The 72,089-nt window shown below is 38.0% G+C and overlaps 1 protein-coding gene and 3 long non-coding RNA genes across 4 annotated transcripts; 1 reads left to right on the forward strand and 3 right to left on the reverse strand.

Annotated features, from left to right (window-relative positions):
• Window positions 1–3,607: 3,607 nt before the first annotated feature.
• Window positions 3,608–16,663, reverse strand: LOC122027406 (serine/threonine-protein kinase STY13-like). The gene is made up of 7 exons (XM_042586355.1): window positions 16,386–16,663; window positions 16,083–16,310; window positions 15,830–15,962; window positions 15,523–15,718; window positions 4,599–4,723; window positions 4,344–4,502; window positions 3,608–4,277 (listed from the first exon to the last, which is right to left on the reverse strand). Exons 2-7 carry the CDS (start codon window positions 16,190–16,192, stop codon window positions 3,813–3,815), a joined length of 1,188 nt encoding a protein of 395 aa, XP_042442289.1. The 5' UTR covers window positions 16,193–16,310; window positions 16,386–16,663; the 3' UTR covers window positions 3,608–3,812.
• Window positions 16,664–23,488: 6,825 nt separating this feature from the next.
• Window positions 23,489–25,146, reverse strand: LOC122028232. The gene is made up of 3 exons (XR_006124680.1): window positions 25,059–25,146; window positions 24,782–24,842; window positions 23,489–23,656 (listed from the first exon to the last, which is right to left on the reverse strand). It is a non-coding gene; the product is annotated as an uncharacterized LOC122028232 (long non-coding RNA).
• A 5,224-nt stretch (window positions 25,147–30,370) lies between these two features.
• Window positions 30,371–32,737, reverse strand: LOC122028234. The gene is made up of 3 exons (XR_006124681.1): window positions 32,650–32,737; window positions 32,373–32,433; window positions 30,371–30,668 (listed from the first exon to the last, which is right to left on the reverse strand). It is a non-coding gene; the product is annotated as an uncharacterized LOC122028234 (long non-coding RNA).
• Window positions 32,738–41,225: 8,488 nt separating this feature from the next.
• LOC122027545 lies at window positions 41,226–55,514 on the forward strand. Its single transcript, XR_006124447.1, has 2 exons — window positions 41,226–41,413; window positions 55,234–55,514. It is a non-coding gene; the product is annotated as an uncharacterized LOC122027545 (long non-coding RNA).
• The last annotated feature ends 16,575 nt before the right edge of the window (window positions 55,515–72,089 follow it).

A 72,089-nucleotide genomic window follows, 5' to 3' on the forward strand; every position in this document is an offset into this window, starting at 1 on the left:
TTTTGACCTCAGAGCACAAGTCTAGATCAAATATAAGGCTCATGCAACGAGAGAGTAGCGAGATCAGTGGTGACATGATGAGAGGCGCTAGAGTCAACAACACATTCTCGAGAATCAGACGAAGGTGTATAATGAACTGCAGTGTATGCAAACAGCGCACTATACGTGGGACGCAAAGCACGTGGAGGAGCCAGCAGAAGCAGAGCAAGCATCGAGGCAGTCATATGACCGCACTAGCGAGTAGAGTGACCTTGGACACCATAAATATGACAGCGCCCAAGATAACGATTGAGACTGGACACAGCTGGATGTGCAGGAGGACGCGCATATAGCCCAGGAGTAGACATGCATGACTGATGGGATATAGGCGGAACCTGCTGGCGACTACCACGATAGTTTGAATACCAATTACGAGAATTCCTTGTTAGAGCCACAAGAGCAATCACTGACATCGAAGATGGAGATAGTGTTGAGACTTTTAACTGGGCTTCATAGCTGAGGAGTTGCTCGAATAACTCATCAAAGGTAATAGGGACGTCACGAACTTGCAGAGCATGTGAGATATTGTAGTAATCTTGGCTAAGACCATTCAGGACACGAATAGAGAGCTTATCAAAGTCAACTTTGACATTTATAAGCGTAAGAGTGTCAATATTTCTTTTGATGCCCTACATATAATCAGTGATAGACCGTTACCCTGTTGAGGGCTGGCAAGATTTTGACGATGAGTCATAATCCTGCCACGTGAGGGAACGGCGTAGGTTCTCTCCAGCGTCTGCCATGCGTCTCTAGATGAAGTTGATGAAGAAATAAATTGCACAAGAGTAGGAGACATTGAACCTATAATAGCGTTGAGGAGAAGTTGATCCTGGTGGAGCCAAAGAATATGATCAGGATTCGCCTGAGGGAGCATAGCATATGTAAGCATTATCTGCGCAGGGGGGCAGGGACGTGAGCTATCAACAAAACCCAGTAAGTTATATCCGAATAGAAGAGACGTAAACTGCAAGCGCCAGGTAGAATAATTGGAGGTGGTGAGTTTCAACGATGCCTGAGCATTGACGTTGAAAACCACAAGAGAGGTAGGATAATCAAGAGTATTTGTGAGAGATAGCTGGCGGGTGATGTCGTCGGCAGCAGCCATTGCAGAAGGCGGCTGGTAGGTATTGTGGAGAAAAGAAAGAAAGAGAAGAAAAAAAAAAAGGTTGTTGTTAAGCTTAGAACTCTGATACCATATTGACGATAGAATTCACACATATTATTAATGATAACATATAGTATATATAAATACCATTATAAGTGAAAATAGAAAAATACATAAATTAGGAAAATAATAATTATTTCCTAATAATAATTATTCCTTAATAACTAGGAAACAAATAACTATTTTCTAATAATAATTATTTCCTAATAACTAGAAATTAAATAATTATTTACTTATAATAATTATTTCCTAATAATAAGTTTATCTGTAATTTACCTCTTTTTATGTAATCTATAGACGAACTATTAGGGGCACCTGGGATGAGCGTAATCATCTTTTATTACGATAAGAATTTATTACCCCAAAGGCTACGACTTATAGTGTAACAGAAGGCGTCAAGTTGTCGAGTATCCATAATTTGATCACTAATTATAATATATTTATAAGATTTTTTTTTTTCTAAATGGGACATGTAATCATATGATACTAAACTTGTAGAACATTCACCGTGAACATCTTAAGTTAGTAAGTTAGTAGAAAACTTTTATAGTACCAGTCGTTTTAAAATCGGTATTACCTGCCCAATAGTTTTTTTAAAGAATATTCTGTTTCAGGGATATTTAACAAATCACGATGGTTGAGATCGATCGGCATAATATTTTTTCCTGAATAATCATAATTTGTTTTTATCGAAAAATGTATCATTATTTTTTTCATTAAAAAATGCCTCATTACTGGGCATTTTCCATAAATATTTTGACCTCAGAGCACAAGTCTAGATCAAATAGAGCATATGAATCGATTTTTTTTTCTTCTGTATTAAAAGATTTAATTAAAAGCACAGAATCAAAGTTTTATCAATTCAAATATCCAATTCTAAGAATGGACTAATCTTAAAGAGACTAATTTAATCATGTAAAAATTTCTAACTGCTTATCAGAATAAATTTAAAAAACACATATGAATTCTGAGAGACAATCTAACATCACGAATGGTTCAAACATCACAATCCTTCATAAAAATCAAACACTCGTTACATACGATTATACGAACTCATCTTATCTCTTACCATCACATTAAGTCCCGGGAGCTCATGTCCATTTCCTATGCATTTAGTCATGGGGACAGACTAAATCACAGCACTTAATCATTTAGGTATACACTTATCTTAAAGCACAAGTGGGTCATGATTCTCCATTCCATCAATGCTACTTGCTGGAAAGTTAAGGTGTCATAGTTCTCTGCATATCTAGTGCTGCACTTTTTTTAATACATTTTTTTCTATGTTAGGTGAACCACATCATTCGATGTTACAATTTATTTATTTCAATATTTTTTTGTCAATAATAAATAGATGTCATAGTTTAATATAACAAAGTGCAATCATTCAATTATATAGTGCAGTTGTACAAGGATGGTAATTTAGATAAATACCTTGAGTAGTTATCTTTCAGATCAGTACATCATACCTATATGATCTCGTTATCTGCTGGTAGTATCAGAGGTTGACCTCCTAAGTGGAGTCATTCCAAGCTCTTCAGTCTAAGCTCTCTATTCTATCTCTCGAGCTGAGTCATTCTGACCGAGCTCTCGAGTCTGACCTTCCAAAATGAGTCATACCGACCGAGCTCTCGAGTCTGACCTTCCGAATTGAGTCATTCTGACCTTTTGAGTTGAGTCATTATGATGTTTCCAATACAAGCAATTATTGATTACCAACTAACATGACCCACATTCACAATTTATGAAGATAGTGACTGCTGTGGTTGAACAATTGACATTAATAGAGACACTTATAATTAATGATCAAATCATGGCTATAATCTCCATATGTTTCTCTTATTCTACTGTTTATAAATATTAAGGTATGTTCATCTACTTGGGGAGATATGATATTAGATTTCCACCAAGGGACTCCTTTCTTTCATTTCTATTTTTTTCAGCCCAGCCCGAGTCTTTCATCTCACTGATAGATTTATAATCATCTTTGTATATATATATATATATATGATCAACAATATGACTATACTTTATAGCTTTGCTCATAATGCAGGGCTTGCAGTTTGGTTACCAAAGAAAGTACAATGAGTTGGAAGGCTAGTGCTCTTGCATCATGGCCTTATTAAATTTACCAAACAAATATTAAGTAGGGTTCCATGATTAGAAAACATAATATAAGAAATGCAACAACTATTGAATCCTGCTTTCTTCTTTTCTGCAGGGAAAAAAGAAGACTAGATTTCTGGTATCTGAATGAGCTTTGCAAGAAAGGCTTGCAATTATTATGTCATCCTGAACTGCTGATATCAAATGTTACATTTGATATTAGGGATATAATCAACTCAACTTTTGTTTGACAGTAATGTGCTGTTACCATAAATTTAATAACCTCAATCTACCAGAATTAAGTTGTAACAATGAAATAGATAGCATTTAAAAGACAAGTACAATAGGCATTTTCTATATTTCCTCAATATGAGTTTCTTTCACTGTTATCATGAACTGCTGCTTTTCTGATTAACAAGAAATATAAAAAGGAAATTTACTTGTAAAGCACCTGAAATTTCTCTTGGTTATTCCCAGCAGTCGGCGCATTGTAGTGCTTTTGTCATCTCTTTGAGTGACTACCATGGCAGTGGCTGAAGCGGGAAAAGAATCCTCTTTGTATGTTCTCTGTTGTTCCTTTCATGCTCGTATTATTGTTGGTGGAATCAGATCGGCTGGGTTGGGTCAACCATTTACGCCAGGAATCTGAGGACAATTTGATTCGGTTGAAACCGTGGAAGCATCCCAGTGGAACTGGTTTTTTGACCATATCAACAGGCAAATCATCCAGCGATTCGGAGGACTGGTTAATACTCGTTCCGGGAGATTCAGGTGACAAAACAAAGTTTTGAGAAGTCATGTCTGGGTTAGGAAACACTTGTTCAGGTGGTGAAATAATGGATAAATATTGCTGAAGCATCTGCACAATCTGGGTGAAGTTGGGTCTTGCATTTGGATCCTCCATCCAACAAGAAGTTAAGATCAAAGCCAGTTCTTCGGGGAGGTCATCTGTACTGGGCCTGGCATTCTAAATATGGAAAAGCATAAAGTCATCACTTCATCAGAGACCACAAGCAAAGCACAGTGAGACTACCTTGAAAGCAGCTGCAAAGGCAGCTTGCAGGTTAGACATCCCTTGAAATGGAAGCTGATTATGAAGCATCTCCCATAACACCAGTCCAAAGCTGTATACATCCACCTTGTGATCATAATGCTTCTTTTGCCCACGCTTTAACGTGACATTATTGCATAACTATAAAAGGAGAAAAGATGAGCAACCAAATGATAACAAAGATTCAACTGCAAGCTAGTGAATTGTCAAAAAAAAAAAAAAAAGCATTAAGAAGACCTCTGGAGCCATCCAACGATATGTCCCAGTTTCAGCAGTCATCATCTCTGTTTCTGTTTCCTCTCTTGCCAGACCAAGGTCCACTAGTTTCACAGTTCTCAGATCTGTAGTTAATAGCAAGTTTTCTGCAACAGAAACAAGGATCAAAATGTCGTCATGATATAATGCATGATAAAACTAGAATGAATATATGAAAGGGAGGTCATGAAGAATCTAAGAACAAGAAGTTGAAAGCATGAAGAATGATTTTAGTTACCAGTAGAAATTGAAAGGAAGTTATTTGCAATCATTTCAGTAATGATGCAAAACAACCAAGAAATCTTAAACAAACTTCAGTAAGTTGGTCATATGTGACAAAAAGTAGCTTGTAGTTTATTTCTTTCCCAGTGGCAAATATCTAGTGGGTTTACACCTATGGTAACCCGTGGAGATTACTTCAAATAATCTTGACCCTTCATAATATTCCATATAAGATTTCATCGATTGACAGTACATTCAGATTACTTATTTAAACTAGCTTACTTGTTTTGACCCCATTATATAAGAACTAACCAACATCATAAGCTTTATGCAGAAACTCATGAGATCACAATGAAATTCATGAAAGTATCTTATTTTCACTCCCACGGGTGGGAAGTGCCTACTATAGGTGGTGGAATGCAATGGCCATATGAGCATTAAAAACCTTCTAAAAGAACAAACATTTGTGTTTCTGAAAATATAATGAAACTGATGTGCGTAGATTATATATACTTTTATACATGTTTTGACGCACATCTACTTGTATTTCATGAGCATAATCTATGTTTATTGCACCCTATTTCATTATGATGTTATATTTCCACTCCTTTTGTTCGGAGATCTACTTTTTGCTTATTTTGATTGATAGGACGCGATTTGGAGCAAAACAGAGCTTAAATAGAGTCTAGAGTTTCCCAAAATGCCCGGGCCGTGCTTATGAGACATGGACGTGTAAAAATATGGCACAAACCAATACCCACACGGCCTGGCTGTGTGGATTCCACACGGCCTGGCTGTGTGGATTCCACACGGCCTGGCTGTGTGAATTCCACACGACCGTGTCATTTTCAGCACTGCAGACCAAAAGTAAATCGGCCATAACTTTTCGTTCGGTTGGAGTTTTGGGCTATTCTTTATACCAAATTGTAACTAACTTCAAGATCTACAACTTTGCTAATGACTTCAACTCGAGAATACCACGTTAAGATGTGCTAAAATGATCTACAAAGTCCACACTGCCTTGACACACGTGTCAATCCACACGACCGTGTGGAATCCACATGGCCGTGCCACCGAAGCAGAGGCAAGGTAGCACATGGCCGTGTGGATTCACACGGCCGCGTCACGACCCAAGCAAGGGTCGTGTCTACAACTATAAAAGGGGGTTTTCTTGCCTTTTTCACTCATCTTTAGATTTTGGGGAAGGGTTCTCCCCCTTGAGGGAGCCCTAGGCTTCATCCTCGCCGATCTGCACCGATTCATCCACCTTCGGAGCAAGGGAACGCCTCCAAGGACGCCACGCTTCAAGGATAAGCATTCTCTTCTCTTTATCTACATATATCGAGTTATAGTTTGCTTCTTTATTCGTCATTGGATTGTAATCCCTTGCTATGGAGTAGATTCTCTAGATCTAGGATGTAGGAAGTAGTTGTGATATATGACTATGTATTTGAACATTTTCCTATGCAATGATGTGTTTATATCATGTTATATGTGTGTTGTGCCTTGTATGTGTTTGACGAAATATGTGTGAGGTCAATTCATGTAGATGTAAGGGATTTGTCTCTATGTTAAAGGTTGCTACTAGACTGGATAACCGGGGGATCCTCAATGACAGAGGATACCAATTCAACTGGACATATATGCCCTTAGTGACAGAGGGTATCGATACGTACCCACTTTCTAGAGTCAAAAGATCTTAACATAGGGACTAATCCTTATTAGGGCATTCTAATTAGAGTTGATACTCTAGTGCTGCCGTTAGGAAGTACATTAGATAACTCTAGGAATGTATGACCGGGGATGTGATAGAGGGTAATCTTTTAACTAGACTTTCTAGAGTTGCTTCTTTACTTAATGACGTTAGGACTCGAGTGAACTTTCCAGTACGACTTTCGCGGGGTTGCACCCAACTCTAGTTAGAAGCCCTACACGAGTATAAGCATGAAATTAGGTAGATGAACAATACATAGGGACATTAACTAGCATCATAATGAAACCGAAATTCTAGAATCTATCATCCTTCATTCATCTACGCTCCTCTCTCTCTAATCTCTCTTTTCCTCTCTCTTCTCTCAATCTCTCTCTCTTCTTCCCTTCTCGCTCTCTCTCTCTCTTGCGTTTGTGAACGACCTTCCGATTGTCTGGATAATTCGTTGTGCGAAGTTAACTAGTAATTAATCAACAGTCCCTGTGGGATCGATATTTTTATTACTGATAATATAACCGTGCACTTGCGGCTTCATAACAGAAACCTTAATAACCCAAATGAGTGATTACGAAACTAAAATAACAACACTCAATAGAGCATTCCTATTCAAAAAATTCTGTGATTCCTATGTATCTTTTCCTTTTATAATTCTGTATTGCCAATGCGTACTTACATAAAATTCAAATTCCTTGAACTAAAGACCATATAAGCACAAATTCCATGACATAATTATAAAAACCAGACTGCACCGGTGAGAATTACCAAGCTAGGAGAACAGGTGGTCCAAATGTGCATAAAATCTAATAAAACTGGTGAAAACACCCAACTCAAACTGATGAGCCAGCTAGTGATATGAAATATGAAAACCAATGAGATTTCATAGGATGTCTATAAGTAAATGATTCAAAAAATCAGTGAGCAAACCAGCAATACAAAGACAATGCAATTTTATAGGATATCTAAAAGTTAAAAATGTATAAAATTTAAAAGGCATATGTTGGCAGTACGCTGTCAACCAATCACATAGCATATGTATGCTACACTGCACAAGAGCATATAAAAGGAAAAAAATGGTAAGAGAGCCTCCAACCACGTCAATAATATACATATAATAATAGTCATGATCGACAATGATAAACCGTAGTCCAATTAGTTACATATAGCCAAAATTAACTAACTTACCATCTATAAAATAACTATTAAAGTATATCTGGAGGCATATGTTGTCAATATTAAACTACTAAAATATTATGTCGATATCTAATGCATTTACTACTTTTAAGATACCTAATAAGTTAGCACTACAAAGTTACAAACTACTAAATAAGGTAGATTAAGGTTTAAAATCAATTTTGTTTTGTTTAAAATAATGAAATAAGGCTTTTAAACTTCATCGAGTACGTATGTTATATGGTGGCAGGAAGCCCGAGTACGTATGTTATATGCAATTACATATGGTAGTTAAGCAGCCCCCTTTAAAGTTTGCCTATGCATTTGTTTATGTGGCTAAAGAGGGAGCATTTAGATGCTTCCAATTAGTTGATTTCGTAGTTTTAGAAGCGATTGTATTGTCTAGTAAGTTATCAAACTTCAGATCGTAAATTGACCCTAGCCCCTCAATCCCTTGTCCACATTCTCATTGCAACCCCTCACACCTATTGTAGTGTCACCCTCCCTTTCCTTATTAGGTATTGTTGTGCTGGTTGATGCCCCTTTGGTTCATGTCAAGAAATTAGTTTGGTAGATTCTATACAAAAATTAAGAATGACGAAGTTGGATATTGATTTGATTCCATAGTTCAATATGATTTAAGTTCAATGCATGGTTTGAAATTTCATGTCGTGCTAAGTGACATGATCAAAATGTACAATTTAGGTAAATTACTAAAATTTGATACTGAACTTGACGGATGATCTCTAGTCTACTGTGTCTCTCATGCTAGCTATGCGGTTGAGTATTGTATCATCTTGGCATGTTTCGATGTGTACCAAAGCATATCCAATATTGACACAATATAATGTTGAAACCTTATTGTTTTGGCAAAGCACTAAAATTTTGCCTGGATTGATAGTTTATCTTATCTTTTGCACAATTCTCATTTTGGTATTAGCAATGTGTAACCAATAGTTGAGATGCTTGTAATATTGGCATGCTCTGAAATTTTAATTCTAGTGATTTAATTCATATAGACAAATGCCGAAGTAAACAATCCATGGGGATGAATATTATAGTTTTAAAACTTTTTTGGATTTACTTTGGCTTGCTTGTGAATGTGCAAAATGTCGGCTTGGCTTGATGTAACACCAAAATTGTACCATTTCAATTAGAGACTAAAACTTTGGCATGACATGAAATTTTAAATTTTTAATGCATGTCAAATAAGAAGGGGAACCTTGGCACAACGGTTAAGTTGTTGTTTTGTGACCAAAAGGTCACGGGTTCAAATCCTGGAAACAGCCTCTTGCAAAAAACAGAGTAAGGCTGTACAATGGATCCTTCCCCGAGACCCCGCATAGTGGGAGCTTCGTGCACCGGGCTGCCCTTTTTAATACATGTCAAATAAATATATGGTTTGTTATGTAAACCTAGATGGCTTTAAATGTAGGTCATTGTATTTGACATGAGTATCCATTTAATGACTTTTGTAAATTTTCATATGAGATCAATAGGGTGCTAAGTGTCTATTGGAAGTTGTGATTATTGGTTCTCATTATATGGTGAGAATAATGTACTTTTAACGAATTGCTTATATTGATTGATTTCATATGATATGTAGAAGATGAAAACTTGTAAATATCTTTTTAAATCACATTTGCTCATGTACATAATGTACATTATGGGATGACTTGATCACACGCTTGCATATGCTATTTAAAATTAAATATCTATATTAATTGTGGATTGTTTCTTAACCTGCCAAGCCAAATTGTCGCAGTTAAATAAATCAACTACAAATTAAGAAATACTATTTTGATGTTGGGTTAAATTGTATGAAAGTTGGGAGGTTTAAAATTTCATTTTAGACTGAAGGTTTAGTCTACGGTTTTGATTTGGTCTTATAATGACACTCACATGCTTCAACGTATTTCAAAATATGTTGAGAATAACTCATGATTTTTAATTATATAATTGATCCCACCTGGCTTGTTATATACAACTATAAACCTATAGCAATTAGAATAACACTTGAATTAAAATTATTACGCAACAAGTTTCAAAAATATGATAAGCAACATGACTTAGGATTATTTGGAATATCAAAAATCAGCATCGTGAATCGTATGATAGCATTAGCTAATTAGTCTTTCGACACCTAAATCAAATATTGCTCTGTGTGTGTGTGTGTGTGTGTGTATTTGGTATTAGAACTATTTTTTTTCACATGTTTATAAATATATCTTGAATAATCACCGAAAGTTTAACTTGAACTAGCACAACTGCATGAAACAAACATGAATGTGTTACAGATGCATCTCAATTTCTCCAATTCTAGCATAGCTCCTATTTACTATTATTAATTTCCAAATTGGCACTGCCTCTCTTTTCATCACTTAATATAGTATATCTCTTTTCTGTGACCAACAAACAAAATTGAGGAATAACTCATAGGAGAATCTTCTTGTCTTAGTTTTTGATAGTACTAGCCAAGACAAGCCTCATCTTGGTAAATATATCCCACTAATCGGTATGAACAACACTGATATTTTCTTGTGCCAACTCAATATATCAATCAAAGGTTAAAATGATATGTTCTGAAGTTGTGGTCATACTAATCATTACCAATCCACTCTTGAAGCCATGAGTTGGGTATATATCCCCATGCTATTATCTTCGTCTATCAAGAGTTGACAATTGTAAGTCAACATGTATTCATGTTCTTTCCTATAAAATTTTTAAGATTTCCCCTAATACTAAATGGCACTTAAACCCAAGATCCTAGCAATAATGTGCTTTCTAATCAAATATGTAATATTTCTCATAAATTAGATATTTCGCAATTAGCATCCAAGTTCAAAATCTCAAGCCATGTCAATGTTTTGGTCTTTAACTAGAACGATATTGTTTTGATATCCTGTCGATGTTTTGATGCATGGTGCCGATAATAGATTGAAGTTAAAGAAGGAAGGAGATGAAGCATAGTAAGGAAACATTGTCTATGCTAAGCATGGTTTTAAATCTTGTATCATGCCGGGCGAAACAATCGAAACATATCATTCCGGTAAATTACTGAAACTCGATACTATACAACACTACATAGACAATGTCTCTTTTCTTTATTTCATCTCCTTCCTCCTTCAACCTCTAATTTGTTACCAACACTATGCATCAGAGCATCAATACGATGCTAGAATAGTATCTTTCCGGTCAAACACCGAAACTAGCACGGCTCGAGATTTTAAACCTTGGTGCCTAGTGGAACGATACGTTTCAGCCGTTTCGCCTAGCACAGTACGAGATTTCAAACCATGGTTAGCATTCAATCTCAAATATCTTGTTCTTTCCAATTAAATCTTAAAGATCTCTTCTAAAACTATATTTTTTCAATAAAGTCATGTATTCTTGCTATCTAATTTAGCTGTTATCAAGATCATCCCACTGTAGTTTTACACGTGATTAAGATCAAAACTTTTGGTCCTTTATGTCCTTGCCTAGATTGTGCAATAGAAAATGGTACCAATAAATGTTTGATTCCATCCATAAATCCATTTTCTTCCATATGAGTTCCAATATCGATAAGAATTCTAGTTCTTACTGCTCATATGTTATGGTATGAATATACCATACCAATTCGTTATAGATGGATGATGAGATTCCATTAATTCAGAACCAATTCAAATAGACTTATTAAATGTTCCCATTGGCGTACATCCAACAGGAATTAGATTTGCAAGTCCTTGAACATTATTCATCTTAAGCACTTGGTAGCAGCAAGATCATACTTATTTTGACGCACCCTTATGGAGCCAAACTATCTCTAATGTTATATAGAATAGGCTATAATGACCCTATTTTGTCTACCTTCAGTCGAATGAAAAAAATCTTAGTCATTCAGTAGCTAACTCTTTGGACAATTTATCTTAGAACATAAGACAATTACTCAAGACTTCAAGTAGCCTAGCATTCAGTCAACTCCTGAGTTGAGTAAAGACTTCAATTTGATGAGGCTCACTTTTAGTCAATTGAATATGTTCAGAGATCCTGACTTCACATGACTTACTCCCTTATAATTTTTTTTGGAAAGATCAAGATTGAGTTGAACCACTGACTATAACTCAGAACCTATTATTCCTTGGTCGAAGGCTTCCTACAAGCCATTAGGTAGACAAACCCGCCCGTCTAAAGATACACATTTGTCACATCTAAAGATACACATTGTCTTGATCATGCTTAAAAGTGTGAACCCCAAATTACAATGACTCGTAATCTCTCACAGCTCACATAGCTTTCAGGTCTTCAACCTTGTTGATGCTATATGTTGCCCTCTAGTTCACTTTGTATCATATCCTCAGTTCCTTTAATACCATCCGTCGTTTTTCACTTACAAAGTTGAGCTATCCTACAATACACCTTGCTAGAAATTTTCAATCCCTCATAGACTCCATGTTTTTCTTCTTCAATCACCTACGAACTTACCTTGTTATAGGTCATTGAGATATTAAACCAACAATTGCTTCATGCTTCTCATCCTAGAGTCTGCTTCGCTAGGAATTTTTGGGCCCTCAGATGCTCCAAGTCATCCTTTGTTGTTCTTTTCCAAGTCCACCTCATTGCAGACCTCTAAGCCAGCAAGCATAATTTATCTCACTTACAGAGTTAACCATAATACCTTAACCACGTCAAGTCACGAGTTCCATGAGCTCAATGTGTACAATACCAAATCTCCACCCATTTGATGCACTTATTAAAAGCTGATGAAGCTAACTTAAATCCTTTGCTAAACACATTAAAATAACTTAGTTGAATTCAACCACTTGGGAGAAACATTGCATCATTAGATATAGCACGTATCAAGTCTCCTATCAAAATAATATATCAACTTCATTGAAATTCTAGCGTTGCATAGTGGTATGAATAAAGACAATGGCACTATAATTAACATCCCAGGATTAGGGATGAAAATCAGATAGGTTTTACCCAGGTACCTATGATAGTTGTCCCATTTAAGTTAAGTTCAAATACTCATTTCTAAGCAAAGCAAGTATTTGATATTTACCCATCCAAGTAGTTGTGGGTATTATGTGATTTCAAATTTATACAAGTTGAGTATTTAGTGTCCATATAGAATAATATTTAAATATTTAAATATTCTTTTTTAATTTGTACTTAGTGTTAGTTGTTAACTAAAAGTGAAAGGTTTTTATCTTAATAAAGTAAAGACATAATATATAAAATTTAAATTTAGCAATATTAGACGTAGTAGGTGATTGTTAAGTTAGGAGATAATGAGTTACTTGTAATTGAAAACTTTAAATATTTAGCACCATTTTTATAAAAAAAAATGGAGGGGTTGAGAGTGATATCTTAGTACAAGCAGGATTGTTGAAATGGAAGAGAGCATTGGATGTTCTTTGTGAACGTAAAGTACCTTTAAAATTTAAAGAGAGGTTCTACAAAATGGCGACTAGGTCTGCTAGGTTATATGAAGTTGAATATTGAGCTATAATTCGATCACATGAACAGAAGATGAGAATCGTAGAGATAAGGATGTTAAGGTGGATGTGAGGATATATGAGGATAGAAAGGTTAAGAAATGAGAACATTAAAGAGAAAGTCGAGGTTGCGCCTATTAAAGGAAAACTCTGAGAGACACATTTAAAATGGTACGGACATATACTTAAATGACTAATAAATACTTCGATTAAGTGATGTGAAACTATGACAAATACACACATTAAATGAGAAAGAAGAAGATCGGAGAAGACTTGGTTAACAACGTAAAACAAGGTAAAATTTATTTAAATATAGATGATGATAGAGTCGGGGATAGAACCCAATGGCATAAGAGAGTCTATATAGTTGTTTCCACATAGTGGAATAATGCTTAGTTGTTGTTGTACTCGGTCAATGTTAGTTGTTAACCAAGTTGATTGTAAGATTTAGTACTACCAATTTTATTCCTGCTTAAGTTGGATCGTATAAACCTTCTTATTAATAATTATTTTGTTTAGTTTGAGTAAAAATATGATTGTCTTGTTTGAGTACCTTACGGTTGCACATCTTGTTAAATATTCAGTTGGTGAGCTCAAGTAGTTAAATGTAAATTTTAATAAGGTTAGGTACTTGTATGATTAAGGATTTCAAGTTGCATAGAGAATGGTAAGAACTTGATTCATCGAAATTTCTACCTAATATCAAGTTCTGCATTCATTTTAGTACACACATTACATAAATATTCAAGGTAAAAAATACCACCTCCAACAAAGATAAGTATAAATGGCTAGTGTAAGTAAAAACACCTGCTAATTTGAACATTGTTGGATGGAACCATGTGTACCCAAAGGGTCACAATGTGAGCACAGGTTAATTCATAGCAAAAGAGCAAGGACAAATAAGAAATGAGTTGTGTTGAAGGGTATTGGAGGTGCTCATTTCCAATGTCCTACTAAAGGGAGCTCTCAAATCATTTGAGTAGCTTCTTATAGCAATTTTTTCCCAGAGCTTCCTTAGATCTTTTTGGAAATTCTTCATAACACTCAAGATTTTAGTGCCCTTCAAGAACTTTAGCAAAGAAAAAAAGCGCAAAAAAGGAGCTCTACTTTGACTAAGCTACCCCTTCAAAAAAGTGCTGTTTGTGATTTTATGGATACCTTTTATGATAATAAATTCATGATACACTTCATGATCTCCAAGGTTACACAGGTCAACCTTAGTGTGACCTCATGTCTTGCCTACATTTATTTGGAAAGGTTTATTAAAGAAAACTCTAATGTTTCCTAAAAATAAATTATCCATCTCAGTTTAGAATCATCATGTAGGATAGATGTATTCTTCGCTAAGGCTTTCTTGTTGACTGAAAACCTCAAACTGAGCTGGAACACTGCATATCATAAAAAGGTTATTTTGTATTCTTGGTCGATCTGATGTGCAGATGCTGAACGATAGGTGGTGAATACTCAAAAACCTTGTAATCTTTTTGTAATCTCCTTTGGAAATTATATCCTAGTCCTTGTGGATGTAGGCATTAACCAATTTATCTCCTTGTCCTTGTGGATGTAGGCCTTGATAAAATCAGGTATTTTTATTCATGTATCATTCAGTGACATTTGCCTCTGAAACTGTAGTTCAATTTCTGAAAGGAATGTGGACCTATGGTTTTGTTTTCAGTTAATCACTGTTCTATGGTTTTGTTTTCAATTAATCTATGTTCTATGGTTTTGTTTTCAGTTAATCTATTGAGAGTTCAAAATTATGACATTTCTTTCCTTTCAATAAATTGTTTCAGATTCGTTGCTGTGTTGACCAGTATTCCAAGTTCAGCAAAACAAAGGCTGAAATATGTGCCTCTAATCAGCATTGTTTCAACAACAAAGAGACATATTACCAAGGACAAGACATTATAATATAACTAAACCGACATTCTAATATAACTAAACCATTATTAATTGTGAAACAAATATTCTTGTATCAACGTATTCATGTACATCTGTTTCAATATGTTTAGCCATTTGTTTTTCTGAAAAAAAACTAAAAAATGAATAGTAAAATAGATATCAAACATCCATCCAAACAACTTGATTATAGTTCCAATAAGATAGAAATGGGTATTGGATTCGTGATTAGCCAAACCTCAATGGAAAGAAATGTTACAATTTTAGTGAAATGGCCTTGCGCAACGATCAAGCACTATCAAGCTTCAGATAATTTGTGGATGTAGCATTCGAGATAATATGCAGAAATAACAAGCAGTAACAGCAAGAATCAAATCAATAAGCATGTATATCACTAACACTAAGAAATCATCCAATGTAGTACCAGGCTTCAGATCACGGTGAATTATTCCATGAGAATGAAGACACTCCACAGCCTTAGCTATATCTACTGCAAAGCCAACTACAACAACAGGCTCCAAGCTCCTCGGCCTCATGTTCCTCAGGTATTTTCGCAGAGAGCCCCCACCCAGAAGCTCTGTAACCACTACCATCACAGGCTCCTTCAAAGCTCCAACAAACTGCAATTGGCATGAAATCAAATGCCAAATACCATGATCAACCAATATATCCCGCAATCCAGTGAAAGAAAAGGAAAAAATTGGAAGTAGAAAAACATCACCAGAATGAACCTTAACAAGATTATTATGCTGAACTTGTACGAGTGCAGTCACCTCCCTCATGAACATTGCCTCTTTCTTCTCCATATCCTCAGGGTTATATTCATTGTGCAAAATCTTAACAGCAACATCTTGATTCTTATACCTGCAGCCAAGAACAGCCAAGCGCCCATCACAAAACAGAAAAAAGTGGAGATACACAAGAAAGTGTTCTAGAGCATTTCAAGGACGCCGTGAACAATTAGTTTAGAACAAACAAACTCACTTCCCCGAATACACTTTAGCATAGGCACCCTCCCCAATCTTTGAGCCGACAAAGAGCAACTTGGGATCAATAAGCCACTTGGGATCCAGAAACCCGTCATTAGAGTCCATCTCAGCAGAAAATTGATCGTATCTAGTATTTGTCTTCACAGTGAACCACGAAAGTATAGTGGAGACAGTAGACGCATCAAAAACCCCCCGCTTTTCGCGTATTTTATCACTCCACAGCCTTCCAAAAATACACCTATTACTCATAAGCTGCAAAAAATCAAATTTTTATCACAAGAACAAGAGCCCAAGTTACCTCCAAACTTCCTACTCCACATCCAAAAGCCAAATGCCAGTGCTAAGGTCAATCGTCTTCATCACCTGCCCCTTCTTGCGTGTTAGCAATGGCAAACAGAAAGCAAACCGTGAGAAGGTTGGAGACTTGGAGGGCCTCAAGAAATCATCTGTTGGAAGAGAGGATAAGTTGTTCGAGCAGAAGTAGTAGAGAGGCGACGTCGATGAAGAAGAGGTACCGCGACCAGCACAAGCACAATCATGTAGCATCATGCCATATTGTAGTTCGACATTTTGCCTCGACCTTGAGGACCTTTCCATTTATGCATTTACTTGCAAAAAAAAATATTTAATTAATCTTTTAGTCTTATGGAATTAATAATATCCTTTCCATTGCACCCCTGCCAAATATGATATTGCATATAAGGCCTTCCAAATGCAAATTCATTATGTGAGTTTACTGACTAACATTGCAGGAGAACGAAATGAAGAAAATTAATTTGTCGGTTTCTTTTAATTTCCTGAAAGAAAGAGAAGAGGCAAGGAATTCAATTCTATTCATTTTTTGTTTCATTAGTTTAATTTCTACCCAAATTCAATAAAAATAGAGGAAAAAGAAACTTCAATATTTAAAAGAAGGTCAATTTATTTAACTTTAGATATATAATTGAGTTTTAGTTTTGTTTAGATATGATACAAAAATTAGTTCTACAACTTAATTCAAACCTCATATTAGAAATTTTCAAACAATAAGAATACCAATTTCAGGATCTAATTATTCCTTTGCAACTGAGACCATTATATTAGTTTCAACTTAAATTTAAACATGTTTTGTATTAATTAATTTTACTCAATTTTATTTAATTATAAAATAAGCTCTTAATTACACATGCAAACCTTTATCATATTTAACAATTTGTTTGAGCTTATGCTGTGAAAAATAATTAATGCGTATCGTTTATTCAAAAATCTATTGTGTTGAGAAAAAATAACAAATATATTTATTGAAATAATTCAATCAACAAATACAACACAAATCGCCATGATCTGCTCCAACAATAACGCATCACATAAACACTAAAAAAGGGCACATACAAAATTAATCAAACCATGGATTAAATTAAAGCGATGACAAACCCCAAAAGCAACACAATATCAGATTTTTAAAAAAGTACAAGAAGATCGAACGAGGCTTATTGCTTTCGGCTCCTCCTCTGCTGGTACTTATTTTTGATCCAATTGAACCCATTGACCGTGCCATCCTTCACCTTCTTCAACCCCGAAGATGCCACCGCCTTCGTCTTCTCTACTCCGCCCTTCCACCTGCTGCCGCCGCCCTTCTTATTCTTCCCTGCCGCCACCGCCGACGACCCGCCGTAGTCCCACTGGTCGGCCCACGACGTCGTCCCAAGAGAGCTGCTCCTCTCCATCGATGCGTTTGAAAATGGTGCCGGCTCCGGTGACTTGTTTGAATGGGAATCGAAGGCGGCTCATCTTTGCTTATTATATAGTGAAAGCTGGCGCGCAGAGGAAGGCGCTCGCGTTGGATAGTTTTATCTTTGCGGTTCGGATTGCAAGTGGAGAACGTGAAGGGTGAGATCATCGCCCATGGCATTGAATATCTCACGTGCTCCGGATGCGTTGACTTTTATTATTTGTGGGATCTGCTTTCTAGAAGGAGGGATCTTGGATTGGCTGGAGGAGTTTTTTATTTGCCACGTGTTCCAGAAGCTTTTAAATTTACGTTGACCACGCCGAACATAGACGTAAATGGTTTGTGGTAGTTGGCTCAGTTATGTTTGCTTGAGCAGGTGGATAAAGAAAAAGCAATCTATGGTAAACTCGTCTCTTTTAATCAAAATTAATCTTTTAACCGTACTCGTTTCTTGATCAACGTCATCGACGGTCACTATTCCTGGTAGATCTCTTGCCGCCATTGACCGTTAGCGGTTGTATTTTGTTATAAATATAATGTCTCTCATTATCATTGTTGGTCACCAGCGTTGACTTTTGTTAATTGCTAACTTGAAATACAGAAAAGGTCACGCTGCGAGAAAAAAAGAGAGTCAATTAGCGACAGTATAACAGTCGTTATTTGAGAATAACCATCAATTAACAGTCGGTTATTTTTTTCATGTCATAAAATTGGTTGCTGTGACGGAAATTTAGTTATCGTTATAATAAATTTAGTAATAGATAATATTTACAACAGTATGTTTAATTATGTCAATAAATTTAGCAAGGAACAATTTAATTTAATTTTATCATTATTTAATAATGAAATTAAAAATCGTCACTAAATTCATAGATGGAGTTAATATTCTATCCTAATTTTAGTGACTTAGTTTTAATTCCGTCTCTAATTTAGCGGAAACTATCACTCTATTATTGAATTTCATAAAACTTTTGACAAAATCTTCCTGATTCTATATTTTTGCTGTTTACATATATATATATATATATATAGATCAAACAACACACCATCATAAACAATTTTCACAACACATTCACAACACAAACAACACAATATTCAATCCAACACATTCACAACAAAAATGATATAAACATCACAATTCATTTACAAATCCACATGTTCACAAACAACATAACATACGATATAAATTATACATATCAAAACTAAGTTAAATAAGTTTTCAAATTCAATCACAACATATCCAAATCTAATAACAAAGATGAATATCTCAAATTTAACCACTAAAAAAACCATATTAATGACAAAATTAGCGATGGACATGAGTTTCCTTCGTTAATTAATGATGAAAAAGAGTTCCCATCTCTAAGTAACGATAGGAACTCTTTTCCGTTGTTAATTAATGACGGGCATACGTTTTCATCGTTAACGGGGAAGGATTAATGATGAAAACATGTTTTTGTCGTTAATTAATGATGGAATCGAGTTTCCATAGTTTTGTCATTAACTAGGAAGAATTAGCAATGGAAATGCATTTCTGTCGTTAATTAATCGGGCTTCCTAGTTAATCCTTCCCAATTAACGATGAAAATGAATTTTTCATTTTCAACACTTGAATATCAACAACTATATGACATGTTAAAAGTTAGTGAAAGATAATTATGGGAAAATATTTCTTCTGTTCATTCCTAACTATCAGCTATTTCAAGGTTATTGAACATGAAGGCAGAACATCATTTTTCATAAATGATGTTATGATGACATATGCCAATTAATGTCAAAGTTGCTTTTGCTGATAACATAATGACCAATAGCTTCTACAATACAAAAAAATTGATTAGGGATTTAGGTATGCATGTAGAGAAGATTGATTGTTATATAAATAACTACATTATATTTTAGAATGAAGATAGTGAACTGATCGAATATAAAATTTATACTCACTCTCGTTATAAGCATTATAGTCACATACTGAGAAAGAACAAGAAAAATATTCCATGGAAAGTTATGTATTACTTCCCATTAATTGTTTTACTTCAACACTTGTATGTATCTGCCATAACAGTTTGCCACATAAGGTGACATCATGAGCATGTGCATGAAGGAGATATAATGTATCATCCTTGTGACTTTCCTGCATGGAAACACACTAGTAGAAAAATCATTTTTTACTTCAACACAGGTTACTTCGATAATTAAGGATTTCGAAGTAGTATATAATAAACAACTTCGGTAATAACATTGGAGAAGTAAAAAAGATGTTTTACTTCGCATTTTAAAAAATGCGGGTTTCGCTCTTTTTTTTAATAGTCCAATACTTTGGCGTAATATATTTGAAGAAGTAAAAAAGGTAATATAATTTATAGATGTTGAAGTAAAAAAAAGATGAACTAGATTTTTTTTCCCTCGCTGAACAAAATACACTTAGCGCCCAAAAATACCTTAGCAACACCCATTCTCTAACCCTAGCAACCCCCGTTTCTTTTACCCATCTCTTCCCCCTCTTCACCTAAACAACGTCGATCTCTTGCTCCGCAACAACTCTTTGAACTGCCAATCCGATCTCAATCGTTCTCTAACACCGGTGATCTATGTCAATTCTCTCCAGCATGTGGCGGGCGAGCATGACCTCGAGGCCGCCTCTCTGTAAGCTCCCCTCTCTTTTCCCCTCCCCTCTCCACCCCAATCTTGGCACGATGAGCTCCAGTGGCCGCCTTCTAAGCCATGGCCGCAAGGTTGGCCGTGAGCTCAGCCCGACCGCAAGCTCACCTGCGTCTCAGCCTACGAGGCCGGTCGTGACCTCCCTCCCCGGCCACGACCTCCCTGTTGGTTGCTACTCGGAAAACCTAGAGATTCCACTGTACAAAAATTTTGTACAAAGGTCTGAATCTGTTCCTAGCTACCATGTGTTCTTTTAAATTAAATTTTGGATCGCCTGCGGAACTTAACACGTTTGATCCAAAATTTAATTTATTTGTTCTTTTAGGTTTAGACTTGGATCTCCTGCGAAACTTAACACGTTCGATCCAAATCACTTAAGTTATTAATTCCATTAAATATTAATTTCCATAATTAGTTCCCAGTACTGACGTGGCGAGGCACATGGCCTTCTTGGATATGAGAGCAACCACCACCGACTAGACAAAACCTTTTATGGAAAGCTAATATTTAATTTCCTAAAATAACTTTAGGTTAACCGAAAGGAACAATCAAATCACAAGGAAAAGAAATAAACATAAGAACACTAGATCGAAAATAAATTCGAAATACTAGGATCGTAAACCTCTTGTATTTGGTATTATTTCTAAAAATAACTAGTATGATGCGGAAAGGAAAAATTACTAGTTATACCTGTTAGAAAGACCTCTTGATCTTCTACCGTATTCCTCTTCTAACCTTGGACGTTGTGTGGGCAACGATCTTCCAAGATGAGAAACCACCTAACCACCTTCTTCTCCTCCTTGCTAGGTTCGGCCAAAACAAAAGCTTCACCAAGGATGAAGAATAACACCAACCAAGCTCCAAGGGATACAAGCTTTCTCTCCTTCTTCTTCTTCTTCTCCAAGTAGTATCCGGCCACCACAAAAGCTCCAAGCAAGAGATAGGTTTCGGCCACCACAAAGAGGAAGAGAGGGAGGGAGAATAGCCGGCCACAATACCAAGGAAAAGAGGGAGAAAACAATAGAAGTTGTAACCCATGAAGGTACCCCAACCCCTTCTTTTATATTCCTTGGCTTTGGCAAATAAAGAAATTTATTTATAATAAAATTTCCTTAACTTCCCTTGACAACAATTAATTAAGAAAAATTAAATAAAATTTCCTAATTAATTGTATGTGGTCGGCCACCTCATGTAGAGCAAATAAGATAATTTTTAATTAACAATTAAAACTTCCTTATTTGTCTTTGGAAATTTTAAAAAATAAAATTTCCCTTTAAAATCCCTTCATGGTTGATAAAAAGAAATTTCTATAATTTTTAATTTTTCAACATGTGAATAATTTTCAAAGAGAAAAAATAAATATCTTTCCAATCTACAAATAAGGAAAGAGATCTAATCTCTTTCTTTAATCTTTTGTAGATCCTTTTAAGAGAGATATTTTAATTTTAATTCTCTTTAATAAATTATATCTTCCACATAATAAAAATTAAAAATTAAAATTCTTTTTAATTTAATGGGGGCCGGCCACCTAAGCTTGGGTTCAAGCTAGGGCCGGCCACCTATGAATTAAGGCTTGGCCGACCCTAGCTTGAACCACAAGCTAGCTTGGCTGGCCCCTTTATCATGGGTATGAAGGTGAGTATAGGTAGATATAGTACTCTATAAATAAGAAGCTACGATAGGGACCGAGAGGAGGAATTTGTTTTGGTCTCCCGATAAAATTAAGCATCCCGTGTTCGCCCCGAACACACAACTTAATTTTATCAATAATAATTCATTCCACTAGAGAACTATTATTAAAGTACCGCACCAATCCCAAATTATATTTTTGGGCTCCTTCTTATTATAAGTGTGTTAGTCTCCCTGTGTTTAAGATGTCAAATGTCCACTAATTAAGTGAGTTACTGACAGCTCATTTAATTAATATCTTAATCCAAGAATAGTACCACTCAACCTTATCGTCATGTCGGACTAAGTCCACTTGCAGGGTTTAACATGACAATCTTTATGAGTTCATCTTGGGGACATTATCAACCTAAATTACTAGGACACAGTTTCCTTCTATAATCAACAACACACACTATAAGTGATATCATTTCCCAACTTATCGGGATTATTGATTCATCGAACTAAATCTCACCCATTGATAAATTAAAGAAATAAATATCAAATATATGTGCTTGTTATTATATTAGGATTAAGAGCACACACTTCCATAATAACTGAGGTCTTTGTTCCTTTATAAAGTCAGTATAAAAGAAAACGACCTCTGATGGTCCTACTCAATACACTCTAAGTGTACTAGTGTAATTATATAGTTAAGATAAACTAATACCTAATTACACTACGACTTTCCAATGGCTTGTTCCTTTCCATTTTGGTCGTGAGCTACTGTTTATAATTTATAAGGTACTGATAACATCATCTTCTGTATGTGACACCACATACTATGTTATCTACAATATAAATTAATTGAACAACTACAACAAATGTAGATGATTTGACCAAATGTGATTCTTTATTCAAAATAAATGTTTACAAAAGCTTAGGCTTTCAGTATACACTCTAACAATCTCCCACTTATACTAATGATTAAGCTGTCATATCTTCTGTCATACATCTGATTCCCATTCCCTCCACATGCCGATCGAAAGCTTTTGCTGGAAGGGCCTTAGTGAAAGGATCTGCCAGGTTATCTGCTGATGCAATCTTGGCGATGACAACTTCTCCTCGCTTCACAATATCTCGTATCAGGTGGTACTTGCGCTCTATATGTTTACTTGCCTTATGGGCTCGTGGTTCCTTCGAGTTTGCAACTGCACCGCAATTATCACTGTCACGCCCCAGAGGAGTCCCTGCCAGACAAAAATCCGACAGCATCTCCCCTGTACCGGTGACAATATGAAGCATACATACATACATCACAATATATAAACATAAACAACATATTCATCAGCCCACACGGCTGGAACATACATAAAATAGAAACAACATAACTACGAAATGTATCAATTATATATATCTATCCATAGACTACAATTACTATACAGATAAACGACATCTGTAACAAAAGTGCAAAATGTAAATACAGTGAAACAAAAGTAAAACAAACCAGAAAATCAGCACGTCGAGATCTCTGAGCAACTCTATGAAAGTCCAAAATCAACAGTAATAGCAAAAGGATCCCTGTGTCTGCAAAACTGGAGACCAAGGAATGTAGCAAATTAGCCAAATGGCTAAGTGGATACTCAAGAAAGATGTGCATGAATTTAATCTTATTGAAGAAGTCAAGGAAGTAGAATAAATCATCATCTTTTGTTACAACTTTAGGATTATTCTTAAAGTTCTACATTTATACATATATATGTATAATCATCTTCTCATTATCTATAATCAGGTAAAATTTTTAGATTAGAGTTTAGGATCTTCACCTTATCATCACTTGTCATCATTAATAAAATCAATTTTTCAATCTTATTATTTAATTACTCAATTATAAGTTATCATGGTAAGATCAACATGTATATCAATAGTCTGAATCTGATAAATCAACTAAAAAGTGAATCACTGGAGCCAATATCATCAAAGTGAAATATCATATGGATAGGCTAAAAGCCTCCTAAGAGTATAAAACTGTCGCATACGTCATCTGACGTACGGGCTATCAGCCCTCACTGGTGGAAGACATAATAAACACTGACCGAGGGCTACATCACGCCAACACGCCTCGGGTGTACGGTCAGGTACTCTGGACCGCGGCCGCCGCACTACCACAATAACATGTGGGCGGTCCAGTACTCTATATAGAGCTCTGGTATAAAGCTAGGCTCATAGTCTTCACTTTTTAATTCTTCATTTACTATCTTTATTAATTCACTGTTATGATTATATTCATCCATTTATCATGATTATTCTCTTTTCATATTGATTGGTCAATCAAGGTAATATTTTCGTGTCAAATCTATTAATTTATCATTATAGGGTCCACAGATAAAAAGCTACAAGTATCAACAGATAGAGTATCAAAAGCATGAAATATGTAAGGTCAAGCAAGTCAAAAGAGACAAGGTATCAACAGAAGATAAATTTAGAATATTTCTTTAATTTTAAAAACAACCCTCCCATATCAATCCCAATATGAACCCACATATGAACAAGAAATAATATCAATTATTTATCCTCCAATAATTTTAATATTTTAACCCATTTCGCTATTTCTAATATCAGTTTAATCCCCATTTTGAAAACAATAATACAACATATACATATTCCAATTTATATATTTATTCATGCACAAGGAAATAGACAAGAGTAGATGTATCCACCTTATATACAGCAAAAATCTCCGAGTATCGGCAGGTCACCGTGCTCCACTCGAGCTCGGATCTACAAACACAATATCAAACATAACTTAAATAATCAAAATACTATCTAATAATAATAATGACCTAAAATCTACACATTAACTCTGATTCAAAATCAGTGAATTATTTTGATCTCGATACCTCGTACCACTTCGCATTCCTAAATACAACATATGTTCTAATCTAGATAACCCTTCTAACTACACATCAATTTAACCAAAAGCAACCTAAAATATACCTTCTAAGGGTTTTGTGTGGCTGCTGGAAATTAGGGCAGCAATTAAGGTTCTTTGTCGGCAACTCCGGCAAGCTGCGGCAAGCTCCGGCGAACAACAACGACGCTGCCAATAAAAGGACAGCAGCTAGGGCTGCTGTTGGAGGAAACAAAAGGCAGCAAAACTGCTGCTGTTGGTGGGGAAAAAGGAGAGAGCAACTAGGGTTTTGTTTCCCCTCTTTTCCCGGTGGTTTGGCGAGCTCCGGCGAACTCCGAGGAGCTCTAACAGTGCTGCCGAGAAGCAGAGAAGAGGAAGCAAAGGAGAAAACAGTGCTCTGCCCTTGCTGGTGGAGGAGAAGAGGTGCGGGAGGAGAAAACGAGAGTTGCTTGAGAAGAACGGGAGAGAAATCTGTCGTTCGTCGCCGCTAGAGAAGAAAAACGAAGAAGAAGAGAGGAGGAAAGGGTTTGAGGCGTCGGTGGGGAAGAGAAGAAAAGGAGGGGGTATGGGAGAGGCTTGTACATGTGGATGGCATGGATAGATTTGATTATTATTTTTTTTTTCAAATACTTAACATTCTCCCCCACTAAAAGAAATTTGGTCCCCAAATTTAAGTAAGTGTGAAGCACTGATACCTGGAGGAAATAAATGAGGATATCCGATACGCATGTCCTCCTCACGCTCCCAAGTTGCTTCTTGATCAGAGTGGTGCTGCCACCCAACCTTTACGAGACGAAGGCATTTGTTCCTCAACCGATGTTCCTTGCGATCTAGAATACGAACAGGGAATTCTTCGTATGTTGCATCAAACTGTAGGGGAACTATAAGATCCTTCAAGACATGTGTCGGATCCGAAACATACTTCCGCAGCATAGAAACATGAAAGACATTATGTACCCTTGCTAAAGCTGGGGGTAACGCAAGTCGATATGCAACAGCACCAATCCGCTCAAGAATCTGGAAAGGTCCGATAAATCTGGGTGCTAACTTCCCTTTTAACCCAAATCTCTTAACTCCCTTTATGGGTGAAACACGAAGAAATACGTGATCACCTACTGTGAATTCTAACATTCTTCGTCTTTTATCTGCGTAACTCTTTTGGCGACTCTGAGCAGTCAATAGTCTCTGTCTAATAGTTCGTACAAGCTCAGCATCATGCTGAACACTCTGAGGGCCCAAGAGTTGACGTTCACCGACCTTATCCCATAAGATAGGAGATCTACATGCTCTGCCATAAAGTGCCTCAAACGGTGCCATTTGAATAGCAGAGTGGTAACTGTTATTATAAGCAAACTCTACCAAATGTAGGTGGTCCTCCCAACTACCCCCAAAATCTAGCACACAAGCACGCAACAGATCCTCTAGAGTCTGGATAGTGCGCTCTGACTGTCCATCAGTCTGAGGATGAAAAGCGGTGCTAAAGCGCAGCTCGGTTCCCAACGCCTTTTGGAAACTTTGCCAGAATCTCGAAGTAAAACGTGGATCTCTATCAGAAATAATACTGAGGGGAATACCATGGAGTTTAATAATTTCTCTGCGATATAACTCTGCTAGACGATCTAGAGATTCTGTCTTACGAATCGGTAAGATATGTGAGGATTTAGTTAACCGATCGACAATCACCCAGATTGAATCATGTCTCCTCTGGGTCCTTGGTAACCCCGTGACAAAATCCATAGTGACATGCTCCCACTTCCATTCCGGCACTACAATCTTCTGAAGTAACCCAGCCGGTCTCTGGTGTTCTGCCTTAACTTGCTGGCAAACTAGACACCGAGCTACAAAATCTGCAATATCTCTTTTCATACCTTTCCACCAATATGATCGCTTCAAGTCTCGATACATCCGTGTACCACCAGGATGAACTGCAAATCTCGATCGGTGGGCTTCTCGAAGAAGATCCTCCTTAACAGGATGTCCCTCTGGGACACATAATCTGTTTCGGAACCGAAGAGATCCATCTATATCACGTGTGAATTCTGGCTTGGGGCCTAACTCCAACTCACTAGCTATAGATCTGAGATACTGGTCTTCCATTTGACTTTCCTTAATCCGCTCCACCAATGGGGACTGTGCGATCAAGGAGACCAGTATACCACGTTGTGTTTGCCCTACTTCAGTTAAATCTAACTCTGAAAACTGTTTGACTAGATCTGTAACTGCCACCCTGTGAGTTGCCAATACTCCTCTAGACTTCCTGCTCAATGCATCTGCGACTACATTAGCTTTTCCAGGATGGTAGTTGATAGTGCAGTCATAGTCTTTCAGAAACTCCATCCACCTTCTCTGTCGAAGATTTAACTCTTTCTGAGTGAAAAGGTATTTCAGACTCTTGTGATCGGTGAATATCTCAAAGGTAATACCGTAGAGATAATGTCTCCATATTTTAAGGGCAAAAATGATGGCTGCTAATTCTAAATCATGCACGGGATAATTCTTCTCATGATCTTTTAGCTGACGAGAAGCATAAGCTACTACTCTATCATACTGCATCAAAACTGCCCCTAATCCTTGAATAGATGCATCCGTGTAAAGAATGAATCCATCATCTCCAGAGGGAATAACTAATACTGGAGCACTCACCAATCTCTGCTTGAGCTCTTGGAAGCTTGCTTCACAAGCCTCAGACCAAGTAAACTTGACTCCTTTTCTAGTTAATCGAGTCAAAGGTGCAGCAATATTAGAAAATCCTTCCACAAATCTCCGATAGTACCCAGCTAATCCGAGAAAGCTACGAATTTCCTGCACTGACTTTGGTTGTTCCCATCGGTCAACTGCTTCAATCTTCTGGGGGTCTACTGAAATCCCTTTGCTAGAGATTACATGCCCTAGAAATCCCACAGAACCCAGCCAAAAAGCACATTTACTGAACTTAGCATATAAGCGTTCCTTCCGTAAAGTTTCTAGAACTATTCTGAGATGCTGTTCGTGCTCCTCTTCTGATCGCGAATATACCAGAATGTCATCAATAAATACAATAACAAACCGGTCTAAATATTCTAAGAATACCCGGTTCATTAGATCCATAAATGCTGCAGGAGCATTGGTAAGCCCAAACAACATTACCAAAAACTCATAATGTCCATACCGAGTACGGAAGGCAATCTTCTGAATATCTGTATCTCTAACTCGTAACTGGTGATAGCCTGATCTTAAATCAATTTTTGAGTACACACAGGTACCTTTAAGCTGATCAAACAAATCATCTATTCTAGGTAGAGGATACTTGTTCTTGATAGTTACAGAGTTTAACTGTCTATAATCAATACAGAGCCTCAAGGATCCATCTTTTTTCTTCACAAAGAGCACTGGAGCACCCCAAGGAGAAACACTAGGACGGATAAAACCCTTGTCTAGCAACTCCTGAAGTTGGATCTTTAGTTCCTCCAATTCTCTTGGTGCCATCCGATATGGAGCTTTCGATATTGAAGCTATGCCAGGAAGCAACTCAATGGCAAACTCTACCTGTCGCCGAGGTGGCAAGCCAGGAAGTTCTTCAGGAAATACGTCGGGATATTCACGTATTATGTGGACATCAGAAAGCTGGACAGAACTATCCACATTGGAACTCACTAAAGACAAGAGATACCCCTTGCATCCCCGAGCCAACAACTGCTGAGCCTGGAGAGTTGAGATAATAGATACCCCTCGATCATTGATCCCAATAAATTCCCATGATGATTGATCTAAGGGCTGAAAAGTCACCACTTTGGCTCGACAATCGACAGTGGCATGATGCTCTGACAGCCAATCCATACCCAAAATAATATCGAATTCAGTCATCTCTAGCACTTGTAGATCCACAGTAAGGATATGACTATCAAAAGTTAAAGGGCAACTCTTGATCTCCTGATCTGACATCAATACTCCACCTGATGGTGTCACTACTGATAATCCATAAGGTCGAAGAGTTGGGACCCTCCTAATCTTGCATACAAACTCAGGAGAAATAAAGGAATGCGAGCTACCCGTATCTATCAATATATCCGCAGGAATATTATAAACAGAAATAATACCTCGGATAACAGATCCTCCAGCTCGCTGTGCCTCCTCACGAGTCAAAGCATAAACATGACCCGGCTCAAGACCTGATGGCTGACCCCTCTAGATAGAAGAAGAGGGCTGACTCTGATCCTGCGAAGGCTGGTATGACTGGGTCGAAGGCTGATAAGATAATGGTGGCTGATACTGCTGGGGTGGAGGTAATAAGTACTGCTGGGGTGGAGGTAGCAGGTACTGCTGGGGTGGAGCCACCAAATACTGCTGAGATGGAGCTGGCAAGTACTGCTGAGATGTAGCTGGCAAGTACTGAGATGGAGCTGGCAGATACTGCTGAAGTGGAGGTACTGAGTGATACTCACTCTCCACCTGGGACTGCAAATGATAGAGTTGTGGCTGGTGAGCAGACTGTGTAGGTGGGGGATTTCGTGGCTGAGACTGCTGGGATCTCTGCGGGCCTTTCTGCTGCCGAGACTGTGGAGGTCGTGAGGTAGGTCGAGCCTGCTGAGACTGTGATCCTCCTGCTTGATGTTGTGCCTTCAAAGTGCAATCTTTCTGCATATGTCCTGGCAGTTTACAATAAAAACATATACTCTTATCCAGTGGACATTCTGATGCCAGGTGATTTGGTGCACCACATTGAAAACACTTCACCGATATCTGGCCCCGCTGTGATGGAACTGGGCGACTAGGTCCCTGTGATACTTTGGCCACCTTTCGTGACTGTGAATACTCTCTAGTCGTATCCTGACCACGAGATCGACGACCTCGACTCTGCTGTCTAGAGTGTGAGCCCTGCGAGGTCTGTCGGCTGGCTTCTCTTTCTTGAGAGACTTGCTGCTGAGTCATCTCAATAAATATGGCTCGATCAAGTGCCTCTCGATAAGTAGTAACAGGAAATCCAGAATCCTTATCCGAATATATGCTGTCAGTCCCTGTGTAAAGTGAAACATACGGTCTGAGTCCTGAGCAACCATATGTGGGCAAAACTCAGCAAGTCTGCTAAATTCTGCACTATAGTCTAACACGCTTCGGTCACCCTGCTTGAGACTCATGAATTCCTGGCGTCGAGCAACACAAAATGCTGCAGGAAAATAATGTCTCTCGAACGCCTCTCGAAAAGACTGCCAAGAGATAATCTGATCCCCAAAGACTGTCTTTTGCATCTTCCACCATGTGGATGCTTGCCCTCGAAAATGATAAGCGGCTAGCTCTACCTTCTCTGTGTCTGAACAGGACATGTATCCAAAAGTGGCCTCAATATCCTCCAACCATGTACGCACCACCCAAGGATCGGTGCCTCCATGGAACAGCGTAAAACGATCCTTTGTTGAACTAGCAAGCAAAGGAATACGGGCCTTTTCCATAATAAACGATGCTGTAGGAATGGCTGGTACGGCTACCTGAGCTGCAACAAGATGAGGTTGTCCCTCAGTCTGACCACCGACTCCAATACTGGGACCAACCTGAGCTCCCGGTATCAACTCAGATGGGGAGATAGGAGCCTCATCCAAACCAAGATCAGTAGTAGTGGCACGCTGACATGCACGACCACGACCACTACCACTGTCGCGACCACGACTGCGACTACGGGCACGGCTACTGCCCCAACCGCGACCACGGGCTCGTGGCATTGCCTATAAAATCAGATGAAAATTTTCAATAATCATTTATAATCACGATAATTAAAACAAAGAATGACCCGTAAATCCTATAGCTCAGAGATACAACTCGACTTGTATAAAAAATTCCTTTGCTCGAGAAGTACATAAACTGAAAACAAAAATCTCGAAATAAAACCAAAACCCACGAACAGAAAACGAAAAATCGGGCTCTGATACCAATAAAATTGTCACGCCCCCAGAAGAGTCCCTGCCAGACGAAAATCCGACAGCATCTCCCTTGTACTGGTGACAATATGAAGCATACATACATACATCACAATATAGAAACATAAACAACATATTCATCAGCCCACACGGCTGGAGCATACATAAAATATAAACAACATAACCACGAAATGTATCAATTATATATATCTATCCATAGACTACAATTACTATACAGATAAACGACATCTGTAACAAAAGTGCAAAATGTAAATACAGCGAAACAAAAGTAAAACAAACCAGAAAATCAGCACGTCGAGATCTCTGAGCAACTCTATGAAAGTCCAAAATCAACTATAATATCAAAAGGATCCCTGTGTCTGCAAAACTGGAGACCAAGGAATGTAGCAAATTAGCCAAATGGCTAAGTGGATACTCAAGAAAGATGTGCATGAATTTAATCTTATTGAAGAAGTCAAGGAAGTAGAATAAATCATCATCTTTTGTTACAACTTTAGGATTATTCTTAAAGTTCTACATTTATACATATATATGTATAATCATCTTCTCATTATCTATAATCAGGTAAAATTTTTAGATTAGAGTTTAGGATCTTCACCTTATCATCACTTGTCATCATTAATAAAATCAATTTTTCAATCTTATTATTTAATCACTCAATTATAAGTTATCATGGTAAGATCAACATGTATATCAATAGTCTGAATCTGATAAATCAACTAAAAAGTGAATCACTGAGCCAATATCATCAGAGTGAAATATCATATGGATAGGCTAAAAGCCTCCTAAGAGTATAAAACTGTCGCATACGTCATCTGACGTACGGGCTATCATCCCTCACCGGTGGAAGACATAATAAACACTGACCGAGGGCTACATCACACCAACACGCCTCGGGTGTACGGTCAGGTACTCTGGACCGCGGCCGCCGCACTACCACAATAACATGTGGGCGGTCCAGTACTCTATATAGAGCTCTGGTATAAAGCTAGGCTCATAGTCTTCACTTTTTAATTCTTCATTTACTATCTTTATTAATTCACCGTTATGATTATATTCATCCATTTATCATGATTATTCTCTTTTCATATTGATTGGTCAATCAAGGTAATATTTTCGTGTCAAATCTATTAATTTATCATTATAGGGTCCACAGATAAAAAGCTACAAGTATCAACAGATAGAGTATCAAAAGCATGAAATATGTAAGGTCAAGCAAGTCAAAAGAGACAAGGTATCAACAGAAGATAAATTTAGAACATTTCTTTAATTTTAAAAACAACCCTCCCATATCAATCCCAATATGAACCCACATATGAACAAGAAATAATATCAATTATTTATCCTCCAATAATTTTAATATTTTAACCCATTTCGCTATTTCTAATATCAGTTTAATCCCCATTTTGAAAACAATAATACAACATATACATATTCCAATTTATATATTTATTCATGCACAAGGAAATAGACAAGAGTAGATGTATCCACCTTATATACAGCAAAAATCTCCGAGTATCGGCAGGTCACCGTGCTCCACTCGAGCTCGGATCTACAAACACAATATCAAACATAATTTAAATAATCAAAATACTATCTAATAATAATAATGACCTAAAATCTACACATTAACTCTGATTCAAAATCAGTGAATTATTTTGATCTCGATACCTCGTACCACTTCACATTCCTAAATACAACATATGTTCTAATCTAGATAACCCTTCTAACTACACATCAATTTAACCAAAAGCAACCTAAAATATACCTTCTAAGGGTTTTGTGTGGCTGCTGGAAATTAGGGCAGCAATTAAGGTTCTTTGTCGGCAACTCCGGCAAGCTGCGGCAAGCTCCGGCGAACAACAACGACGCTGCCAATAAAAGGACAACAGCTAGGGCTGCTGTTGGAGGAAACAAAAGGCAGCAAAACTGCTGCTGTTGGTGGGGAAAAAGGAGAGAGCAACTAGGGTTTTGTTTCCCCTCTTTTCCCGGTGGTTTGGCGAGCTCCGGCGAACTCCGAGGAGCTCTAACAGTGCTGCCGAGAAGCAGAGAAGAGGAAGCAAAGGAGAAAACAGTGCTCTGCCCTTGCTGGTGGAGGAGAAGAGGTGCGGGAGGAGAAAACGAGAGTTGCTTGAGAAGAACGGGAGAGAAATCTGCCGTTCGTTGCCGCTAGAGAAGAAAAACGAAGAAGAAGAGAGGAGGAAAGGGTTTGAGGCGTCGGTGGGGAAGAGAAGAAAAGGAGGGGGTATGGGAGAGGCTTGTACACGTGGATGGCATGGATAGATTTGAGTTTTTTTTTTTCAAATACTTAACAATCACAATAAATTGTGATGATTTTGGGTAAACCAGGAATCACATCTAAGTCCATTAGAAAGTTCCTGAGTCATACTGCTTCTTTAGCTGCCTCAAAGGCTGCTACATACTCAGCTTCCATGGTTGAGTCTGAAACGTATTTCTGCTTAATACTCCTCCATGCAATGGCTCCACCTCCTAAAGTAAACACATAGCCTGATGTAGACTTACTGTTGTCCCTATCTGATTGGAAATCTGAATCCGTGTAACCTACAGGAAGCAAATCGTCTGCTTGGTAAATTAGCATATAATCTCTAGTCCTTCTCAGGTACTTTAATATATACTTTACCGCAGTCCAATGTCCTTGTCCAGGGTTACTCTGATATCTGCTAACCTTGCCCACGGCAAAACAGATATCAGGTCTCGTACATAGCATTGCATACATTAGGCTTCCTACAGCCGAAGCATAAGGAACTACTTTCATGTCCTCTATCTCCTTTGATGTCTTTTGAGACATCTCTGTAGATATAGCTACTCCATGCCTAAAAGGTAAGAAACCTTTCTTGGAATCTTGCATGCTAAAACGAGCAAGGATTGCATCTATATATGAAGCTTGGGACAGACATAACATTCTTTTCTTGCGATCCCTTATAACTTTGATCCCAAGAATATGTGCACAATCTCCTAAGTCCTTCATATCAAATTGTTTGGACAACCATACCCTTACGTCCGATAATACCTTGACATTGTTGTCAATTAATAAAATATCATCTACATATAGTACAAGAAATACCACCACGTTGTTGGACCCCGTGGTAGTTTTGATGTGATCAACTAAGTTGGTTAGGTCCTGCTGTGTTTGATCCCTGTGTCTGAGTGTGCAGGAGTTTAGGAGCACAGGAAGTCGAGCGGAAGGCGCAGCTAGCGAGAAGGATGGCACGGGAAGGGAGCCGACGGGCTCGGTGCGTCCGAAGGACGAGAGAGCTGCGGAAGAGTACTCCGGTGGGCGTGAAGAGCGTGCACGGCGTTCGAGGGATGTTAAGTCGGGACGGAAGGCTGCTCGAGGAGAAGGCCGGGAATTGGGTTCGGGTGAGCCCTATTCCGGTTGGCCGCAATCACCCAAAAGAAGCTGGAAATTACTGTAGCAGAAAGTTACTGTAGCAGAAGTTACTGTAGCTTGAAGGCGCCCTTGAAGGTGCCTTCAAGCCTGTTCAAGGCGCCTTGAGCAGGCCAGTTTGATCGTTTGCTCTGCGGATAAAGTTTTATCCGAAGATCGAATTGGAGGCGCCTTGAACCCTGTTGGAGGCGCCTTGGACTCTCAGGATAAGATTTCCAGGGCCTATATAAAGGCCCCTGGAGCTAGGAATTCTACAACAACTCAAGCATTCAATCTGTAGTGTTTCCTAGCAATAGTTCTAAGCTTTTGAAAGTGTAAAAGGCTTCTCCGCCTTCAGCAAAGGAGAGTTTCTTTTAGTGCGCTTCTACTGCCCTGGATTAACAACCTCATTGGTTGTAACCAGGTTAATTCTTCTGTGTCTTTCTTTTATTGTTTTATTATTTTGTTAACTATTGCACTAACTGAGTTGGAAATCCGAGGAGGGTATAGTTTATTTTTGTTTTCAGCAATTCACCCCCCTCTTGTCGGTCTCCGCTGCACCAACACACGTTTCCGTTACACTTCTTGTATACACAAGACTCATCCGGACACTGAATAAATCCATATGACTGGATTACTTCATTAAACCGAATGTTCCAAGACCTTGATGCTTGCTTTAGTCTATAAATGGACCGATTGAGCTTACACACTAGATGCTCTTTGCCTTTTTCAATGAACCCTTCTGGTTGCTTCATATGGATGTTCTTTTCAAGACTTCCATTAAGGAAAGCTGTCTTGACATCCATTTGCCAAATCTCATAATCCATATGAGCAGCAATGGATAAGAGTATCCGGATAGACTTAAGCATGGCTACCGGTGAAAAGGTCTCCTCATAGTCGATTCCCTCTTTCTGAGTGTACCCTTTCGCAACAAGCCTAGCTTTGAAGGTTTCTACCTTCCCGTCTGTCCCTCTTTTCCTTTTGTAGATCCACTTGCATCCAACGGCTTTTACACCATCAGGTGGTTCTACAAGCTCCCAGACCTTATTAGAGTACATAGACTCTATTTCAGAATTCATTGCCTTTTGCCAAGATGCTGCATCTATATCTTGGAGTGCTTCGTCATATGTTCGGGATCAGGTTCATGTTTACGGATCAAGTCCGAAGATTCTCCCAAAACATGAATCTTTAGTGCCTTACAACCCTCCCACTCTGACGAGGCACTCCGTGGTTGTGTATCATGTGTGACACGTGTTGCAGTCTCTTGTGGTACTTCATCTTGTACTGTTGGTACTGAAGTAGACGTATCTTCTCTAAGTTCTTCTAAAACAACTTTGCTACTGGGCTTGTGATCCATTATATAGTCTTCTTCTAAAAACTGGGCATTGGTACTAACAATGACCTTCTGGTCTTTAGGACTATAAAATAAATCACCTTTCGTTCCTTTGGGATACCCCACAAACACGCGAACTTCTGTACGAGATTCTAACTTATCAGCATCTGGTTTCAGCACATGTGCTGGACTACTCCAAATCCGAATATGTTTTAGACTGGGTTTTCGCTCATTCCACAATTCTGTGGGAGTAGAAGAAACTGATTTAGAAGGTACTAAGTTCAGAATGTACACTGTCGTTTCCAGAGCGTATCCCCAAAATGAATTTGGTAATTCCAAATAACTCATCATCGATCTAACCATCTCCATAAGAGTCCTATTCCTTCGTTCTGCCACACCATTCTGTTGGGGTGTACCAGGTGCTGACAGTTGGGATTGAATCCTGGCCTCTGATAAGTAATTCCTAAACTCTCCTAAGAGGTATTCGCCACCACGATCAGACCGTAGTGTCTTGATACTTTTACCTAGTCGTTTCTCCACATCAACCTTGTACTCTTTGAACTTATCAAAGCACTCGGACTTGCGGCGCATTAGGTAAATGTATCCATATCTTGAATAATCGTCTATGAAAGAGACAAAATATTCAAAACCTCCTCTTGCCTGGACAGACATAGGACCACACAAATCAGAGTGAACCAATTCTAACACTTCTTTGGCTCTATACCCCTTGGCCTTGAAAGGCCTTTTGGTCATTTTACCTTCCAAGCAAGATTCATAAGTTGAAAATTTTTCCAACTCTAATGAACCCAAAAGTCCATCGGCTATAAGCCTCTGAATCCTACTTAAGTTAATATGACCAAGCCTTAGATGCCAAAGATATGCTTGGTTCATTTCTGAAGGTTCTTTTCTCTTATTTGAGTTAGAAGATGAGTTATAAATTTTCATGTTTTGCTTTGTGGGAGAAATTGGATTTAAATTATACAAATTGCCAACTAATGCACCAGAACAGATAATCACTTTATTTCTCTTAATAACTACATCGTTACTAAAAGTAACTGAATATCCATCTAAAAACAGTTTAGAAACTAAAATTAAATTCTTTCTAAAACTGGGTACGTAAAGATAATTTCTTAAAACCAAATTTTTATTTCTACTAAAAGATAAGTAGACGTTTCCCACTGCAACAGCTGCCACCTTAGTAGAATTGCAGACATGATCAGTGGCTCCCGTATCTACACACCAGGTGCTGGTAGATAACACCGCTAAATATGTTTCAATAACTAGAACATGAGATATACCTTTGTTGTTCTGATTCCTACGAAGACAGTCCGCCTTCCAATGCCCTGACTGCTTGCAGATGAAGCACTTGCCCTTCGACTTCTTCATGCTAGCTTTAGGTCCTGTACTCTGAGATTTATTCACTTTCTTTGCTGAACCAACTTGTTTCTTCTTCTTCTTTCCTTTCGGCTTAGAAGTAGAACCATTTTCAACATAGTGAATATGAGAGTTGTGACGAAACAATCCTTCTGCTGCCTGAAGTTCTGTCAATGACTATACCCTTTTGTTCATATTGTAATTCAGGTGGAATTGCTCAAAACTTCTAGGTAGTGTTTGGAGGATCATATCGATCTGGGTTTCCCCATCAATTTCTCCTCCAAGGATCTGTATTTCGTTCAGATAAGCCATCATCTTTAGGATATGATCCCTCACAGGAGTACCCTCTTGCATGGTGGCTGTCATTATTTTTCTCATGGCTTCTTGCCTAGAAGCCCTATCTTGATGACCAAAGAGTTCCTTGAGATTGTTCATAATATCATAAGTTGTTGGTAAATCTTGATGTTGATGTTGCAATACATTTGACATAGAAGCCAAAATGTAACACCGCGTCGTCTCATCTACTTTTACCCATTTCCTATGATATTCAATCTCCTCTTGGGTGGATTCACCAGTGGGTGCTTCAGGGCAAGGCTCAGTCAGTACAAATTTATAGCTTTCAACAGTAAGAACAATGTCCAGGTTCCTTTTCCAATCTATGTAGTTAGGACCAGTAAGTCTATTCTGTTGTAGTATGATGGACAGTGGGTTGAAAGTCATCCTAAGAATCACAAATAACTTTTGGTCAGAACTCTAAATTTAGAATAATATTGATTCCTTAAACAATACTATTTTAAATTAACCAACACCTCAAACCACTGTGAATTTTGTATGCCACGATAGTGTGGACGTATACAAATTCAACATTTATAAAAGGAGGGTTTTAACCCATTAATTTTATTATCTTGTCAACCTAACTTTTTGACAAATAAAATTAATAGTTGGTATCCTTTGGTCACACAAATAATAGCAGTGACTCCGATGGGGAGGATACTATTAGTTGTGCCTAAGTGTATACCATTACTTGACACTAAGTCCATTAATAAGATTGTGCCCCTTCCGATGGGGAAGATCACACGCTCTTAATTAACTTCCTATAGTCATCCCAAATGGAAGTTTGTTCTAGTGATCTACAAACAAGCTCATCTGATATGGAGGAAGGCACTCAGAGCCAACGCAAAAGCTTGTTTGCATCACTTACAAACCAGTAATGGAGACCATGGATTTTACTTAAAAATCCCTCTCCCACTTAGTTATTTATAAATGAGGAATTTTAACTATTTTAGCCTACTAAACATGTATACTAACATACACACACAGCACAATATAAAAGCAATAAATAGAAAATCTAATTTTTAACTATTATGGCTTTTATCTATGGTTGTCCTCCGTGTGTTGTCATCCCAAGCTGCTGCCATATTTGGCCACCGCCACCGGGTCTAGCTGTCGCATCCATCTTGCTCCTTGTTCCGCTGCGCCTCTGGTCCTCAGAAGGTTCCATGCTTTGCAAGATTCGATCCGTGACATAAATATAATTTTACAATTTTGATCCTATATTCCATAAAAGGAATGTACATGTATCTAGATCAAAAATAAAATCCTAATAAAACTAAATACAGCTCCTGCTGTATTTTATAATACAATCATGCACACACATATAAATGCCCTTAACATGTCCAAGGGTCCAATCACACACATAAAACTATAAGCCATAATAGTTGGATCCTGCATCCACAAAGTTAGCACATCCTACTATTATCCTGCCTAAATTATGTATGACATGTGCATAATTAAACTAATACCAAATACACAGAGGTAAAACCTAGCTCTGATACCAATTGTTGGTTGCTACTCAGAAAACCTAGAGGTTCCACTGTATAAAAATTTTGTACAAAGGTCTGAACCTGTTCCTAGCTACCATGTGTTCTTTTAAATTAAATTTTGGATCACCTGTGGAACTTAACACGTTTGATCCAAAACTTAATTTATTTGTTCTTTTAGGTTTAGACTTGGATCTCCTGCGGAACTTAACACGTTCGATCCAAATCACCTAAGTTATTAATTCCATTAAATATTAATTTCCATAATTGGTTCCCAGTACTGACGTGGCGAGGCACATGACCTTCTTGGATATGGGAGCAACCACCACCGACTAGACAAAACCTTTTATGGAAAGCTAATACTTAATTTCCTAAAATAACTTTAGGTTAACCGAAAGGAACAATCAAATCACAAGGAAAAGAAATAAACATAAGAACACTACATCGAAAATAAATTCGAAATACTAGGATCGTAAGCCTCTTGTATTTGGTATTATTTCTAAAAATAACTAGTATGATGCGGAAAGGAAAAATTACTAGTTATACCTTTTAGAAAGACATCTTGATCTTCTACCGTATTCCTCTTCTAACCTTGGACGTTGTGTGGGCAACGATCTTCCAAGATGAGAAACCACCTAACCACCTTCTTCTCCTCCTTGCTAGGTTCGGCCAAAACAAAAGCTTCACCAAGGATGAAGAATAACACCAACCAAGCTCCAAGGGATGCAAGCTTTCTCTCCTTCTTCTTCTTCTTCTCCAAGTAGTATCCGACCACCACAAAAGCTCCAAGAAAGAGATAGGTTTCGGCCACCACAAAGAGGAAGAGAGGGAGGGAGAATAGCCGGCCACAACACCAAAGAAAAGAGGGAGAAAACAATAGAAGTTGTAACCCATGAAGGCACCCCAACCCCTTCTTTTATATTCCTTGGCTTTGGCAAATAAGGAAATTTATTTATAATAAAATTTCCTTAACTTCCCTTGACAACAATTAATTAAGAAAAATTAAATAAAATTTCCTAATTAATTGTATGTGGCCGGCCACCTCATATAGAGCAAATAAGATAATTTTTAATCAACAATTAAAACTTCCTTATTTGTCTTTGGAAATTTTATTTTTTAAAATTTCCCTTTAAAATCCCTTCATGGTTGATAAAAATAAATTTCTATAATTTTTAATTTTTCAACATGTGAATAATTTTCAAAGAGTAAAAATAAATATCTTTCCAATCTACAAATAAGGAAAGAGATCTAATCTCTTTCTTTAATCTTTTGTAGATCCTTTTAAGAGAGATATTTTAATTTTAATTCTCTTTAATAAATTATATCTTCCACATAATAAAAATTAAAAATTAAAAATCTTTTTAATTTAATGGGGGTCGGCCACCTAAGCTTGGGTTCAAGCTAGGGCCGGCCACCCATGAATTAAGGCTTGGCGGTAGCTTGAACCACAAGCTAGCTTGGCTGACCCCTTTATCATGGGTATGAAGGTGGGTATAGGTGGGTATAGTACTCTATAAATAAGAGGCTATGATAGAGACCGAGAGGAGGAATTGGTTTTGGTCTCCCGATAAAATTAAGCATCCCGTGTTCGCCCCGAACACACAACTTAATTTTATCAATAATAATTCATTCCACTAGAGAACTATTATTGAACTACCGCACCAATCCCAAATTACATTTTTGGGCTCCTTCTTATTATAAGTGTGTTAGTCTCCCTGTGTTTAAGATGTCAAATGTCCACTAATTAAGTGAGTTACTGACAACTTATTTAATTAATATCTTAATCCAAGAATAGTACTACTCAACCTTATCGTCATGTCGGACTAAGTCCACCTGTAGGGTTTAACATGACAATCTTTATGAGCTCATCTTGGGGACATTATCAACCTAGATTACTAGGACACAGTTTCCTTCTATAATCAACAACACACACTATAAGTGATATCATTTCCCAACTTATCGGGCTTATTGATTCATCGAACTAAATCTCACCCATTGATAAATTAAAGAAATAAATATCAAATATATGTGCTTGTTATTATATTAGGATTAAGAGCACACACTTCCATAATAACTGAGGTCTTTGTTCCTTTATAAAGTCAGTATAAAAGAAAACGACCTCTGATGGTCCTACTCAATACACTTTAAGTGTACTAGTGTAATTATATAGTTAAGATAAACTAATACCTAATTACACTACGACTTTCCAATGACTTGTTCCTTTCCATTTTGGTCGTGAGCTATTGTTTATAATTTATAAGGTACTGATAACATCATCTTCTGTATGTGACACCACATACTATGTTATCTACAATATAAATTAATTGAGCAACTACAACAAATGTAGATGATTTGACCAAATGTGATTCTTTATTCAAAATAAATGTTTACAAAAGCTTAGGCTTTCAGTATACACTCTAACACTCCCTCCATGTGCTTCCCCCTGAATTAGTTGCAATACCAACAGACTTCCCCTCCACCTCAAAAGTCTTCTTTGTGAGCATGGATTTTCAAAGATTGGCCAAAGAGTATGGAGGCAGTGCTTTTGCTGTATTGGACGATACAATTATTTTCTCAAACTACAAGGATCAACAGTTATACAAATTAACTATTAGAAGTATGGTTATTACTCCTCTTTTTTGTCTTATTCATTCTTTTAGATGTTTCTCTACTTTTGGTTTAAAGGCTTTTGATGGGAGGCATTTTCATGAATGAAAACTAAGAACATGAACTTAAAAGTGTTTTGCTTTACTTGTTCCATAAAAGGATACAAAACACCACATAGAACAAATGGGGAAATTGCCATTAGAGCTACCATGATTTGTGTAAAACCTTCACCTTTTTCTGTATATATAGTTAGTGTTGGTTGCTACTCGGAAAACCTATAGGTTCCACTGTACAAAAATTTTGTACAAAGGTCTGAACCTTTTCCTAGCTACCATGTATTCTTTTAAATTAAATTTTGGATCGCCTGCGGAACTTAACACGTTTGATCCAAAACATAATCTATTTGTTCTTTTAGGTTTTGACTTGGATCTCCTACGGAACTTAACACGTTCGACCCAAGTCTCCTTAAGTTATTAATTCCATTAAACATTAATTTCCATAATTGGTTCCCAGTACTGACGTGGCGAGGCACATGGCCTTCTTGGATATGGGAGCAACCACCACCGACTAGACAAAACCTTTTATAGAAATCTAATATTTAATTTCCTAAAATAAGTTTAGGTTAACCAAAGAGAACAATCAAATCACAAGGAAAAGAAAAAACAAAAGAACACAACATCGAAAAACATATTCGAAATTCTAGAACGTAAGCCTCTTGTATTTGGTATTATTTCCATAAATAACTAGCATGATGCGGAAAGAAAAATTACTAGTTATACCTTGTAGAAAAACCTCTTGATCTTCTACCGTATTCCTCTTCTAACCTCGGACGTTGTGTGGGCAACGATCTACCGAGATGAGAAACCACCAACCACCTTCTTCTCCTCTAAGCAAGGTTCGGCCACAAAGGAAAACTTCACCAAGGAGAAAAACCAAAATACTAACCAAACTCCAAGAGATGCTAGCTTTCTCTCCTTCTTCTTCTTCTTCTCCGAGTAGTATCCGGCCACCACAAGAGCTCCAATGGAAGAAGGAGATTCGGCCACCACAATAGGAAGAGAAAGAGAGGATGGCCGGCCACACCAAGGAACAAAAGAGGGAGAGAAAACAATAGAGGTTGTATCTCATGAAGGCACCCTCACCCCTTCTTTTATATTCCTTGGCCTAGGCAAATTAGGAAATTTAATAATAAAATTTCCTCAATTTTCTTGACATGATTTAATTGAGAAAAATAAAATTAAATTTCCCAAATCAAAACCAATGGCCGGCCACAATCAAAAGAGCAATTTAGGAGAGTTTCAATCAACAAATTAAAACTTCCTAATTTGTTTCCGGAAATTTTAAAATAAAATTTCTCTTTAAAAAATCTCTTCATGGTTGATAAAAGGAAATTTCTATAATTTTAATTTTATAACATGTGAATAATTTTTAAAGAGAAAAATAAAATATCTCACCAATCTACAAATAAGGAAAGAGATTTAATATCTTTCTTTAATCTTTTGTAGATCTTTTATAAGAGAGATATTTTAATTTTAATTCTCTTTAAATTATTTCTTCCAAATAATAAAAATTAAAATTAAAATTCTTTTTTAATTTAATTTGGCCGGCCCCCACTAGCTTGGGTTCAAGCTAGGGCCACCCAATAATATACCTAGGCCCTAGCTTGGTTCCCAAGCTAGCTTGGCCCCCTTATGTGGGTATAGAAGGTGGGTATAGGTGGGTATAGAACTCTATAAATAAGAGGCTACGATAGGGACCGAGAGGAGGAATTGGTTTTGGTCTCCCGATAAAATTAAGCATCCCGTGTTCGCCCCGAACACACAACTTAATTTTATCAATGATAATTCATTCCACTAGAGAACTATCATTGAACTACCGCACCAATCCCAAATTACATTTTTGGGCTCTTTCTTATTATGAGTGTGTTAGTCTCCCTGTGTTTAAGATATCGAATGTCCATTAATTAAGTGAGTTACTGACAACTCATTTAATTAATATCTAAGTCCAAGAGTAGTACCACTCAACCTTATCGTCATGTCGGACTAAGTCCACCTGCAGGGTTTAACATGACAATCCTTATGAGCTCCTCTTGGGGACATTATCAACCTAGTTTCTCTAGGACACAGTTTCCTTCTATAATCAACAACACACACTATAAGTGATACCATTTCCCAACTTATCGGGTTTATTGATTCATCGAACTAAATCTCACCCATGATAAATTAAAGAAATAAATATCAAACATATGTGCTTGTTATTATATTAGGATTAAGAGCACACACTTTCATAATAACTGAGGTCTTTGTTCCTTTATAAAGTCAGTATAAAAGAAACGACCTCTAATGGTCCTACTCAATACACTCTGAGTGTACTAGTGTAATTATATAGTCAAGATAAACTAATACCTAATTACACTACGACCTTCTAATGGTTTGTTCCTTTCCATTTTAGTCGTGAGCTACTGTTTATAATTTATAAGGTACTGATAACATCATCTTCTGTATGTGACACCACATACTATGTTATGTACAATATAAATTAAATGAACAACTACAAACAAATGTAGACAATTTGACCAAATGTGATTCTTTATTCATAATGAATGTTTACAAAGCTTAGGCTTTCAGTATACACTTCAACAGTTAGTCCATCAAACAGAAAAAGGTTTCCTACTTATCTGGTGCACTAATACTACTATGTTTCTTATTTATTTTAATAGTCTGATAAACAATACAAGATATATTTGTTAACTTATAGTAGGTTCTGCACCAATACCAATTACCCCATACTATGGTGGACCTTTAGCCTATTATGCTGACGGCAGTTATGATCCTCACTTCGACCGCTATCTTACTATCATGGAAGGTTTGTTACAGTCTAGTTTAGAAACCTTTTTTGATGGATTTTTTGTAACGACCCGCCTTCTGATCATTAACTGTAAGGCCGATTGTCACAATAATGCTGGACTAATTAAAATTTTACTCTACTAATGACGGATACAACTGATAAGGAAGGTCTAAAGACCTTCTTTGCTGGTGTACATATGCTACGGAGGGGAAACTGAACATCCCAACTGAGCTAGGGACTAGAAACTAAACTTCCCAACTACCTACGGACCTGCCGATCGATCCACAGATCGATCGGAGCTGCGGTCGTTCTGTTCCCAACTGGATCGGTCGGCAGACCGATCCAGGTGTGGCTGGATCGGTCGGCAGACCGATCCAGGTATGTCTGGATCGGTCGGCTGACCGATCCAGGCACCTGAAACTCTCCTGGAACGCTACTGTATCGTGCTGGATCGGTCGGCTGACCGATCCAGGAGGATACAGTAGCATACTGTATCTGTCTGGATCGGTCGGCTGACCGATCCAGTGGCACTGCTCAGGCCCTGATCGGTCTGGAGACCGATCAGAGTTCTGATTTCGCCCGGGAACTCTGATTTCAGCACTTTGGCGTGCCAAAACCTCACACAACAACTCTAAACCAATGCAAATCACACTAATATAAAACTACTAACATTCTAAACCTGGCATACTACATAGTGCATGGTTTACTATTTCATAACACTTAACAATCAAAACTGAATAATGAAAACTAAAACGCAAAGTGCTAATACTGAAGTAAAACTGTTTAGATCCCAAAGATCTTTATTCCAACTCCTGCCCACACACATCTTGATAGCATTGCCCTCCAGCCTCCGCTACTGATCCACTTTTCCTTTACCTTTATCTGCAGTATAAGAAAAGTAGTATCTATAAGCTAAAAAGCTTAGTAAGAAACCATCTACCTCACAAAAACATGCAACGATGCAAATATGATTTTAAATCATGCTGTTTAAAACATATGCTGGATATACTGAATAAACTAAGCATGGCATGACATATAAGCATACAATCATGGCATATCTAAAGCTGAACATAAAGTCATCATGCATATTCACAGGGAAAACTAAGGTGATACTAAGAACTGAGCTACGCTAATACTGAGCTACTGCTAAAACTGTACTGAATTCACGAACTAATTTGTGAAAGGTTGAAAACCATATACATATAATAAGTGAAAATACTAAACATGCTGCTGAGGGGCCCGGCAACTGTACGTGCTATGCGCGCATCTCTAACTAGACCCGGGGTTGCAAGTCTCGAATTTAGTAGAGCTACTAGGTTATCTAAACCTAGGGACCGACTATGGGAGCCCAGCCCAATGGATATCTAATCCAGTACAGTGCCAACTGAAAAGTAAAATACTGAGTATAGCTAAACTGTTCTAAATTACTGTTTCTAGGTTATCTGAACCTAGAGCTAGGTTGTCTAAACCTAGAGGCGACTGTGAGAGCCCACCCATTGGACCGTAGTCCCATATAAGCTAGAATAGACTGATTTACTAATTTAGATGCTTCTAATGCATCCAACTGTGCTAATAAAAATGCCTAAGTTGCATTCTTTTCTAAGCTAGTTATTTAATCGAACACCTAGTGTGCTTTAACTCTCCTCTCTATTAGGGAGACTACCTTTAGACACCCAACAACATCTAAACCTCCAACTGAAGGAGAAAAGACGTGTCCGGCCCATCTAAAGGTACTCACTAAATCCCTAAACCTGCGAGGAGGGTTAAATACACCCTATGTGTCGAAAACATACGCATATAACTAAACCGATGCACAGAAAATCAAACGGTAGCTATTATACTGAAGGTGAGGGGTTTCTTACCTCCTGTTCGTAATTTCTTATGATTCTATTTACTCGAATTCCGGTGGAGATGACCTTCTCGACGATCCGCTCACGTCTTTGCGTTCCTCTCGCGGAGAAGAACCTCTTTCGTGTTGGAGTCGTCGCCGGAAGATGATCCGAGAGCCCTTGGGGCTTGGGCGCCGAGAGGAAGAGGAGAGGGAGAGGCGGCGGTGAGGTTTCGGTGGTAAGGGTTGAGAAGTTGCCGAACCCAAAAATAAGCCAAACCCCACTTAAACCTTCTATTTATACTAAGTAACTAATTCGGCCAACCCAATTATAAATATAATTGGTCCCCTTTCCTTTCAGCACGGCCCTGCTGGGTTCAACTGGTTCCCAACATTATCCCTAAGCCATAGGTCTCGGGTTCGATTCCCGCCTAAGCTATTTTGCGGTTCTAATTATTTTTGTTGCTTCCGCTACTCGGAAAATTTCGGAAAAATATCTAAAAATTCCAGAAAAATCATAGAATATTTATAATGCAGTTTCGAGAATTTTCGGGCATTACAATCCCCCATACCTTATAAAAAGTTCGTCCTCGAACTTAGAACAATTCTGGGTGCTTCTGTCTCATGCTGGCTTCTGTCTCCCATGTTGCCTCTTCTGTTGTGTGACTGTGCCAAATGACTTTGACTAATGGTACTTTCTTGTTCCGTAATTTCTTAACTGCTCGGTCTATTATCTGAATAGGTCGACTATCATAGCTGAGGTCTTCGCGGATCTGTACCGACTGGGGCTCAATCACCTGGGTGGCATCTGGGGTATGCTTCTTTAGCATAGAGACATGAAATACGTTGTGGACAGCTGACATTTCCTGGGGTAGCTCTAGCTCATATGCTACCTTGCCCACTCTTCTGCTGATAAGGTATGGTCCCACATATCGGGGACTAAGCTTGCCCTTCTTCCCAAAACGCATCACTCCCTTCATGGGAGCTACTCTGAGGAACACTGTGTCCCCAACTGAAAACTCTAAGGGTCTGCGCCGTGTATCAGCATAGCTTTTCTGGCGGCTCTGAGTTATCTCTATCCTCTGGCGGATCTGCTGGATAGCTGCTGTGGTATCTGCTACTAGATTTATCTGAAGTTCTAGTTCTTTCTGTTCACCACTCTCATACCAGCAGATTGGAGATCTACACCTCCACCCATAGAGAGCCTCGTAAGGTGCCATGTCGATAGTGGCCTGATAGTTGTTATTGTATGCAATTCTGCTAAACTCAGATATTTTCACCAACTTCCCTTGAAGTCTAGGGTACACGCTCGGAGCATATCTTCGAGTACCTGGTTTACTCGCTCCGTCTGACCATCTGTCTGAGGATGGAATGCTGTGCTGAACTTTAACTTAGTGCCCAACGCTGACTGTACACACTCCCAGAAGTGTGATGTGAATCTGCTGTCTCTGTCTGAAATGATGGTTCGTGGAACTCCATGTAGTCTGACGATCTCCTGGAGATACAACTGAGCTAGCTTCTCCATGGAGTAGGATATCTTGATAGCTAAGAAGTGAGCTGATTTAGTCAACCTGTCGACTATTACCCAGATGGCGTCAAAACCATTCGTGGTTCTGGGCAGTCCCACTATGAAATCCATAGAGATATCCTCCCACTTCCACTCTGGAATCTGTATAGGCTGCAGAACTCCTCCTGGTCGCTGATGTTCTGCCTTGACCCTCTGACAGGTGAGGCAGATGCTAACATATCTGGCGATGTCTCGCTTCATCCCGGGCCACCAAAAATGTTTCTTCAGGTCTTGATACATTTTAGTGGAACCTGGATGCATCGCATAGGGAGTCTTGTGAGCCTCATCTAAAATCTGTCTCCGTAGCTCCTCCTGATCTGGAACACAGAGTCTGTCACTGAAATACAACACCCCGCTATCGGACACTCTGAATTCTGCTAGCCCTTGCTTGATTTTCTGAATTTCAGGGTCCTGCTCCTGAGCTGACTGAATATCACCAAGCAAGGTAGACTCTAAGGTCATAGTAGAGAGCTGTCCAACGATGAGTTCGAGACCGAAATCTACGATCTCCTTCTGTAGGGGTGGTGACATGGCCGTAAGAGATAACAAGGTAGTACTGGATTTTCTGCTAAGTGCGTCGGCTACCTTATTGGCTTTCCCTGGATGGTAGAGGATGTCTATATCGTAGTCTTTGACCAGCTCAAGCCATCTGCGCTATCGCATATTCAGATCCTTCTGAGTGAAGAAGTACTTCAAACTCTGATGATCTGTATACACTCTGCACTGAACTCCATATAAGTAATGTCTCCAAATTTTGAGAGCGAACACTACTGCTGCAAGCTCGAGGTCATGAGTAGGGTAATTCTTCTCATAATCCTTGAGTTGTCTGGAGGCATAGGCGATCACCTTGCCGTTTTGCATCAGTACTGCTCCTAGTCCCAACTTAGAGGCATCACTATAGATGTCAAAGCTGCTGGTGTTGTCTGGTAGAGCCAAAATGGGAGCACTGGTCAATCTCCTTTTTAGCTCGCTGAAGCTGTTCTCACTGTCCTCCTGTTCTTTTTGGTAAGAGCTGTCAGTGGGGAGGCTATCCTGGAGAAGTCCTCTACAAACTTTCTGTAGTATCCTGCTAATCCCAGAAAGCTCCTGGTTTCGCTGGCGTTCTTAGGTCTCTTCCAGTTACTTACTGCTTCTATCTTGCTGGGATCTACCATAATACCATCCTTGGAGATGATGTGACCCAGGAAGGACACCTGATCTAACCAAAATTCACATTTCGTGAACTTGGCGTATAGCTGGTTCTGCTGAAGTGTCTGTAGTACTGTCTTCAGGTGCTCTGCATGTTCTTCCTGAGTAGATAAGAATGTTATCGATAAACACAATAACAAACTTATCTAAATACTCCCTGAATACTCTGTTCATGAGATCCATGAATGTAGCTGGAGCATTGGTCACGCCAAAGGGCATGACTACGAACTCGTAGTGTCCGTATCTGGTTACGAATGTTGTCTTGGGTATATCCCTTCTTTAACCTTGACCTGATGATAACCTGATCCGAGATCTATCTTGGAGAACACCGCTGCTCCCTCACTGGTCGAACATGTCATCGGAAGGGATACCATTCTTGATGGTGACTTGGTTCGGTGTCTATGCATAGACGCATGCTTCCATCCTTCTTCTTCACGAACAACACAAAGGCGCTCCCATGGTGAGTGACTAGGCGTATGAAGCCTTTGTCAAGCAGCTCATGAAGTTGTTCGTTCTACTGGAGCGATGCGATATGGCGCTTTGGAAATAGGATTGGTGCCGGGAAGAGCTCTATCTCAAATTCAATCTCCCGCTGGTGCTAGGCCCGGTAACTCCTCGGGAAGACTGGTAGTCACATACAACTCGGACTCCTGCTAGTCCTTGTCCTGGCCGGTATTGACTACATGTGCTAGGTACCCCGTACAACCCGAATCCATCTCCGTGCCTTCATAGCTGAGAGAAATTTTCGGCTTTTCTCTTTGGTTCCCGATGTACTCAAACTGTGTTTCGCTGGGTTGGAATACGACTTTCCGTTACGGCACTCTATGGAAGCACCGTATCCGATCGGAAGTCCATTCCAAGGATGACGTCGTGTCGGTCATTTCAGCAGGATCGATCACGTAAGAGTTCCCTGCCGCTATAATGACCGGCCTTTGCTCCGAGCCGGTGCGTGGATGCCATGATCTCTCCTGAAGGAAAAACCGACCACTGAGTACCTCCGAGGGTATTTCTAATTTTTCGAAGAACCACGCTATATATGAATGGGTTGCCCCAATATCACAGTAGCACTATACTGAAAAATGCTAATCTGACCTGTGACAACTGTCGAGGCATTGGCTACGTCCTCTCTGGTGAGTGAGTAGATCCTCGCATTCGCCGTAGTTGGAGGGGCTTCTAACCTGCCCTGGCTGATAAGTGGACCTTCTAGAGCGACCTGCATCTGATATAACTGAGCTGGTTGGCCTGCATACTGACTCTGCTGTGGCTGAGGAAGACCGGTCTTGTTCGGGCACTGCTTGGCCATGTGCCCTTCTTGTCCACATTCAAAGCATCCTCGTGTGCACTTGCGACAAACCCCTGGGTGAAATTTCCCACAAGTAGCACACTTTGGATAACTGGGTCGCTTGCTATATGGTCCTCCTTTTGGGTCACTTCCTGATTTGCGCTTGTTGTTGGAGTTCCCTTTCCAGTTAGAGCTGTGGCCTTGCTGTTTTTGAGTGTGAGAGTTTCCTTGGCCTTTGGACTCTGAGGAGACTTGCTTCTGCTGCTTTATGCTGTTCTGGTAATGCTCTGTGGTCAAGGCACTGCTCACTAACTCCTCTGTGGTTTGTGGCCTATGTATGCCACCAGCCACGTTCACTGCTATCTCTGGCCTCAGCATCTTGAGCATCAACCGTATTCGTTCCTTCTCTGTGCTGACTAGCTCTGGGCATAGACGAGCCAACCTGTTGAATTTCTTCACGGCTTCCTCAACTGAAAGGTTGCCCTGACGAAACTCAGTGAACTCGTCGTAGTGGCGGTTTGTAACCCGTATGTGAAAGAACTCCTCGAAGAATTCCTTCTCGAAGTCAGCCCATGACATCTGGTTCACTGGGCGCTTCGTTCTGATCCTTTCCCACCACATGCGTGCGTCTCCTGTCAGGCAGAAGGAGGCACACTTCACCTTCTCGTGTTGGCGGTCCAGAAGCTCCATCGTGCTCTCCAGTGTTTTGAACCAGGCTTGTGCATCCCATGGTTCACTAGTGCCTGAGAAGTTCTCTGGCTTGACTCGCTGCCACTGGATCAGATAGGCTTCCTTTCTTGGCTCAGTTGCTGGGGCTGCTGGTACTGGTGCCGGTGCTGTAGGCTGAGCTGGTGGAACCTCTAAGACTACCGGAGTCGTCAAATTCGGTTCCGGGGTGACTGTGGGGGTATTCTGCTGATTAGCCTTTAAGGTGGCTATTTCCTGTTGCTGTTCAGCTAGCTGCTGCTGTAATTGAGCCACTAATGCTGTAAGGTCTGGGGGAGGCACTGAACTGCCTGCCTCTTGCTGGGGCTCAGTAGCTAGTGCCCTTCTAGCTGGGCGTCCTCGTGTCATTTCTAAAGACATAGAGAACATAAAATAACTAATGTATTCGCAGTTATATAACTACTGATATCATGTTTAAAAACTAATACATACTAGCAAGCAGGAGGCATATGAACATGAACTGTAATAACAAAAACAAGGAGCATAAATTAAGTAGAGGTATTCTTACTTGGAAGCTGCAGGTACAATGCTGATGTGTGTGTAGGAAGTATGGAACACTGCTCTGATACCACTCTGTAACGACCCGCCTTCTGATCACTGACTGTAAGGCCGATCGTCACAATAATGCTAAACTATATTGTGCGGAAAGCTGGGCTAATTAAAATTTTACTCTACTAATGACGGATACAACTAATAAGGAAGGTCTAAAGACCTTCTTTGCTGGTGTACATATGCTACGGAGGGGAAACTGAACATCCCAACTGAGCTAGGGACTAGAAACTAAACTTCCCAACTACCTACGGACCTGCCGATCGATCCACAGATCGATCGGAGCTGCGGTCGTTCTGTTCCCAACTGGATCGGTCGGCAGACCGATCCAGGTGTGGCTGGATCGGTCGGCAGACCGATCCAGGTATGTCTAGATCGGTCGGCTGACCGATCCAGGCATCTGAAGCTATCTGGATCGGTCGGCTGACCGATCCAGTGGCACTGCTCAGGCCCTGATCGGTCTGGAGACCGATCAGAGTTCTGATTTCGCCCGGGAACTCTGATTTCAGCACTTTGGCGTGCCAAAACCTCACACAACAACTCTAAACCAATGCAAATCACACTAATATAAAACTACTAACATTCTAAACCTGGCATACTACATAGTGCATGGTTTACTATTTCATAACACTTAACAATCAAAACTGAATAATGAAAACTAAAAACGCAAAGTGCTAATACTGAAGTAAAACTGTTTAGATCCCAAAGATCTTTATTCCAACTCCTGCCCACACACATCTTGATAGCATTGCCCTCCAGCCTCCGCTACTGATCCACTTTTCCTTTACCTTTATCTGCAGTATAAGAAAAGTAGTATCTATAAGCTAAAAAGCTTAGTAAGAAACCATCTACCTCACAAAAACATGCAACGATGCAAATATGATTTTAAATCATGCTGTTTAAAACATATGCTGGATATACTGAATAAACTAAGCATGGCATGGCATATAAGCATACAATCATGGCATATCTAAAGCTGAACATAAAGTCATCATGCATATTCACAGGGAAAACTAAGGTGATACTAAGAACTGAGCTACGCTAATACTGAGCTACTGCTAAAACTGTACTGAATTCACGAACTAATTTGTGAAAGGTTGAAAACCATATACATATAATAAGTGAAAATACTAAACATGCTACTGAGGGGCCCGGCAACTGTACGTGCTATGCGCGCATCTCTAACTAGACCCGGGGTTGCAAGTCTCGAATTTAGTAGAGCTACTAGGTTATCTAAACCTAGGGACCGACTATGGGAGCCCAGCCCAATGGATATCTAATCAGTGCCAACTGAAAAGTAAAATACTGAGTATAGCTAAACTGTTCTAAATTACTGTTTCTAGGTTATCTGAACCTAGAGCTAGGTTGTCTAAACCTAGAGGCGACTGTGAGAGCCCACCCATTGGACCGTAGTCCCATATAAGCTAGAATAGACCAATTTACTAATTTAGATGCTTCTAATGCATCCAACTGTGCTAATAAAAATGCCTAAGTTGCATTCTTTTCTAAGCTAGTTATTTAATCGAACACCTAGTGTGCTTTAACTCTCCTCTCTATTAGGGAGACTACCTTTAGGCACCCAACAACATCTAAACCTCCAACTGAAGGAGAAAAGACGTGTCCGGCCCATCTAAAGGTACTCACTAAATCCCTAAACCTGCGAGGAGGGTTAAATACACCCCATGTGTCGAAAACATACGCATATAACTAAACCGATGCACAGAAAATCAAACGGTAGCTATTATACTGCAGGTGAGGGGTTTCTTACCTCCTGTTCGTAATTTCTTACGATTCTATTTACTTGAATTCCGGTGGAGATGATCTTCTCGACGATCCGCTCACGTCTTTGCGTTTCTCTCGCGGAGAAGAACCTCTTTCGTGTTGGAGTCGTCGCCGGAAGATGATCCGAGAGCCCTTGGGGCTTGGGCGCCGAGAGGAAGAGGAGAGGGAGAGGCGGCGGTGAGGTTTCGGTGGTAAGGGTTGAGAAGTTGCCGAACCCAAAAATAAGCCAAACCCCACTTAAACCTTCTATTTATACTAAGTAACTAATTCGGCCAACCCAATTATAAATATAATTGGTCCCCTTTCCTTTCAGCATGGCCCTGCTGGGTTCAACTGGTTCCCAACATTATCCCTAAGCCATAGGTCTCGGGTTCGATTCCCGCCTAAGCTATTTTGCGGTTCTAATTATTTTTGTTGCTTCCGCTACTCGGAAAATTCCGGAAAAATATCTAAAAATTCCAGAAAAATCATAGAATATTTATAATACAGTTTCGAGAATTTTCGGGCGTTACATTTTTGGTAGTCAAAATTTTGTTTTACATATCAATTGTTTATCTTCTATTGATGCATGTTTTCTTTACATATCACAGGAAGGGTAGCTTAAACAACCCCAGTACTATAATTGTCTCTATAGATCTAAATGCAATAAGTATTAATGGTAAGACATTTCAATTTTACTTCACTAGGCATTTGCTTACAATGTAAAAAATTCAAGCACTTATTTGTTTTCTAAATCATATACTAAAGAACCAAAGGAGTTGGTTGTTGGTAATGATTTCTATGCCTTTTCTGTAGTAGATCCAAATGGTAAGAGAATGGCATGGATAGATTGGAACCATCCTAACATGCCTTGGGACAAAGTATCAATGAGATGCCATAAAGATCACATAAATTCATAGAATGACAGCAATTTGCATGAGGTGGAGCTCATTCGATGCTGCAATGCTGCACTTCGATTGATATTGCAATGGTGGAGCCATTCTAATATGCTCATTTGATGTTGCAAGAGTGACGACAATGTGCATGAAGACAAAAATTCATAGAATTCCAGTTGCTAGTAGCTCGGAGGATGACTCAAACAACTATCGTTAATGAAGATAAAAATATGATATAATTAATGGACTCTATGGGTAATAGAAATCGAGACAATGTATGGAAAACTATAGTAACCAAGTAGATAGTAGATTATGTTGATTTAGAATTCATTCACTTATAAATATAAAAAACTAACTTTACTTTTGAAAATGTAGTGGGTCAAAAAGTACAATGCATCTAAGGGTATTTCTAAATGGTTAGATTTTAAACAAATTACTGTATGTACTTGATACCATTCTTTCATTTTTTTTCTATTACTTTTCATTAAGAGTGTTTTTGTCCTTTTCTTGTAATGTCTTTTCTTGGTTAATAATGATAGGGAGTTATGGGATTACTAGTTTTGATCTCTAATATGTTAAATATTATCTTTCATTTAGCTTTTTTTTATATCTTGTTTCAATGCCAAAAGATGTACCAATTGAGAATTTATACAAATCAATATATAGTTTCTATACTCTTTTACTACTGGGTTTTTGATTGTGTTGGGCATTTATACCAATCCTCATGTTAAATAAAACAACTATTGAAATGATTACCGGCCATTATTTCTGGTTAGTGTAGTCTTGCATGAGATCCTAGATGAGGTCACTCTGGTCCTTCTATACAACATTTTTCTTTTAAGAAGTTTAACATTTTGTTTTGGACACAAGTAAACAAACCTTGTGATAATGATCGAGTTTCACGCTTTCCTACTTTTTCTGATTGTTAACGGTTAGCATTAGTTATAGCTATATTATTCTTTTAGATTCACAACTAAATTAGTTGACAAGAAAACTCTTGGAATACTTTGGCAAAATGATTCCTACTAAAATTGAAACTATCAAATGCTTGTGTTCTGGTAGATTACTTTGTGAATTCGCATGATTAATTATCTAGAATTAATGGATGTTTTCTCAATGTGTTTATTATATTTCATTCTTGAAAGTTAGATTGAATCTAATGCATTTTATATTTTTTACATTTCAGTTTATAGGAATAATCAAGAATGAATAAATATTACAACCAATCTCAATTTGATGAAGTAAGAAGTTAAAAGTTGAAGCAAATTTGTATACTCGTATGTATAAGGTGCCTAAGTTGTGTATATTAGGATAAATATTTGGGATCATTATGGATTTTAGTGCTGCTCTTGTGGATATACTTTTGGTTTTGTGTGATGTAATTTTTGGTAAATAGTGAATATACTTTTGGATATAGTTTTGTGGATATACTTTTGGATATAATTATGGATAAAAACTTGTTGGTTAGATTGATATTTGTTAATACTAAAGTCATATGGTATAAATCAATTACTTTGTCAATAAATATAAATTATGAAGTAACATAATACCAAATACTTCAACAAATATAAATTATAGTGAAGTTATAGAATATATTAACTTCGGTAATTACTTCGGCACATTACAAAATCAACAAAGTAAAATATATTTTTTTACTTCGGCATCAGTCCAATTCTAATTCGATTTTGCCTCCTTGAATTGGATAAAGACTTCGCTAATTTCATATATACGACTTCAGTTAATATCTGAAGTAATATAGTACTCTATTACTTCATGTGCGTCTACTTCGGTAATTATCTATCTACGACTTCGGTGAATATATGAAGTAAATCAAGAAATTCTACTAGTGACATCTTGGTACAATATTTTCCTCTTTTGTAATGGAACCACATAATGTGAAATTGAGACTTTTCGAGATAGATTTCAGCCATTTGGTCAATCGAATAACAATATTCATCTTAACCAGTTATATTAACATCGTACAACTTACCATCATGGATGTGTATGAAAGACAAATTCATGTTCTTTACCGTACTTATTCTCGGTCCAACAAATATAAAAGAGACAATAAATATTTTCTTAGAATATCTGATTGTCGAACTAAATGAATTATAGAATGTAGGTCTCCGACTTATGATATTGTAAATAAAACTAATTTTATCTTGCATGCTACCTTATTATGGACCATTAGTGATTTTTTAGTGTACTCAAGATGGAGTACAATTGGTAAGTTAGTGTGCTCACATTCCATGACTGAGTCTGATGCATTTTTATTACTTTGCAGTGTGAAGGTATCTTGATTTGATAATTACCAAAAGATTTTACTAATTGAACAGCTTTCAGGCAAAATAAGAAAACATTCATAAAGAATGTTTTAGTAAGGAAACTTCCATCAAAAATCTTATTAGGTGAAGAAATCATTGACCAAACAGATAGCTATGAATTTCTACCAATATCTCATAGTGATTCTGATCAGATAAATAAATACATTGTTAGGACATATAAGTGTGGTTGGAAGAAAAGAAGTATTATCTAGGAGCTATCACATTGGAAGTATCTACTCATTCGACATAATTTAGATGTCATGAATGTTAAGAAAAATTTCTTCGATAATATATTCAACACTATGATGAATGTACCTAGAAGAACTAAGATACAACAAAATCACGTGAGAAATTAAAAGAACTAGTTAACAGACTAGAGTTGCATTAGAATAAAACAAACAATACATTTTTAAGGCTTGTTATACATTGGACAAAGATGGTAAACAAACTTTATGTAGTTGGTTGAGAGAAATTAAATTTTCAGATGGGTATGCCTTGAATTTGGCTTGATGCATGGATATGACCAGGTTAAAGATGTTTGGAATGAACAATCATGATTGTCACATCTTCATGCAAAGACTTATACAAATAACATTCCATGATCTACTTTCTAATAACATTTGGCAAACACTTACATAATTGAGTCTATTTTTTAGAAATTTGGCATCAAGGTGTATTATGATAGTCGATATATTTTGGCTAGAAATAGGATTTCTCTCGTACTATGTAAGCCGGAGCATATATTTCCACCCAGTTTTTTTATTCAAATAGAACATCTACAAGTACTTTTACCTTACAAGGCACAACTAGTCTGTCTTGTAAGTACAGATGGATGTATCTATTTGACAAATTTTTGAAAAAATTAAAGAATAATATTCATAACAAAGCAAGAGTTGAGGGATCAATATGTAATGTCTATTTGGTTGAAGAAGCATTATCTTTTTGTTGATATTATTTTGTTGATAATGTAAAAATCAGACATCACAAGTGTCCTCGAAATTCTGATGATACTCTGCCGATAGACCCAGATATGTTTTCTATTTTCAAGTTTGCTGGTAAGCTAATAGGTGCATCTATTTCTATATGGTTAACTCAACAAGAATATCATGTTGCAAGAACACACATACTCCTAAATCGTGATGAGGTTAAACCCTACATAAAGTGAGTTGACTTCTCTAATCAAACATTTATCTCATTATGTTTGTTTTCTATCTCAATTGTTTTAAAATTACCTTTTATTACAGCTTGTATGAACAACAACTATAACTATAATATCTATCAAGGGGTGCAAGTGAGGTAGTTGAAAAGTTAGAGATGGAATTTGTATTATGGTTTTAAATCTATGTAAGTTAGATAATTTTCCAAAATTTTTTTGTCTATGTGTGTTAATTCTTATCTAGTTTATATCATAACTACTTTATAGGTGAAAATAGTAGAATATCAAATATGCAAGATGAAAGGATAATGAATCTTATATCATAACTCCTCCGTAAAATAATGGTGTACTCTGGTTACTCTGTTAATGGCTTCAAACTCCACATGGCACAATGAGATTCACGTAGATTAACCTATAATTCTAGTATTTACATTAAATAATCTATCAACAACAATAACGAGTTTGATTACTATGGTAGACTTGATGAAATCATAGAGGTTAAATATCCTGCATTACCTATAAAAAGGTGTGTGCTATTCAAATGTTCATGGTATGACCCGACTCTAAGAATAGGTATCAAAATACATGCAAGCTACAATTTAGTTGAGATTAATGCAGATAAAAGGTTTAACAAGTTTGAATCTTTCATTTTTATAGTACAAGTGGGTCAAGTTTTCTATTTTGAATATCCTATGAAGAGAAGAAAATCTAGTGAATGGTTGACTTTTTATCGAATAAAGTCTCGCTCAACAATAGAAATGTCAAACATCATCACTGCTCAATACCATGCTGTATTTCAGAATGATGAAGTAGAGAGACATTCAGTTGATTAACAACTTCAATCCACATCCCAATTACTTGTAGATGTTAATGTCACTTACGAGGAGATGGATAATGGAGAGATGTCCAGCAGTGTGGAGCTTTTTTGAACTAATAGAATTTAGCGATGATGACTTAGAAACTGTTAATGTCCATAATTCATATTGTAATGATGATTAAATATTAGCAAATATTGTTCATTAAGTAAGTTATGTTTCCATTTTATTTCTTGTATATATCATCATGTTAGTAATAATATTATGATGTGTTATAATATTATTTTATAGATATTATCATATCAAACCAGGCAGTCATACCCCATGGCCAGATTGTGCTAAGGGTTATTAAGGACTCATAAGTATTTATGTTATTAGTAATTCAAATTCATATATGACTTTATTTATAACATATTTCTTATACATAACTTTTTTTTGTTACACAGTTTTACTCCAGATGATCATTGGATAGCGACGTACATTATCAGAAAATTTAAAGAACGAGTCTACACTTTTGATACTACATGGAGGCATGTAGACCATGAGATGAAATATTTCTATTACTTGTAATTTTTAGTAAGTAAATTGAATATTTTTGTATTATATCATATATCTATCCTTTTTATACTAATTTGTCAACTTTTTATTGCAAAAAAATATATGCCTAGGAGGTAGGGCAGGAGGCTCAATTTAAAGACACTTGGAATGCTTATTGTGCAAAATTATACAAAGACCTTTTATACAAGTTGAGAAGGAAGGAAATGAGGCTAGCACATGTATCAAAAGAGATTTGGGTTGCATGGACTGCCACCTGAGCTACAGAAAGGTGGCAATCAAATTTTGTAGCTACTCGATCAAATAGAAATATAGAGCCCATTGGATCGAGCACCATATCCGTGAAGCATTCTTTTAGATCTCATTCTATTATTGAGCAGGACATCAATTTGGTGAGTTTAATTTAAAGTTATATAAGTAAATTTTAACCTATTATCAAACTTGTATAAATTTGATGCTACTTTTTGTGTATGTAGGAACATACTCTATAGAGACAACCCACTTGTTGAGAGATATTTAATAAGACTCATAAGAAAAAGGATGACAAATTTATTGAGAATCGATCCAGGGTCATAGATGTAAGAATATTAACTATTATATATAACTATTAATAATGATTAACTTTAGTAATTATGTACTAGATATTAATCATATAATTTTATTCACATGGGGGGAATAACTAATAGAGTGACCCAAACATCTCAACCATCAGTAGAGGGAGGGGAGTCACATGCTCTATCCACTGAGATGATAAATGATATTTATTATGATATTTTCAGTGGAAGAACAAAGAACTCCTCCCTCTATAGCCTTAACTCTCAGGCCAAAATGACATATGATCGTTTGAGGACTCCTAGGGGTCGTCCTAATTCTTATTCTACTGAGGTGTAGTCATTAAGACAAGAAAAACCAAAACTAAGGGATCAATTGGTGATAGTGCAACATAGGATGGCCGATCGAGAGGTGAGATGCGAGTAGTCATTGCTCAATTTACCATATCACAACATCATTTTGAGTCATAGATGGCTCAAGACTCATGGGACTTTGTTGAGTTGCTTATTATGAGGTATATTCAACTCTAACTTAGTTTTTTTATCATTCATAAAATATGCAAAATATAGTTGTATGATTTTGATATTATAATTTGCTTATCTCTAATTGTATTACATTTTCTCAAGAACAATTCATCATTATTGATATATTCTATATATCACTACCATCAGATATCTAAAATATTATTCAAGTACCTCTTTTTTTTTACATGTAAAATTAGTTATACATTCATGTTTTTAGTGTATTGTTTTCATTGTAATTTTTTGAATCAATTTGCTTGACATGATTCTGATAATAATCTATCGTATTTTAATTCTACAGGATTTTGTAGTATTAGCCCATAGTAAATTATGGACATAGTTTGAATGTCTTTGAATTTTTGTATTGTTATTGGATTTGGATAGTTTATTATGGATATTTGTGATAGTTTATATGGATTTGGATGTTTGATTGTAAATTTTTGTGGATCTTTGTATCACAATTTGTTTATGAATGTAATGAGTTTTTGTATGTATCATTGATTTGATTGTTTGTGTATGAATTGTAATGAGTTTGTAAATGTACAGTTGATTAGATTAGTTGTTTGTGTATATATTGTGAAGGTTTGTATATAGTGTAATGGAATGTAAATAAGGTTTATATTGTTTTTGTGATGGTTTGTATTGACTTGAAAAATGTAAATAGGGTAATTACAAATTTACAAAAGAATTTATGATTTTTTTAAAATTAGCAATGGAATTAAAGTTTTTGTCGCTAGTTAGTGACACTAATGATCATAAATGGTAATAGTATTTTCTTTACAATAATTAGCGATAGAATCATAAATTCTGTCATTAATTAGAGATAGAAACGTAAATTTTATCTCTAATTTTAGCTACGGAACGTAACTTCCATTGCTAATTAGCATAATGGAAATAGTTTTTTCATCAACTAGTAGTCTCGGGTGGGATGACTGGTGGAATACACCTCCCTGCCTGAGTAGCAACCTCTATATGGACTAAGGCTAATTGTCGCTGACCAACCACATCATACTCACTAAGGGGAGTGAGTGTACCCTGGGTGACATCAACTCCTATGGTCGAAAATGTAGCTGCCAATACATGACAATAGAACATGTGAACTCGTCCCCTAGTGGCAATGCTAGATGCATGAATAATGTTATGAAATATATGCAATGCAATGTCAATGTCCAGTCGTTGACATAGTGCATAAAGGAAAAAAAGAAAGTGATGGACACATCATAACAACATCACGAGATGTGACTGGAAAGATGCAAATGGTAAGGACTCGATATAAGACATAGTCTTGCACTCTATAGGTATAGACCTCTAAAAAAAAATACATATGCACAGTATCCAATGTAATATGGGAATGCAGGTGTCAAATGACAACTCTCTACTAAGGTAACATAGGAATGGACATGCAGTCTGTCTCAATCCTAAGCAGTCAACTAGGAAGGTAGGGGAAAAACTAAAATCTTTACGATATACTCTGGTAGAGAATGTCAAATCATCTACCCTAACCAAATTATTATAAAATTAGGCACATAAGTTTAGGTTAACTGACTGGTTATAGTAAACTAGTCGATCCAAGTTATAGTATTCAATAATTTCAACTATATTTGGGCAATGTAAAGAAGGACTTACTTAGATGCCTAGTCTTAAGAGCTACATATGTATGATCTAAAAACTATAGGCTATAGTGGGAATCCTCTCATTAGTAGAGGGAGTAGTACTAGTACTAGCAACAGGCAGATTAATAATCTGTCTTTTCCTAAATAATAGATATGCACAACAATTTTTTTTTCCTCTCGGGCGGGATCTTCCTGGGTGGGAGATAGGTGCTAGAAGGTGCTTCAATGGGGGCACTTCAGAGGAGGGCGCTGGCCCTTCAGAGATTTGGATGTGGACAAGTTTGGGCCTTTTACGTTTCTTTTGTGTTGTAGCCTCTGTTGCCATAGGAGAACCCTCAAACACCACTCGAAGGTCAAGAGATATCTCCTTAGAAGTCATGGACGCACTGGATTTAGCCGGGTGACTGGCAGAGACCCCACTAGAAAAGGTGGTCGTTTGTGCAACCCACTTAGCTAACAGTATCTGCCCTTGAGCAACAATATCCTTCTCCTCTAGGGTAATCTCATCATCGACCAGGAATTCATAATTGGAGTCCACTGCATGAAATAAAAGATATCTTAGTTAGTGATAACACAATGTCCAAGTTATCAAGACTTACCAAAAGAACCAGGAAGTTTCTTCTGGATGGGGCTCAAGACAAATAAATACAAAAGACCTTCGTGCAGTCACTTGTGAATTTTAAAATGTTGACCGATCAATTTAGGGGAATGGGAGATAAAAGTAGGGTCTTGTTTGTACTTGCCAAGGTCAGGAAGAGGGGGAAAATAAGATTATCATTGGGTCGACCAAGCAATAGGCTCTGGTATCTCGATAAAGAAGAAGCGAGATTTCCAACCCTTATTCAAAGAGGGCATATCTTCAAAGAAAATAGAATTTGGGCATGATTGGAAAAGGAAGACTTCGGGCTCTAATTTTTTAGAGTAAGAAAATAGAAAAAGATTGTGAGGAGTTAGGAGAACGCCATATAGGAGAAATAACACGAATATATCGTACATGACACGAATTGCATTTGGGGCAAACTATTATAAAGGAATGTTAAAATATCGACTCACTTTCGATAGTAATGGATGAACAAGAAAGTGTAGATTGGCCGCTAACTGGTCCTTAAAGAAAGTGATGTAGTTATTAGGAGGATGATGAGGACGAGTATCAAAAGAAGGGAGAACAATGTGATGGCTCCTAGGGATTTCATATCGAGAACAGATGTAGGCTTTATCGGAATTATCAAAGTCAGAATGGGTAAACTTATACCAGGGGCAAAGGACTCTTGAGCCATAAGAGAAGGCAAAATGAACGAAAGGCGAACGACTTATTATTGGTGCAATTAACCTCCAAGGTTTTAATGTCCGGCAAATATGTTAAGTATGTTTAATGGAGCTTGATCATGGGAAGTCCTAGTTGTAGACCAGACAAGAAAAATCTCGGTAGATCATGGAAGCCAGGTGGATTTGATAGGTCTGGAGGACCTGATCCCTGGATAGCTGAATACTGAGTCTTAGTTAGGCAAGAGAAGTCCTAGATGCAGGCTAAGCAAGGGAAATCTCGATAGATCATGGAAGTCAGGTGGATTCTATAGGTCTGGAGGACTTGATCCCTGGGTAGCCGAATACTGAGTCTTGATGAGTGAAGCCAGGTGGAAAAAACCCTACGGGTGGTAACCTTAGGTTCTGGTGAGTGAAGCCAGATAGAGAAAATCCTAGGGGGAGATAACCTTAGGTAACGAGAAGTCTTGGAGAAGTGAACTTCAAGCAAAATTGATCGGATGGTTTCTGGTCGACCAGACCAGTGGATCTTGGTAAATCTAATTTAGGTTTACCATAGTATTTTGTATTACTATTATTGCTGTTGACTAATGTAGTATTGCAGGAAAAGTCTTAGTGGATCAGGCAATTAGACACTGAGCAAACAAAGTCCAAATAGGTCTAGAGGACCAATGTTTGGCAAGTAAGTTGAGGTATGCAACTGGAGAAACGATAGTGAGGTCGTGTTCTTGAAATGAACAATCTAAGGTCGTTGATCCAATTGAAGAAACTGGGAAGGTTTCCAAGTTGAGATCAAGATAGTTCTACTGTCTAATACTACTCATGCTTCAAATATAATATTACTGTGCTAACTTCTATTTTGTAGGATTATATGTCTAACACTATTTTGCAGATCTAACCTGCTCGGTCGGCCGAACACAGGGATCGGTCGACCGAACCAGGTTGAGTTAGACCAGATTAGAACCAAACAGAACACAGCTTCTGATCTAAGCTTAATCGGTCGATCGAACCCTGATGACTCAACATAGATAAAATCAAGCCAAAGCAAAGAAGGAAGACTACCTAATCGGTCGACCGAATAAGGGGATCGATCGACCGAACAACAAAGACATTAATGGTGCATTAATGAAGAATCTCTATTAACAGGGAAAGTTCACCGTTCGGTCGACCGAACGGTTGGATTGGTCGACTGCACCATTAAACATCATTAATGCCCAAGGATTGGATCTCAGCAAAGAAGGGAGGGAGCGAGAAAGAAGGCAGGGAGCGGGTTCGGTCGACCGAACCCAAGGATCGGCCGACCGAACGTTGACCACTCTTATAAAAAGAGCTCGAGGTTTGAGGCTCAGTAACCAATCAAGTCAATCTAATCTGTTCGAAGTTCATCTCTATGCAAACTGCTATTCGTGCTACTACTCTTCTACGCATCCATTAAGCAAGTTGTTGTACCATCCAAGAAGTATCGATCGAGCTACATCTTCTAAGTAATCAGTATATTTATTTAGTTTGCATTGTACTTATTTACTAGTAAGATAGTAGGCTGTTACTATCTTACTCATTTCATTGTACGCACTGCTTCTTTCCGAGGTTTTCGGAAAGAAGAGTTTTAGTTAATTGATCAACAGTGTGATCAAGGATCGCGAGTCTTGGAGTAGAAGTCGACGTAGGCTCCGAACCAAGTAACCAAAATGAATCTCTATTTTTCACTGTGTTACTTTGTTTTGAAAATAAATACACTTATTGGGTCACTTAGAGCTCAAAAGAGAAGTTTGTAGAAGAGAGGTCAATGGAGAAGAAGATCGAGGAAAGCAAAAGGCAAAGTGTTGCGAATGGGAGCTATTCAGGGTTTTTATAGAATCTGATTTAATTATAGTCGTTTAATCAAAACGACAGACACACCGAGGGTCGTTGATTTGTAGAGAGAGATATGTCGTTGAGTCGTACGAAGAAGCATGCATCAAAAGTCATTTCAAAAGACGAGGAGTGGTGCCACGTGACATCCACCTATAAATGGGCACTTATGATGAAAGTGACAACCAAATCATTCTATTACCAAAGCGCCTCTCTGCGCGACGTCGGTACTCTCTACTGAACAAAGTGCCTCTAATAGGTAGTTTTTGAAAAATCACTAAGTACCCAGAGCGCAAAGGAGAATACAAATTTCAGAATGACCTTAGTAAAGGGGACAAGCAGGCGGAAGTCGGACTTTAGTCTAGTCAGTCGGTTACACCTCGTTCGACTAGACTTGAAGGGAAGACTAGTGATATGAGTTGTAATGAGCGAACCCAGAGGATAATGTGGCGGTTAAGGTTAAAGTAATGTGGTAGTCAAAGTCAATGAAGGAGAGTATCCCTCACCCGGCTCTAATTGCAACACCGGTCGGGGAGGCTCGGCCGACTCTTAAGCTGAAGTCAAGGGAAGAGAGCATCCCTCACTTGGCCTCATCGCTCGACCAGCACTGAGGCTCTCAAGTTCAGCCCGGTTAGGTTACAAGCCAGATGAGAGGAGGTCGACCAACCAGGTTTAAAAGTGGTCAGCCTTATAAGTCGACCGAAAGGTTTGACCTACCTCATAATAACCAGCTATATGAGCGGGCAGAATAAGGGCTTGCCCTCGGATGTTCATAAATCTTTCTATACATGTTCGGCTAGACAAAAAGGTCGGCCAGGTGTAAGACACTTGGTTTCATATTACTTCCCGAATAGATTTCCCCAATACCCCCAAGGCAGCATATTATTCTCTGGATGAACTTCTATTATTCAACATATATTAGGGCAACTTAATGCAAGAACAGGCATAAAGATGGTCGACTGGGATACACTCATATTCTCCGAATAGAGTTCGAGCATACAATGCATAACTAAGTAGATTGGAACGAGAACAGACATAAAGAAGGACAATAAAAAAAGGTATACATGTGGGTGAATGGAAAATTCCTCTGACAATTATTACATATTGCCTAGGTTGTACTCTTCCCACTATCTAACAAACCTCTAACACACTTTGCCACATCATGGTTACGGAGGTTATGTAGGATCGAAAGAGTGCGATAGAGGGGGGGTGACTCTTTTAAAAACTCTTTTCTTTTCGTAACGACTCATAAAACAAATAACAAAGTGGCAACGAAAGACAATACAAAAGACTTGAGTGGTTACATGGTTCGGAGCCTACGTCGACTCCTACTCCAAGACCCACGATCCTTAATCGCACCGTTGGGCAATTTATTATAACTCTTTTTTCCGAAATCCTCGGAAAGAAGCAGTGCGTACAAATAGTGTTGGTTGCTACTCGAAAAACCTAGAGGTTCCACTGTACAAAAATTTTGTACAAAGGTCTGAACCTTTTCCTAGCTACCATGTGTTCTTTTAAATTAAATTTTGGATCGCCTGCGGAACTTAACACGTTTGATCCAAAACTTAATCTATTTGTTCTTTTAGATTTTTACCTTGGATCTCCTGCGGAACTTAACACGTTCGACCCAAGTCACCTTAAGTTATTAATTCCATTAAATATTAATTTCTATAATTGGTTCCCAATACTGACGTGGCGAGACACATGGCCTTCTTGGATATGGTAGCAACCACCACCGACTAGACAAAATCTTTTATGGAAAGCTAATATTTAATTTCCTAAAATAACTTTAGGTTAACCGAAAAGAACAATCAAATCACAAGGGAAAATAAAATTAAAGAACACAACATCGAAAAACATATTCGAAATACTAGAATCGTAAGCCTCTTGTATTTAGTATTATTTCCAAAAATAACTAGTATGATGCGGAAAGAAAAATTACTAGTTATACCTTTTAGAAAGACCTCTGATCTTCTACCGTATTCCTCTTCTAACCTCGGACGTTGTGTGGGCAACGATCTTCCGAGATGAGAAATCACCAACCACCTTCTTCTCCTCCTAGCTAGGTTCGGCCACAAAAGAAGCTTAACCAAGGATGAAGAATTAAACACCAACCAAACTCCAAGAGATGTTAGCTTTCTCTCCTTCTTCTTCTTCTTCTCCAAGTAGTATCCGGCCACCACAAGAACTCCAAGAGGGATGAAGTATTCGGCCACCACAAGAAGAAGAAAGGGAGAAGATGATGGCCGGCCACAACACCAAGGAAAAGAGGGAGAGAAAATAATAGAGATTGTATCTTATGAAGGCACCCTCACCCCTTCTTTTATATTCCTTGGCCTAGGCAAATTAGGAAATTTAATTACAATAAAATTTCCTTAATTTCCTTGACATGATTTAATTGAGAAAAATAAAATAAAATTTCCCAATTTAATCTATATTGGCCGGCCACATCAAGGGGAAACAATTTAGACAAGTTTTAATCAACAAATTAAAACTTCCTAATTTGTTTCCGGAAATTTTAAAAATAAAATTTCTCTTCAAAAATCTCTTCATGGTTGATAAAAGGAAATTTCTATAATTTTAATTTTACAACATGTGAATAATTTTTAAAGAGAAAATAAAATATCTCACAAATCTACAAATAAGGAAAGAGATATCTTTCTTTAATCTTTTGTAGATCTTTTATAAGAGAGATATTTTAATTTTAATTCTCTTTAATAAATTATTTCTTCCACATAATAAAAATTAAAATTAAAATTCCTTTTTAATTTAATTTGGCCGGCCCCCACTAGCTTGGGTTCAAGCTAGGGCCGACCACCCCAATTTATACCTAGGCCGGCCCTAGCTTGGTTCCCAAGCTAGCTTGGCCGGCCCTTTATTGGTGGGTATAGAAGGTGGGTATAGGTGGGTATAGTACTCTATAAATAAGAGGCTACAATAGGGACCGAGAGGAGGAATTGGTTTTGGTCTCCCGATAAAATTAAGCATCCCGTGTTCGCCCTGAACACACAACTTAATTTTATCAATAATAATTCATTCCACTAGAGAACTATTATTGAACTACCGCACCAATCCCAAATTACATTTTTGGGCTCCTTCTTATTATGAGTGTGTTAGTCTCCCTGTGTTTAAGATATCGAATGTCCACTAATTAAGTGAGTTACTGACAACTCATTTAATTAATATCTAAATCCAAGAGTAGTACCACTCAACCTTATTATCATGTCGGACTATGTCCACCTGCAGGGTTTAACATGACAATCTTTATGAGCTCCTCTTGAGGACATTATCAACCTAGTATCTCTAGGACACAGTTTCCTTCTATAATCAACAACACACACTATAAGTGATACCATTTCCCAACTTATCGGGCTTATTGATTCATCGAACTAAATCTCACCCATTGATAAATTAAAGAAATAAATATCAAATATATATGCTTGTTATTAAATTAGGATTAAGAGCACACACTTCCATAATAACCGAGGTCTTTGTTCCTTTATAAAGTCAGTATAAAAGAAACGACCTCAAATGGTCCTACTCAATACACTCTGAGTGTACTAGTGTAATTATATAGTCAAGATAAACTAATACCTAATTACACTACGACCTTCTAATGGTTTGTTACTTTCCATTTTTGGTCGTGAGCTACTGTTTATAATTTATAAGGTACTGATAACATCATCTTCTGCATGTGACACCACATACTATGTTATCTATAATATAAATTAAATGAACAACTACAAACAAATGTAGACAATTTGACCAAATGTGATTTTTTATACATAATGAATGTTTACGAAGCTTAGGCTTTCAGTATACACTCCAACAATCTCCCACTTATACTAATGACTAAGCTGCCATATCTTCTACCATACATCTGATTCTCATTCCCTCCACATGCCGATCAAAAGCTTTCGCCGGAAGGGCCTTAGTGTAAGGATCTGCTAGGTTATCCGCTGATGCAATCTTGGCGATGACAACTTCTCCTCGCTTCACGATATCTCGTATCAGGTGGAACTTGTGCTCTATATGTTTACTTGCCTTATGAGCTCATGGTTCCTTCGAGTTTGCAACTGCACCGCTATTATCACAATAAATTGTTATGATTTTGGGCAAACCAGGAATCACATCTAAGTCCATTAGAAAGTTCCTGAGCCATACTGTTTATTTAGCTGCCTCAGAGGCTGCTACATACTCTGCTTCCATGGTTGAGTCCGAAATGCATTTCTGCTTAACACTCCTCCATGAAATGGCTCCACCTCCTAAAGTAAACACATAGCCTGATGTAGACTTACTATTGTCCCTATCTGATTGGAAATCTGAATCCGTGTAACCCACAGGGAGTAAATCGTCTGCTTGGTAAACTAGCATATAATCTCTAGTCCTTCTCAGGTACTTTAATATATGCTTTACCGCAGTCCAATGTCCTTGTCCAGGGTTACTCTGATATCTGCTGATCATGCCCACGACAAAACAAATATCAGGTCTCGTACATAGCATTGCATACATAAGGCTTTCTACAGCCGAGGCATAAGGAACTGCTTTCATGTCTTCTATCTCCTTTGAAGTCTTAGGAGACATCTCTTTAGATAGAGCTATTCCATGCCTGAAAGGTAAGAAACCTTTCTTAGAATCTTGCATGCTAAAACGAGCAAGGATTGTATCTATATATGAAGCTTGGGACAGACACAACATTCTTTTCTTGCGATCCCTTATTACTTTGATCCCAAGTATGTGTGCACACTCTCCTAAGTCCTTCATATCAAATTGTTTGGACAACCATACCCTTACGTCTGACAATACCTTGACATTGTTGTCAATTAACAAAATATCATCTACGTATAGTACAAGAAATACCACCACGTTTTCGTTACACTTCTTATATACACAAGACTCATCCGAACTTTGAATAAATCCATATGACTGGATTACTTCATTAAACCGGATGTTCCAAGATCTTGAAGCTTGCTTCAGTCCATAAATGGACCGATTGAGCTTGCACACTAGATGCTCTTTGCCTTTTTCAATGAACCCTTCTGGTTGCTTCATATGGATGTTTTCTTCAAGACTTCCATTAAGGAAAGCTGTCTTGACATCCATTTGCCAAATCTCATAATCCATATGAGCAGCAATGGATAAGAGTATCCGGATAGACTTAAGCATGGCTACCGGTGAAAAGGTTTCCTCATAATCGATTCCCTCTTTTTGAGTGTATCCTTTTGCAACAAGCCTAGCTTTGAAGGTTTCTACCTTCCCGTCTGTCCCTCTTTTCCTTTTGTAGATCCACTTGCATCCAACGGCTTTTACACCATCAGGTGGTTCTACAAGCTCGGACCTTATTAGAGTACATAGACTCTATTTGAATTCATCGTCTTTTGCCAAGATGCATCTATATCTTGGAGTGCTTAGTCATATGTCCGGGATCGGGTTCATCAGGGATCAAGTCGAAGACTCTCCCAAAACATGAATCTCTCGGGTTGCCTTACCTCCCACTACGACGAGGCACTGTCTGTGGTTGTGTATCATGTGTGACACGTGTTGCAGTTTCTTGTGGTACTTCATCTTGTACTGTTGGTACTAAAGTAGACGTGTCCTCTCTTAGTTCTTCTAAAACAACTTTACTACTGGGCTTGTGATCCATTATATAGTCTTCTTCTAAAAACTGGGCATTGGTGCTAACAATGACCTTCTAGTCTTTAGGACTATAAAATAAACCTCCTTTCGTTCCTTTGGGATATCCCACAAACACTCGAACTTCTGTACAAGATTCTAACTTATCAGCATCTGGTTTCAGCATATGTGCTGGACTACCCCAAATCCGAATATGTCTTAGACTGGGTTTTCACCCATTCCACAATTCTATGGGAGTAGAAGAAACTGATTTAGAAGGTACTAAGTTCAGAACATACGGTTTTTACAAAAACCTTGTATTTTGTATTTCTATCGATCTAAAAGACAACCATTTTGTCAAAAACTGTTGTCTTTTGTCAAATTAACAACAGTTTCCTCAAACTCTCTCTAGAGTATTGTCTTCTAACAAATTCGTCGTAGTGTGTCTTGATACTTTTACCTAGTCGTTTCTCCACATCAGCCTTGTACTCTTTGAACTTATCAAAGCACTCGGACTTGCGGTGCATTAGGTAAATGTATCCATATCTTGAATAATCGTCTATGAAAGAGACAAAATATTCAAAACCTCCTCTTGCCTGGACAGACATAGGACCACACAAATCAGAGTGAACCAACTCTAACACTTCTTTGGCTCTATACCCCTTGGCCTTGAACGACCTCTTGGTCATTTTACCTTCCAAGCAGGATTCACAAGTTGGAAAATTTTCCAACTCTAATGAACCCAAAAGTCCATCGGCTATAAGCCTCTGAATCCTACTTAAGTTAATATGACCAAGCCTTAGATGCCAAAGATATGCTTGGTTCATTTCCGAAGGTTCTTTTCTCTTATTAGAATTAGAAGATGAGTTATAAATTTCCATGTTTTGCTTTGTGGAAGAAATTGGATTTAAAGTATACAAATTGCCAACCAATGCACCAGAACAGATAATCACATTATTTCTTTTAATAACTACATCGTTACTGAAAGAAACAGAATATCCATCTAAAAACAGTTTAGAAACTGAAATTAAATTCTTTCTAAAACTGGGTACATAAAGACAATTTCTTAAAACCAAATTTCTATTTCTACTAAAAGATAAGTAGACGTCTCCCACTGCAACAGCTGCCACCTTAGTAGCATTGCCCATGTAGACGGTAATTTCTCCTTCAGATAGTCGTCGGGTTTCCTGGAACCCCTGCAAGGAATTGCAGACATGATCAGTGGCTCCTGTATCTACACACCAGGTGCTGGTAGATAACACCGCTAAACATGTTTCAACAACTAGAGCATGAGATATACCTTTGTTTTGGTTCCTACGAGGACAGTCCGCCTTCCAATGTCCTGCTTGCCCTTCGGCTTCTTCACTCCGGCTTTAAATCCCGTACTCTGAGATTTATTCACTTTCTTTGCTGAACCAGCTTGTTTCTTCTTCTTCTTTCCTCTCGGTTTAGAAGTAGAACCATTTTCAGCATAGTGAATTTGAGCATTGTGACGAAATAATCCTTCTGCTGCTTGAAGTTCTGTCAGTAGTTCCGCTAATGAATAAATCCTCTTATTCATATTATAGTTCAAGCGAAACTGCTCAAAACTTCTAGGTAGCGTTTGGAGGATCATATCGATCTGGGTTTCCCCATCAATTTCTCCTCCAAGGATCTGTATCTCGTTCAGATAAGCCATCATCTTTAGGATATGATCCCTCATAGGAGTACCCTCTTGCATGGTGGCTGTCATTATCTTTCTCATGGCTTCTTGCCTAGAAGCCCTATCCTGATGACCAA

This window comes from Zingiber officinale, chromosome 10A, assembly GCF_018446385.1.
Source record: "Zingiber officinale cultivar Zhangliang chromosome 10A, Zo_v1.1, whole genome shotgun sequence".
Lineage (NCBI taxonomy): Eukaryota > Viridiplantae > Streptophyta > Magnoliopsida > Zingiberales > Zingiberaceae > Zingiber > Zingiber officinale.

What these genes read in the sequence shown, in the direction of transcription:
- LOC122027406 (XM_042586355.1), bottom strand. Translation starts at nt 16,192, where the DNA reads ATGGACTCTAATGACGGGTTTCTGGATCCCAAGTGGCTTATTGATCCC. An exon ending in GCTAAAGTGTATTCGGGGAA is followed by an intron (nt 15,963 to 16,082) that starts GTGAGTTTGTTT and finishes TCTTGGCTGCAG; the next exon opens with GTATAAGAATCAAGATGTTG. An exon ending in AGCATAATAATCTTGTTAAG is followed by an intron (nt 15,719 to 15,829) that starts GTTCATTCTGGT and finishes TGCCAATTGCAG; the next exon opens with TTTGTTGGAGCTTTGAAGGA.